Here is a 70,664-nt window from a genome sequence, read left to right as displayed (position 1 = left end):
TAGAATTATCACTTACTGTAATGGGGAGGACAGCAAAAAGAAGAGGTTTTGGGGGGAATATCAAGAGTTTGGTTGAGGACACATTTTGTTTGAGGTGCCTATTAGACATCCAAGGAGAGTTATGAGTAGACTGTTCTGGATAGACAAGTCTGGAGTTCAAGGGAAAGGTCCAGGCTGGACATATAATTTGGAAGTTAATAGCCAGGGATTATGGTTGAAGGGGTGGAGGAATAAATGCTCCAGGCTGGTCACTTCACCCCTGTGTTTGTTAACTCCTAACTCTAGCTGAGATTTTGGTTGCCTGATTTTACCCCCCGGACCCCTATTTCACTGATTTCCCTGATGGACAAGAAGGCAGTCAATGCCTCAAAACAGAGTATGGAAGAGGCAGGAGGGAACGTCAACTTGTTTTCACTAATGTGTTTCTCCCAACCAGTCTTCTGCCCCAGGCTCTAGCCAACCCATATGCCCCCACCCCTTTCAGGTAGATAAACCATGTAAATGGTTTATGTAATTATAAAACAAAATTAAATCAAGATAGGAAAATATTAATCCTGAAAATTGAAAACAAAAAAATCAAATATCTCAAGTTGATAGTTTAACTATACAGAAAAGAATCAAATCAATAACTTCAAAATACAGCAATGTGTACCTTCCTTGTAAGGTATAGTCTGAAGGAAAAATAGAATTCCCTTTCAGGTGCACTGCTTCTACCTCCCCAGAGGTTTCTTTCTGTCGATGTCATTAGTTCCTGGAATTCATGTTCTCTTGAAGCTTTTCCTTGTTTGACTCTGGGGAGGAGAGCCAGCCATCTGCCAGTTCACCATCTTTGCAGGAACCAGAAATTCTATTTGAGTTTTAAAATTAAGCAAGGGAAAAGAATGTTTATTTTTTTTAAGAGGAAAAAATATGGGGGAACTCTAGTTTATCATCCCTTTTCAAATAGCCTGTGAAAACATCCCAAAGAGATTGACCCTGATTAGAGTCAGGTTCAGGAAAACAAGGACTCAACAAAGCTAGGAACTGCAAACTGAGTGAAAATATAAAAAATTGACTCTTTATGAAGAAATGTTGTAAGAACTCTGAAGTTCTACTATGGTAAAGGTGTAATGTCTCCTTAAGAAGTATTTCCCTGATCTATAGTATGCATGGGAAAGATGTCAAAGTTCATCACTGACTATTTCATAGAAAAGTTACAATCAACCTTAAATACGATCACCATTAAAATAACAAGACGTAGGGCTTCCCTGGTGGCGCAGTGGTTGAGAGTCCGCCTGCCGATGCAGGGGACACGGGTTCGTGCCCCGGTCTGGGAAGATCCCACATGCCGCGGAGTGGCTGGGCCCGTGAGCCATGGCCGCTGAGCTTGCGCGTCCGGAGCCTGTGCTCCGCAATGGGAGACGCCGCAACAGTGAGGCCCGTGTACCGCAAAAAAAAAAAAAACAAGACGTAGATTATGAAATGAAACTAGATGACATAATTTGAGGTTAATAAAATGTAAATAGTTATTAGAAAAGAATTTCAATGGAAATTAACATCTACATTTTATATAATTTCTCTAGATTGATTCTAGGTTCTCAGTATATTTTCTTTTTTCTATTTCTGTTCTGGTGGCAACTTTAACATTTTTTAGAAGAAATATATGCTTATTATCCACTTATACAAGTGAATATGGAGTCAAAAGTGAAAGTTCTCTTATAACACTTCTCTCCTTTCATGGATACGATGCAACACACCTCCCATAGATAATCATTCTTGACAGTTTTGTGTTTATCTTTCCTGTCTTAGTCCGTTTAGACTGTTCTAACAAAAATACCATAGATGGGTGGCTTATAAACAACAGAAATTTATTTCACACAGTTCTGGAGGCTGGAAAGTCCAAGATCAAGGCGCCAGCAGATATGGTGTCTGGTGAGGGCCCACTTCCTGGTTCATAGAAGTCCGTCTACTTGCCATGTCCTCATGTAGCAAAGAGGCAAGGGAGCTCTGTAGGGCTCTTTTATAAGGGCACTAAGACCTTTCAAGTCCTCACCTCCAAATAACATCACATTGGGGATTATGTTTCAACATATGAATTTCAGGGGGACACAAATATTCAGCCCATCGCACCTTTTATACACATTAATCATTTTTACACGCACATACACACAATAGAGCATTATAGATTTATTTCTGAAATTTATGATGGGCATGTTCTCATATTAGTACATTTAGATCTATGTCATTATTTTGAGTAGCTAAAATTGATTTTGTACACATATTAATAAATTATATTTTTATTTCGTTTAAATGATATACACAAAAATCCAATTGAAATGAATTATATCTTCTTTTATTCTTTTAAATTAAAACATTGTAAATATAAACTGAAGTAGTGGGACTTCCCTGGTGGCGCAAGGAATACTTTTGTAACGGAAGCAGATAGACTCCTGCATCCCTGATCTTTAAGACTGGGGAGTGGAAGAAACTATATTCAACAATTTTTCAGATAAGAAAACAGAGATGCAGGATTAAAATTAAGGTTAAAAAAAGAGTTTGTAAAAAGAATTTATGTGGACTAGGCAGGAAAACCTCATGTAAAAACCCTTTCTCTAAGGTGCTTTCTCTATTTAAGGTTGGTCTTGTAAAGAAGAAAAAGAGCTTCATTCTTAGACATGAGAACAAAACCTCAGGTCTTTATGGTTAACTCAGAAAAAGAAACAAGGGGAGAGTTCTGTGATGTCATAGGGAGCAGTAGCTCCAGGTACATTCTCTTCTCTAAATAAATTCTTGCTCTTCACTGGGCATTTTCAGCTTTTAGAATACATGTCTAATGTCTAATGTCTTTAAAGATTTAAAGCCCAAGCAGTGAGAGAAAACATTTCTGAGGGGAAGGAGGAATTAATTCCATAAAAAACCTTCTCCCTAAGGAATGTGAGTGTTGACTACTGAAGGAGAAATTAACGTCAAAGAAAACCTCTTGCGTTGGGAGACAAAACTTCATGTGCTTAAGAGAAAGAGAAAGGAGGGGGGAGAGAAAATATTTTTGATAGAAAGGAGGAAATAACTTCAAGCAAACATGCTTCAGTATTTCAGGCCTCTTAAGGGTCGCCATATGGAACAGGGATTAGGCCTTGTTCGTTGTGGCTTTGGGAGGGAAAATTAGCTTTGCGGGCTGGTGGGCATAGGCAGCAGTCATATCACCCAGCAGTGGATTTCGGCTGCGTACCACGAGCTCTCGGGAGCTGATGTCCAAGCAGGGGTGACGTGACGGAGGATTACAGAAGCCATTCATACTCAGCGGGGATTAGATTTGCAGAGCTCTGAGATCCTGTCCAACATTGAGATCCAGAGCTATTAAAAGAAACAAACACACACTCTCAAATCCCCTTCAGCCAGGCAGACACTGGACACGGGGGTGGGAGTGACACAGGATGGCTCTGTTGCCATGGAGAGCCTGTTGGCGGATGGGGGCAGAGGGATGACCTCGGGAAATATTTCTAGCAGGGCTTCAGCAATATAAAGAGTTTGATTTAAAATGAATGGCAGAATTCGTGGACATGTGGGTGGAGGCAGGGTCAGAGAGCTCCCCTAAGGACAGAAACCGAATGGCCCACATGCTGGAGGAGATTTAGAGCATTTCCATACAAAGACACTTCAAAGCCTGGGGAGCCCTGAGGCATAAGGCTCCCCACAGAAGCCCCCTTTGCCCCCATGTGAAGACTGTACTGTTCTTTCCTTTGAAATTGCCATTCTGGATTTGCATAGAAGGCATGAAGTTAAAGTTGGTAGATGGGGAATTCCCTGGCGGTCCAGTGGTTAGGACTCCGTGCTTTCACTGCTGAGGACCTGGGTTGGATCCCTGGTCCTAAGATCCCACAAGCCGTGAAGTGCAGCCAAAAAATAAATAAGTAAATAAATAAAAAATAAATTTGGTCGATGAACAGCATCTGAGGCAAATATATCGAGTGTGATAAAGAGTAAAGAAGATTTTTATTTATCATTCCAGTTTAAACTAAATTTTTTTGCCAAATTTTTTCCTTTAAATTAATACTTACAAATATCTAGTTTACCATGTACTAGGAACTGGAAGGGATGGTGTGTCATCAATGAGATTAATACTTTAAAACCTGGATAATGATGTAATGGAAGACAGATTGGAAATTAAATTGTCACTCCACTGGGAAAGAATTACGTAATATAAAGCCAAAGGTAATGAAATGAAATTCTTCAGCATCTAATATTTCTAGCCCTAGTTTCAAGGTAAAGGAGAAAAGACGTGCACAAATTTTCTCAATAAGAGAACTCGATCATTATGTATTGAACGCTGAGGAAGAAAGAAATTTGTCTTCTGAAAGAACAAGTTAATATTGTGTGAAATGTCCTCTATCAGAAATCTACTTGTCTTAAAAGATTTTGTTAGTGAAGGAGAGAGTAGTTTTGTGTAAATAAAAATCTCTGGAATAAGACAACAGAGTTTCACAACTTTAAGGCCAAGGTATTAAAGAGAAACATAAAAATAAACATTCTTCACAGGAATGAGAAAGTATAAAAGAATCATATCTTACCTCTGAGGGTGGTAGAATGAAAATGAAGTGTATGTGATGGTAATAAGAAAACAGCTTCCTGTAAATCTCCCTAAGAATACTACTAATAGTCTTTAAAGCTATTGATAAGGCAAAAACTACGACGACAGAAACCCCCAAGGTCTGTAACTCCAAGGAGAAAGAGAGAATGAAGAAGAAATATGTCTAATGTCATGGACGAGTAACCCCATGCCGTATCATCTCTCCAAAAACTCCTCCTTGGTTTTATTTTTAGCCTCTTCCCAAATTAGGACAAGTGCCCTTTCTCAGCTGGACTGTACCTTGGTGCTTTTGATCTTGAGATGGAAATTTCAGACCCCAAGAGCCAGAGGCCATCAGAGGATTTCTCATCATTTGTGAGCTTTGTGGCTCCTGTTCTCTGCCTGAGGTTGTCTTCCTTAAAGTTCCCCATGGTCCTCTGCCCAGATTCAGTGTCTTCGTCCATCAGGACATGAACGAGAGAGGGCAGCTGAGCGTCTACAGGCATGACCCGGTGACATTTCCAAGGACTTAGATTGTTTTTCACTCCATGTGTTACTCTGCTCAGAGCAGATCCTGTGGGTTCATGGAGGTATCCATATTCTCTACTTCATGTGGGTCACCAAGGGGCAAGTTTATTCCTATCCTCTTAGAAACATGAAAACACACACACATGGTTTTTCCATAAAGAGAGGCTTTTAATGGTGCAGTTGTAGAAAAATTCTGATGCTTGTGTCAGATGTTCAGCCTGGCTTCTGGGAAGAGGTTTATGAATCCTGCTGTACCTTGTTTAAGAACAATCATTAGGAATTATTAGGTCTGTGAATCCCATCTGCTTCCCAGGAGAAGAAAGAATCACTATGGGGCTGGATTAGGGTCCCTGGCTTCACACTGAGGTATCTATACCTCCTATGGTGCATGTTAAAAGCCAGACTAGAGAAGAAGAAAGTAGCTTGGGGGAGAATCTTTCTAAAACAGGGCAGGAAGAAGAGAAGATAATACCGGGGAAACCTACTATATATAACAAAACAAAACTTCACATCTATCAAGCAGAGATACACAAAAAGAATATTTGAGATCGTTGAAGCTTTCGGGGGCCAATAAATTAATACCCATCTTCCCTGCATAGCTCTGATTGAAGGGAGAGTAGACCAAAGAGATACGCAGATGAAGCTAAAAAGATCAGCTTCACTATCGAAAGCTAGGCTGAAAAACGTGGCTTAGATTCGTGGCCAAAAGGGCTTGCAGCTTCTCTCTTTGAATTAGAGAGGCTTACTCAGTCTGGCATAGCAGGAGAACTGCAGGCTCGTTAAGCCGCAGCAGAGTAGACTGAAATGCACGCCCTGAAAGCATGCAGATCACTCCTAGTCTTTCCTTCCTCCACCTCTCTGTAGCATTTAAACAATTGATTAAATACCGCACCCCTCATCCCCGAACACTTTTTTCTCTTGGTTTCCCGGACACCAAATTCCCCTGGTCATTCTTTGATCTCACTGGCTACTCCTGCTGGTTTCCTGCTGGTTCTCCCTCTTCTCTGTGAACTGTGAATGCTGAAATGCTTCATGGCTCACTCTCCCCTCCCCTCCCCTCCTCTCCTTTTTCACACTCACTCTTTTAGTGACCTCATACAAATATGGACTATATGCTAATGCCTCCCAAATTCACATCTTCCCCTAGGACTTCTCCCTGAACTCCAGGTTCTTATATCCAGCTGCCCAGTTCCCACTTCCACTTGCACGTCTGATTGGATGTCCACTTTAGCACATCCCAACCCAAACCCCTGACCTCCCTTTCTAGCCTGCTTCTCCTCCAGCTCCCCTTTTCCAGTTTTCCAGGTGCTCAGGCCAAAGCCTCAAAGCCTCCTTTGTTCCTCTTTCTCTCACATTCAAGTCATCAGCAATTCCCATGGGGTCTAACTTCAAAATAAATTAAGAATCTTACCACTTCCCCCCTCCTCCAAAGCCACCACCCTTGTCTGAGCCACCATCAGTTCTCTGCTGGATTATTGCAGTGGCCAAAAGCTATTCATCACCACTACCATCCTGATCCAAAGGGATCCCTTTAAAATCTAAGTCTTACTTATTTGTTTGTTTGTTAATTAATTAACTTTTATTGGAGTACAGTTGATTTACAGTGTTGTGTTAGTTTCTGCTGTACAGCAAAGTGGGTCAGTTATACGTATACATATATCCACTCTTTTTTAGATTCTATTCCCATATAGGCCATTACAGAGTATTGAGTAGAGCTCCCTGTGCTATACAGTAGGTTATTATTTGTTATCTATTTTATATATAGTAGTGTGTGTATGTCAATCCCAATCTCCCAATTTATCCCTCCCCCTGCCCCTGTCCCCTTTGGTAACCATAAGTTCGTTTTCTATCTGTGACTCAATTTCTGTTTTGTAAATAGGTTCATTTGTTCCATTTTTTTTAGATTCCACATATAAGTGATAAAATCTAAGTCTTTTAAAATCAACACTTCTGTGTCCCCAAACTTTAAATAGCTCCCTATTTCACATAGACTAAAAGCCAAGGTTTTTGCTTATACCTGCAAAGTCTACATAACCTGTTTCTGCTCTGGCCATATCTGAGCTCATCTTTTGTTGATTTCCCCCTAGAACCATCCTTTCCAGCCACATTCTTGTTGGTCTTCAAACAGTCCAGGCATGCTTCTGCCTCAGAGGCTTTTCATTTGCTATTCATGCCACCTCCATAAATCTGTGTGCAAGGGTCACCCTCTTACTGAGGCCTTCTCTAGACATCAAATTTAAAATTGGGGGCTTCCCTGGTGGCGCAGTTGTTGAGAATCCGCCTGCCAATGCAAGGGACACGGGTTTGAGCCCTGGTCTGGGAGGATCCCACATGCAGCGGAGCAACTGGGCCCGTGAGCCACAACTACTCAGCCTGTGCGTCTGGAGCCTGTGCTCCGCAACAAGAGAGGCCGCGACAGTGAGAGGCCCGCGCACGGCAATGAAGAGTGGCCCCCGCTCACCGCAACTAGAGAAAGCCCTCGCACAGAAACGAAGACCCAACACAGCCAAAAATAAATGAATAAATAAATAATTAAAAAATATATATATATAAAAAAATAAAATGGGAATCCCCTCCCCCATTGCCAGCAAATTTCACAGTTCATTCCCCCTTCCCTATTCTATTTTTCTCCATGACATTTATCACCACCTGATACACTATATGTTTTATTTATTTATCTATCTTCTCCCCGACCTGGCTCCACTATTTTGTTTGATCTTACATCCCAGCAACTAGAATAGAGCCCAGAAAGTAGCAGTCCCTCAAATATTTGTTGAATGAATAATTTAAAAAGTAAATGAATGAATGAATGAATGAATGAATGAGTCCCAAAGAGGAAGAAGCTATGCTAACATGCCCTCCTTCCTTCTTCTGATCTCACCAATCAGAAAACTCACTTCTTCCATGGTGCTGTAGCAGAAATGCCTCCATGTGGAAATATGGGACTGGGAAATAAGTGTTCCCCCAAAAAGTGATGGGGGGAAAATATAGAAACCCATTACAAAACATCTCCTCAAATCAGACCAGTGCTGGCTTTTAAGACGGGGGAAGTGGAGGAAAGATTAGCCTCATACAAAATCTTCCAAGTGAAGAACAAAACTCATGTTTCTAAGGTTAACTCAGAGAAAGAAAGAAAACGAGACAGTTGTGTTGGGAAGGAGGAAACAGCTTTATGCAAAATCTCATCTCTAAGTGCCCACCTGTGGTCTTTAAGACTGGGGTAAAGGAATTTAAAAAAAGTAATTACTGGGCTTCCCTGGTGGCTCAGTGGTTGAGAGTCCGCCTGCCGATTCAGGGGACGCGGGTTCGTGCCCCGGTCCGGGAAGATCCAACATGCCGCGGACCGGCTGGGCCCGTGAGCCATGGCCGCTGAGCCTGCGCGTCCGGAGCCTGTGCTCCGCAACGGGAGAGGCCACAACAGTGAGAGGCCCGCGTACCGCAAAAAAAAGAAAAGTAATTACTTAGATGAAAGAATAAAATTTACAGGTTTTGATGACTCAAGTAAAATTTATGAGAAGGAAGAAGTAAAAGAAATGAATGAGATCTGAGAACTGGATAAATAAAAGGCAGCTTTATATACACAGTTTCTGGAAATTTTCTCAGAGCCTTTAGTTCTTTAAGGACAAGCACTTGGAAGGAAAACAAAGTAAAAGAATAAAGAATGAATGAAAATATTTGTGGAGGCAAATGTCGAGTAGATTTATTTGTCTCACAACCTCTGACCAGTCTGTGGCTACATACATCCTCTCGGCTCTGCCACTGCGCCTCTCAGAACCTCAGATAACATCCTAGTGATGAACTAAGCATCACATCAAGTACTGTGTTATATTAAACCCCAGGCTGATGAACCAAGCTTGCTGCCAAACCTAGAAGGATGGCCAGAAGTACCTGGTGATCAGGTTTTGTTAGTTTATTTTAGAGGCAATATTATAATAAAAATATTTAAGAAATAATTAGAGGATGAAAAGTATGAAATAATTTTTAGGTCCAATATTTGAGAAATAATTTTTAGGTTATTCAAAAGTTACATTATTATGTGCTTCAAATAAGGAAGACTGAAAGTGTTAATTGTACAGGAATGTGAATAATGGCTAGTATTTAACATGATTGTATGTTAGGGAGAACTTTTTATATAGTATATCTCATAGGATGGCCATTCACCTTCCTTTTGTGACAGATTTCCATACGTTGTGTGTTGGGCTGTCATCTAAGGCGATAGTTCCACCTAGCCGGGGGCATCCCTCAGGGCAGAGAGGTCCAGGGAGCCTCAGTGTCTGTGTGTTATTAGGTCCAAGGGATAAGAGCCATCTGTGGCTGCAGGGAACCTGGCTGTTGGAGCGGCAGGTATGCGTCAGACTGGGGGTAGGTAACTGTCCCATCTACAGCCGGGCTCACAGGAGAAGGAATGTGAGTTCTGTAAGCTTCAACAGGTTGTGTGATAAGAGGAAGATAAACAGCACCCATATTTTCTTTTTTGCCAGAACAGGAAAGCAGGTGGAAAGTCAGAATTTGTGCATACCCTGTGTCCGAGAGACAAGCATGAGTAACTGAATCCACCATGACCTCTTTCCTGTAGCTGGTCTCCCCAGCTCCACTTTTGGTTTCTTCCAGTTTATTCTCCACATAGCAGCCAACTACATCACATCCCTTCTTGATCAAAGTCTTTCTAGGTCAAGGCCTGGAGGTCGCTTGCGTGATGCAGCTGCTGTTACCTCTTGCTTCTCACCACCAGCTCTCTGCACAGCTGGCCTCCAGGGCTGCTGGTTTCCGCCACAGAACCAAGCTCTTTTCTGACCCGGGTCTTCACACAGCCAACTTCTGCCCATTCTCCGGGCCTCAGGTTCTCAGAGACCCATCTCCTCGCCCCCTCTGCCCCCAGCCTAAGCTATGTTCGCCCTGTAATTGTCTCTATGGTACTGGCTTCTTCTTAGTCATAGTACTTATCGCCATTTGTAATACTACGCTATTCATAACTTGCTTCATGTCTGTCTCGCCCACTAGATTGCAAGGTCTTTGAAGGCAAGAATCTTATTGGGTTTGTTCACTATTTTATACGCAGCTCTGTGGAAACAACTGGCCAGGAACAGCCCTTGAGAAGGATATAACCAGCGGACTCCAGGGCCCTTGATATCAAGTGTCAGTGTTGCTTATTCTGTACTGTGATGCCCATGGACACGCAGAGATGAGATGACCAGAGGAAATTATCAGAGAAGCTGAGTCCACCTCACTGGAGGGCAACCAGGAGGCATGTGTGGAGTGTATAAGCATTCCTGGGGGATAAACATTCAGAGGGACTGGGTTTCCTGAGGTCAAGTAGTCTGGGTGCTTGGATCATGGCACTGGTATGAAGAGGTGCAGTGAAAGAACTTGAGAACATTTGGATTACAGGAAGTAAGGAATGTGACCTTAGAAAAGGAAAGTCTTTATAAAAAGGTCTCCCGCCTGTTTAAAAAAATTTTTTTTTCTAAATGATTTTATTCTTCTCTCATAATGTGATAGTCATTCATTTATGAATTCAAGTTTATCCAACAAACGTCTGGGGCAATGTGCTTTGCATCAGATAGGGCTAAAAAAGATACAAAAATCTCACTTTTTTTTGGGCCATGCCAGAGTGGCTTGTGGGATCTTAGTTCCCAACCAGGGATTGAACCCAGGTCCACAGCAGTGAATGTGTGGAGTCCTAACCACTGGACCGCCAGGGAACTCCTTCACTTCTATTCTTAAAGAACTCAGCATTTAGTGTGGGAGTTTTAATATGGTAAACATATATTCAAATCATTACAACACACAGCTGCCTATGATAAGTTCTCTAAGAAGGGCAGAAAAATCAGGTGTTCTAATAGTATGTCGGTTACACAATCAGCAGTACCCTAATTTATTGACTTTCAGAACATTACTTAGGACTTAACCAGTGAACTAGAAGTGCAGAACCAAAAAGACTCAACCAGGGCTTCCCTGGTGGTGCAGTGGTTAAGAATCCGCCTGCCAATGCAGGGGGCACGGGTTCGAGCCCTGGTCCGGGAAGATCCCACGTGCCGTGGAGCAACTAAGCCCGTGTGCCACAACTACTGAAGCCCGCGCGCCTAGAGCCCGTGCTCCGCAGCAAGAGGAGCCACCGCAGTGAGAGGCCCGCGCACAGCAACGAAGAGTAGCCCCCGCTTGCCGCAACTAGAGAAAGCCCGCCTACAGCAACGAAGACCCAACACAGCCAAAAATAAAAAAAAAAACTTAAAAAAAAAAGTCTAATAAAAAAGAAAAGGACTCAACCAGGGGTGTAATCCAAATATTAACGAATCAGTACATGTCCTGGCCAATCAGAACATGTCTGACTAATCAGCTAGGACTCCCAACCAATTAGAACAAACGTTGGCCAAATATCAGCCACACTCAAACATTGAACACCTATCATGAATCAAGTACCGTCTTTTTAAAAAAATAAATTTATTTATTTATTTTGGGGGGCTGTGTTGTTGTGTGCGGGCTTATCTCTAGTTGCAGCGAGCGGGGGTTACTCTTCCTTGCGGTGCGCGGGCTTCTCATTGTGGTGGCTTCTCTTGTTGTGGAGCACAGGCTCTAGAGCGCAGGCTCAGTAGTTGTGGCACACAGGCTTAGTTGCTACAGGGCATGTGGGGGTCTTTCCGGACCAGGGCTTGAACCTGTGTCCCCTGCATTGGCAGGCGGATTCTTAACCACTGTGCCACCAGGGAAGTCCATCTTGGAGGGGTTTTTAGTCTGGTTAGTATGCTATAAGTGAGGCAGGGATTACAGATAGTTTTAAAATTTTAGGCTGAATCAAATTGTTAGATAGTGGCTCCCGGGAAAGCTGGGTTAAGGATTCTAAAGCTGTGTGTAGGCTCACGGTGCAGGGTGTGTGATTGACATGTGCCACGGATGAAGAAAGGCCAGATTGTAGCACATGTGCCGTGTTCTTTCTTATGATTAAACAAACCTGCATTCAAATCCTCCTTCAAGTGCTTAGCAACCCTGTGCCTTTGGGCAAGTGGCTTATTCTATCCATGCTCACATATCCTCATTGTTAGAATCGGGTGGTAATACCCACCTTGTAGGATAGTTGTAAGTATAAACCAACATTGTGTGAGAATTCCCTTGTATGAAGTGACAGCTTCCATGACAGATTTTGCCCACTGTAGGATGGGGGTGAGATTCCAGCCTCCTGTGGAGGCGAAAGGCAGCAGGAGGCAGGAAAGAGAAGGGGGGAAAGCCTGAAAGTGGGACAGACCCAAGAGGGTCCTTGTGGAGGAAGACATAGTGGTGGAGTGGAAGCAGAGTCCTGGGAGAAGAGACGCGCCTCACGGGTTTTTTTGGTGAAATGCTATGCGCCCTGTGACCCCTTCTCTCTCCCCCTCGAATCTTCAGGAAAACTACACAAGTCACAATATGCTTGGTCCACTGGATTGTATTTTGGAAGCTGGTGAAGGGCTGGGTTTTGGATCAAGTTTGGCAAGGGTCCAAAACAGTGTCTTCTCTGTAGGTGATAAGTGCTTAGTAAATGGAACGCATGGGAACAAACTATGATGAGGGCCTAGAAGAAGGAGGGCTACAGTGGCCTGGGTAAGTCTGTCCTTAATTACACTGTCATTCATTCATTTTTTTTCAACATCTTTATTGGAGTATAATTGCTTTACAATGGTGTGTTAATTTCTGCTTTCTAACAAAGTGAATCAGTTATACATATACATATGTTCCCATATCTCTTCATTCATTCTTAAATATACATTCCAGCCAGAGACTTGTTAAGCAGCATTTGTTTCAATCTCAGGGCCCAGAGGACGTTTTATAGTCTAGGCTAGACTAGTCTAGCAAGTTTTATAGACTGGAAGTCTGTATGAGGCTAATCTGGATGAGCCCTTGTGTTTTATTAGAGGATGCTCTGGGAACATAAACCCGTTTGTCTTCGTGATAAGCCGTGCAACTCCTGGTGGTAGAGTCAGGTTCTCAGTGATGAGATGTGAATATGCCACTTGTACCTGCCCTTTTCGAACTTCCTGATCCAAATGCAAGGCTGATGTCACAGGATCCTTGACGTTTGCATCTCACCCCCAAATCTTTGCTGAGCTCCTCTCTTGCTTTTCTCCATCTCCCTGCTGTCATTGCTATTTGCTACAGTATTTTCATTTTGCTTTTTGATCTCATATGTATTGCTCCTTGATTCAGTCTCTTTGGCACCCCTGTAGCAGAGGGTACTGCTCTGAGCCTGAGGTGGGTCTACCAGTGAGTTCAGACTTGTCCAGGCCCTGCTGACTGATACAGGAACGGCCACCCTTGGAGGGGCTGAGGAGCCTCCCGGGAGAGCTTAACTTTAGACGCATGGCAAGTCCTAACTCAGGACAACAAGCTCAGCTCAGGAGCAGAGCTTTGGTCCCTAGAAGAGAAGGGCAGTTCCAAGTAGAGCAGAGCCTGAAGCCCCTCCCCTTCACCAGGAACTTAGGTCTGTATCCTATAAATATGTGGGGTGACTAGTGTAGCAGAGACTGGCTTGATGCTCACCAAACTGTTTCCTTTTCTTCCTGGGCCCATACCTCCCTGGCACACATATTTTGTGTCTAAGTTCTGGCCAGATAAGTGTGGGTAGAAGTCACATATACCACCTCCAGCCTGGCCCATAAAACTTCCTGCATGATCAGGAGATGCTGTGGGGGAGTTGAAGGCCCTGGGATGAAGATGCGCCAGGCAGAAGGAGCTGGGCCCCTGAATGAACTGGAGGAACAGAGAGTCTCAGGGCTGCCTGTCCCTGCCCTCGCCTTGACTGTGACATGAGCAGAAACGAACTCTTATTCTTTAAAACCACTGAACTTTTGAGGTTGTTGATAACAGCGATAACCTTGCCCCGGTTGACTCACTGGGTAAAAATAAATAGCGCTGTTTCATGAAAATACTGCATTTGACCTTGAAGAATAGGCAGCACAGCATTTAGTTTGCTAATCAAGTGTAACATCAAAAGAAGAAAGAGACAGTCTTCCCCAGTTGTCACTGCACTGAACAGCTCTGACATTTCAACAGCACTCAAATATGAAGTGGCAGTGACTGGTGGGAGATACAGGAAGAAGTAACGGTTTTTGAAAGGAGGCAGAAATGCCCATGAGGCTTGGCAGTTATGGCAGCGCTGGGAGGGAGGGGTGGCAGCTGTTGTGCACACAGTGGTACTTGTTCCAAGAGGAAGTGGTAGAAGCTAGTGGGAGGGCAGGACCAGCAGAAGAGGCCACGGTGTCTAGGGAATGGGAAGTACCAGATGATCAGATTTGCTTATGAGCCCATGAAGGACATTTGGAGATTTTTGAGCAATACTTGGGGCATCACAAAGGTCATAAGAACCAGTAAATATGGCTTCCCACCACAAAGCATTGGAAGCTTGGAAGGTTAGGGAAGAACAATCCCACTGCAGATCCTTGTAGGGAGAAGAGGCTCTTCTGGCTTCAGCTGTGATCTTCAGATAGAGTTTCTTCTCTTCACGGCAGGCACAGTGGTCAGGCAGGGTAGGCTGTCCACAGGCTTGTCTCCCCAGCCCACCCTTGTTTCACTCCTCTGGGAGGTAAGCCAAGTTGGGAAGTCAGGAAGCCTGGGCGTCCTCAGCGGGTGTCTGTGCAGCAAGGCACTCAGTCAGCCAGGAGACTAGAGAGGATGTGACAGCTTTTTTTAGGTTAAAGGCTAGGATTCTGATTTGTTTGGTGGCCGCTTTGAATTTTTTCCTTTAATTGAAGAAAAGGACATTAAATGTGAGAATCACTGTTTTAAGCTGTGGTCCCCGTGTTAAAATGGAAAAAAAAATGTGGGGGGGATGGGAGAGATTTCCGGAGGGGGCCACAGTGTCAAAGAGGAGGAAAGGTCAGGGAGCCAGAGGGAGGGATTCCTGGCATCTGCTTCCCCCTGAAAATCATTTGGGCAAAACTGGGGTGATGATTGCGGGGGCGGGGAGAGGAAATGCCATAAAGATTAGGCATAGGGCTTCCCTGGTGGCGCAGTGGTTGAGAGTCCACCTGCCGATGCAGGGGACACGGGTTCGTGCCCCGGTCCGGGAAGATCCCACATGCTGCGGAGCTGCTGGGCCCGTGAGACATGGCCGCTGAGCCTGCGGGTCCGGAGCCTGTGCTCCGCAAGGGGAGAGGCCAAAAAGATTAGGCATAAAAAGGGGCTAGAGATATCACATCTAGGGGATGCATATACCCTTACACGTTTATGTGCACACATGTAAGTGTGTGTACCCACACGGGTGCTTTGGGTGACAATACAGTTTGCAACAAAGTTTTAATCAGACTTTGTACAATTTTATTTTACTTTCGTCACATAAGAAGGGACTTTCCCTAAGAGAAGTGGACAGATTTTTCTCCTTTCCTTCTCTCCTGCGTAACCTGGTTGTTTCAGTCCACCTGCACCCTCTCCTAGAAACCCAAGTTTCTATCCTACAGCAAAAACGGATCCTACTCACCTTAAAGGTTATTTTTCTCAGGCTTCATATCTCAAGAATGTGTTCCAGTTAGCTAATCTGATTTCAGGCAAGCCTCTACTGGTTTATTGTGACCTGTAATGGTGCTTCTCTTAGATGACCCTCATAGATGTAAAATGTGTTTTTAATCATACCTCCAGAGAAGTACCAAACAGTAGAAGTCTCAGGTATTGTAGTATGCAGAAAGAATAAACAAATAAATTACTAACCCATTAAAGTGTTATTAAATTTATTATTGTTATTAAATTGTCAAAAATAATAAATTGTTAATAAAAAGAAGTGCTAACACTTATAAAACACGAGGTGCCACACACTGTTCTAAGTGCTTTGCATGTGTCCATTTAATTCTCGAGACTACTCTGTGGAATAGCAACTATTTCATCCCCAATTTGCAGATGAGGAAATCGAGGCAGAGAGAGATTAAGCAACTAGCCCTAGATCTGGCAGCTAGGAAATGGTGGAGTCCATTTGAGCTCATGTGGCCTGGCTCCAGAAATCTGCGCTCAGTCGGAGTGAGTGACATTTTTGCCTGGGGAGAAGGGTGGTGAGGGTCGCTGTTAGAATCTCTGGGACTGTAACCGTGGCACTGTCCTAGGACAGTTTCTCACGGGAATGAAGCGGTCCAAGTGACAGGTATCTTAGAACTTTTGTTTGACACTGAGAAGTCACATCACCTTTATAGATCTCAGTTTTCTCTTTAGTAAAACGAGGAGCCTCTAAGGTCCGTTTCAGTTCTAAGATGAATAATATCTTCAGCATTCCTGGAGTAAAATGCCGATCTCCTGGTGCCTGTGGGGAAGAAGCAGGTCTGTTCTTGCTTCCTTAGACCCTTCAAGCTAGAAGCTGCGGGGTAGGGTGCTGTGTGGATTACCTGGAAAGAACTGGTAACCAGAGATGAGGCTTAGAGCTCCAGGAAACCTCGACTTTTACCTAAGAAACACAGAGAAACGCATTTACTAGGTGCCTGCTGTGTGCTGCGTGTTTTAAACAGATTATATAATATCCTCACGATACGCTCATGAAGTAGGCGGTACTGTCTCCATTTAAAAAATAAAGCGGAAGCGTAGCCATACTGAGTGCCTTGCCCAAGATGGCCCAGCGAGTGATGGATGCGGGCAGGATTCAAATCCCGTCCGACTCCAAAGCCCACGCGCATTTCACAACCCGGCCCTACTTTACTATTATCTCATTCCATGCTCACCGCAAACCTATGCGGTGTATTATTTCCCCATTTCACTGAGGAGGAGAGTGAGGCTCCGAGTGGTGAAGTGACCTGCCCAATAAGGGGTCTGTCCCCGAGGGGGCGGAGTAGAGCGGGAGGAGTGCCACGTGGGCGCGGACGCCGCAGCCCGGCCCCTCCTCCCGGCCCTGCCTCGCGGTCCGGCTCCCACCTTTCCAGGTCCTGACCCCGCGCACCCCGACTGCGAACTACACTTCCCGGCAGGACGTGAGAGCGCGCACGCGCAGCGGGGCCTCCGCCATGGCGACCGTGCTGTCCAGGGCGCTCAAGCTCCCGGGTGAGAAACCGCAGCCCCGCGACCACCCCGCCCCCGCCGGGCCTGGGGAGATGGGGAGGCGAGACTCCGGGGGCGAAGCCGATCGGGGCCTGGCCCCAACCCGGGCGCAGCTGCCGGCGAGGGGAGGCGAGGCGGTGCAGCCCCCGCGGGCTGGGGTCCACGCGCCACCAGGGGGCAAATGAGGCGTTCGGCGGGTTGGGGGTCGTCGGCGCTGGGCGAGCCTGGGAAACACGGAGGGAGGGACGCGGGAGGCGCGTGTGGATGGTGGCTCGGCGCTGCGGCGGCGGCGAATGTCAGGGCGCGCGTCGCCACTGTCCCCAGGGGAGGGCGGTGAGGTTAGCATCCTTTCCCGAGCTACGCGAAGGAGGTACCGCAGGGTCTCCAACTCCTTCCGTCTTGGGCTGGACCTGGGCGGGGTCAGGGAGCAGCAGGATGGCGAGTGACCCCTTGGAGCAGCCTCTCCACTTAATGACAACATTGATGCTGCCTTGAGGTAGGTGGGACAGGCATTTCCCCTCCTGAAAAATGCGTTATTTGGCAAATTGACCTGTCCAGGGTCGCACAAGCAGTATTGGAAAAGCTTGGACTTGAACATGGGGGGGTCTTCTGACTCTAGATCCTGGGCTTTTGGTTGCACTTGTTCGGCCTCTGGCTCTGGAGCCTGAGCATTTATGAGGGAAATTATTTGGCACCTGCAAGTTGCAGATAATGGATGGAATATTCTTTCAGGAGGCACTCGTGGTGATGTCAACTTCCAGAGCTAATTCAGTACTTTGGGCAGCAGCTCCAAGTTTTTTGTTTTTGTTTTTCCTCTTAAACCTCCGGCATGGGACTGTGCTACTAGAAATGTGCTATTTTAATAAAAGTATATTTATTCTGCCCAAATAAATTTTAGACGTTAAGGCTTTAGAAAAATTTATGGTTTAACCTAAATAAGTTTTAAATATTAAGCTATAAACATTTGTTTGTTGGTAACTTAAGGTGTTAGTGGGAAAAACAGTTGTTTTGCCCGCTTGGGTAGAAAGTGCTAGTTGGGTGTCTGGCGGACATCCAGCATAAGGCTTCATGGGGATTACCGGGTCCTGTTTCTCAAGGAGTTTTCAGTCTGCTACATTGTGCCACGGATGACACTGGGCTGGCTATGAATTTTCATTTCTGTTCCCAGATTTCATGACCTCAGACACCTTTTTTTTTTTTTCCGCATGTGCTCATTAGAACATCGGAAGGAACACTGATAATATCTCTCTTGGAATGTGTATGTAACATTGGAATGAAATGGGGGACATGTCCCTCTGCCTGCAGCATTGACTTTGAAGAGAGTAGCCTTATGTATCCTTAGTGTAGGATGATATCCTCCCAAGGGGTAATGGGGTGTCAGACATATTTAGCTTTATTTCTTGTTTTCTTTTAGATTCCTTGCCCCCCTGCTTCCCCTCCTGCATAGGTAATTGTCATTCTCAAAGGCTGGGAATCCTGCTTTCGAAACTCTTGAGCTCTTTTGCATGCGGAGGCTTTGGTATTATTACTCCTGGAGTATTCAGTTGCAGTAACTTGGTCAGCCGACAGGGAAGGGAAGCGCAGTCTGGTCGTTGGGCCTGTGTTTGGGTGGCAGCAGGGCCCTCAGCGCTCGGGAGCGTTTGATACTTTTAGGCCCAGGTACAAAGGCCGTATGTTCTTTTATGTGACGTGGGTTTTTTGTTTTTTGCTTGTGCTTTTGCTTTTCTCCCTCCTGCCCTTTTCTCCCCTCCACCCCAAATACAATTTTTAGGTAGAAGTTGCTTTCTTAGAGCTCTTTTTGGATACCCTGTAATTGGATCTGTGAAGCTACTGTCCTGTTTGGGCTACTGTATCATGTTACCTTAGTTAACATTCTCGCTATTTTTTTTTTAAATTGAGTATCATTGACCTATAACATTATACTAGTTTCAGGTATACAACCTCATGATTTGATATTTGTAGATGTTGCAAAATGATCACCACAATGACATCCTCACTATTTTTACGTGTAGGGAAGCAGAGTAGAATAGTGGTGAAGAGCATGCGACAGACTTGGGTTAAATCCACTCTTTCAGATTAGTTACTTATTCTCTTTAAGCTTTAGTTTCTTCATACGTAATAATAATGTTATTGTGGAACATTCACTGTATGCCACGCAGTAGGGTTATCTGGCGTCGTAAAAGAGATGGATGTCCTTAAGAAGTCTGTTGACCTTTGACATGTGTTAAGTATTCAGTAAGTGTTAATTAACCATTCTTATCTTCATCATTAGCACCATGATCTTTACAAATGTGTTACCTTGAGGAAGACCTGATGTAATGTGCATATGACAGATGTCCATCAACCTGGTGAAGAAAGAACAGTTGCTGGGGATGTATTTCAGTCTCGTACCCTTTCACCAAGCTCAAGATGGAAAGATGTTTGGTCCACATGCATAGAATGAGGTTAATTAATAACAGAAGGGCAGTGTGACAGTCATAAAGCAGGGGGTGGGGCAACTTATCTCTTAAGAATATATATTTTTAGTCCATTTAAAAGTTTAAAGGTCAGGGCTTCCCTGGTGGCTTAATGGTTGAGAGTCCACCTGCCGGTGCAGGGGACACGGGTTCATGTCCCGTTCCGGGAAGATCCCACATGCCACGGAGCGGCTGGGCCCGTGAGCCATGGCCGCTGAGCCTGCGCGTCCGGAGCCTGTGCTCCGCAACGGGAGAGGCCACAGCAGTGAGAGGCCCGTGTACCGCAAAAAAAAAAAAAAAAAAAAAAAAAAAGTTTAAAGGTCAAACACTGAAGGGAATATAAGAGCATAATGTTATTGTAATGGTTTGTTTCATTATATGTAACTTGGAGAGATTATGTGGCCCTGGATAAACTAATTCATGATGCGAATGAGTTACCTTTAGTTGCAGTAGAGTGTGTAGGATAGTCTGTGTGAAGTGTAGTGCATGTCATAGAATAGTATGCATTATAGTATGTTTTCCTGAAAACACTTGGGGGTGGTACAGTTGCATGTCTTTCCTACCAATATTTTCCTCTATCCCATTTTGGGAATGCTGTTTACCTAGTAACCCCAGTCTTCCTATAAGGAAAAGTGACAGCCATGGAAAGCTCATTTATGTTGATTTACTCTGAAATCAGTGTCCCCTCTTTATTCTTTGGAAACCTTTCATTGACTAAAAATGCGAGTGGTAGCTGAAATCAGCAGACAAGAGGGTGGGAAAGTTGAAGCAAGGATTTGGTGTCTACCCCTCAGCCTGAGTATAATTTTAGGCAAGTCAGCGTACTGTCTGCCTCTTTTTCTGTGAATAGACAGAAAAAAAAATATTTACTTAGGACTTCTCTAATTAAAACTTGCCATCTGTAATAATTAAGCTGGGGCTTGTCTTTGCATTTTCTGGAAACATATATATTGTTAAAGTCAGTATGTATCTTCCTCTGTAATTTGGGCACGAACACGTGGCAGTCTGCTGCGGTCCCTTAAAGAAAGCCTCTGCGGTCTTGCATGCGTGCCTCTGCGCTTCAGAGGTGTCGTGTGGGGTCAGTTCTTGGACTTCGCGGCCCCTCTTCTTTCTCTGAGGATTCTTCTATTTTGCCGCACTGCCGTTTAGAAACGTACGTTACTGTGGAGAAGGCAGCCTGATTTTTGTCCCATCATTAGTGACTTGATTCTTTTCCCCTTGGCCTGCCTGCTCATGGGATTCCTTCTTTGTCCTTGAAGTTCGGTGCCTTTACTAGGATATGTTTCAATATGGATTATTCTTTTATTTATTTATTTATTTATTTTGCAGTACGCGGGCCTCTCACTGCTGTGGCGTCTCCCGTTGCGGAGCACAGGCTCCGGACGCGCAGGCTCAGCGGCCATGGCTCACGGGCCCAGCCGCTCCACGGCATGTGGGATCCTCCCAGACCGGGGCACGAACCCGTGTCCCCTGCATTGGCAGGCGGACTCTCAACCACTGCGCCACCAGGGAAGCCCTTAAATGTCATTTTTGGTTCCATTTTCTTTTCTGTTCTCTCCTTTAGTTATGCATTTATTGGATCACTTTTGTTCTTTTTATCTATCCCTTTCTCTCTAGTCCTTTTAAAAGCTTTGATCTTTCCCATGGGAAGCACAGAGATAGTTAGTCCAGGCTTCAGGCCAGACTGCCTGGGTTTGAATCCTTGTACTATCACTTACTTGCTGTTTAACTATGGGCCAGGTACTTAAACTTCCAAACCTCAGTTTCCTCATCTTTAAAATGGAGATAATACTGTGTCTGCCTTTAAGAGTTGCTGTGAAGATTTTCTGAGCTAAGACAGTAAAAGGGTTTGGAAGAGAGCATAGTAAGTGCTCAAAACTGCCAGCCACTGTTGTTATTTCCATTTCATCCTGCTTGATTTTCACAGTCTATCCTTTAAGTCTCTGACGCTGTTTTTAGCCATGTCGGTTCTTTTTGCTGATCCCAGTAAGGATATCCTTTCTAAAACTGTTTTTTTTAAATTAATTAATTAGTTAATTAATTAAGGCTCTGCCAGGTCTTAGTTGAGGCACACGGGACTTCGCTGCGGCATGCACGTGGGATAGAGTTCCCCGACCAGGGATTGAACCCGGGCCCCCTGCATTGGGAGCACGGAGTCTTACCCACTGGACCACTAGGGAAGTCCCTAAAATTGCTTTATTTTCTTCCATCGTTTTCCTGAGCTCTCCTTGCTTACTTTTCATCTTCTCTATTGCGTTGTCATTTACTCTTAGAAATACTATATTTTTCTTATGAGCCCTTATTTCAGAGAAGACTGTTTCTTGAATTTCTTGGATCCCAGGGGGAAGTGTAGGTTCATTATCTCTTCCGTTTCGTGGTAGAATTTGTCCAGCATTCGTTCTGTAGCCGGCTTCGTCCGCTAGGTTTTGTTGTAACTTCTTTCTTAGGTATTTGTAGAGCTTTGCAGTAGCTTGTGGACCAGGTACTAATGATGGCTCCTCTCTGATTCCTCTTCATGCCTAGATGGGTGGCTGCTTTAAAGCCAGCTGTTGGCTGACCCGTGGGCAGGAGCTGAGTGAGCTGGGGCAGCTGGAGGCTGGAACCTAATTTAGGCTGTCAGCTCAGATCCCTTTCCCATCAGTGCTCTTCCTTTGCGGATGTTTCTCTCCTGGCTGGCGTTTGCCACAGGGCCTTAGAGTGCTGTCTAGTGTTTACTTCTCTTCGTTTCTTGTGCCAGTTATCAATTTATTGCCCTGAGCTGCACATTCAGTTTTGTTGCCTGATCTGTGAAAGTGGATCCGGACCCTTTAAATACCAAGTTTGTCCTTCCTGGGATACAGTCTCCCCATCCTAGGATACCTTTTGGATTTCTCTTCCCATATTTATATTTACTCTCCTATCACTGTCTAATAATTCTTTATATGAAACTGCCCTCTTTGAATTACCGTCTGCTTTCGGTCTCCCTGTTGGACCCACACTGTCCAAAACATCCTCCTCTCGAGAACTGACGGTACTCCAGCGCTTGTTCTAACCCGCCGTGCTGCCAGCCTGCTTCTTATAAGGAGAGAAGCTTGTGCTTTTTCTCCTTCAGTCTTAACCTCGCCTTTGACCCTGTGGTGTTGAATGGGGCTCATTGGTGCTTCTGGGACCCCAGACTTTGTCTTTCTGAGCAAGAGATTATTTGGTTTGGCTTTATATCCATGGAACAAGGGAGGCAGCATAACTGATTGGTTAGGACTGTGGACTCTCATCAAATTGCCTGAGGTTGAATCCCGGCTTTTCTTGTTAATTCTGTGATCTTAGGCAACTTACCTCTCTCTATATTTTCATCTTTTTGATGAAAATGGGAATAATAATAATACCTACCTCTTAGAGTTGTTGTGGGGATTAAATGAGTTAATCCCTGTAAATGCTTGGACCAGTGCCTGGCATAGTAGCTCTCAGTACATTTCCAGTTGACATCCACGTCATCACCATTATTAATTCTGTGAACTCTTCTCATTGCTGGAGACTTGAAATGTATGTGTTCTTACTGTACTTCCTTAGTTGGATACAAGTTTCACTGCCTTTGGCAACGGTTTTCCATAAATTCTAGTTTGGGAATGTGGCTGTTTCCCTTCCCTCCCCCCCCCAATTTTATTTCTTTTTATCCCCCCGCCCCCTGGTTTTAGGAAGAGACAGACAGAAAGGCCTTCCTTTGCCATCATTAACTAGAAGCACATAATTTTGTTAGAGGGATCAGTTCAACAGCGGCTTTTTTTTCAAAGAATGACAAAGTGAGAGAGAGGCATGGACATATATACAGTACCAAGCGTAAAATAGATAGCTAGTGGGAAGCAGCCGCATAGCACAGGGAGATCAGCTCAGTGCTTTGTGACCACCTAGAGGGGTGGGATAGGGAGGGTGGGGGGGAGGGAGACGCAAGAGGGAAGAGATATCGGATATATGTATATGTATAGCTGATTCACTTTGCTATACAGCAGAAGCTAACACACCATTGTAAAGCAATTATACTCCAATAAAGATGTTAAAAAAAAGAAAACAAAAAGAATGCTTGCAATTTAGTTTTATAGATTTATTAAAGAATTTACAGATTTCTGCAGCGTGTGCAGTCGAGCTCTCTTCCTGCCTGTGATAGTATATCATATAATAAAAGTGCATTTCCTTTAAACCGTTTTGTTCGCCAGTATTTCATTCATGATTTCACTTTGGCAAAGGTGCTGTTTTAGGCTGTGTTTGTTGCAGGGTGGAAAGTGACTAGCAAGACTGAATTCAGTAAGGGTCGATGCTACATTTTTCACTAAAAACTGTGCAATTACAGGACAGCTTGAGTGTGTGTAGAAAGCGCGTGGGAGTTTTAGTTGAATCAGTTGTGTGATGGGGCTACCAAGGAAGCTGGCCTGCTCCTAGGTTACAGGAATTGAACTGTAGTGTCCTCTCTGACTAGGGAGGACACCGTTCTGCTCTTCTCTGCCCTGGTCACACTGCACCCTGGGGACTGTATTCACGTCTGGGAACCATCCTTTAAAGAGCACAGACATGTCACTTTGTGTCCAGAGGAGAGTGACCAGGATGTTGTGGAGTATCTGAAACAATGCGTCTTCAAGTAATGGGTTGAAGAGGTAGAGGTATTTAACCGGGGCTGAGGAGATTGGATCAGGCAGTGGGGAGATAGAATGCCAACCATAATAACAGAAGCTGAAATTTACTGAGTGTGACCCTAAGGCAGGACTGAGAACCATGCCTATGTTATCTTATTTAATCCTCATAACAGTCATATGGGGTAGGAACGATAATTATCCCATTTCACAAATAAGGAAACTGGGGTTACTAAGTGAAGAAATTTAATTGAGGTCACACAGTTAATGAGAGATGGAGCGAAGATTTGACTTAAGGTTGCTATTGTAAGGACTTGAGCTTGTAAATACCGTATCTTATGTTTCTTATGATTGGTATCTTCAAGTATTGTGCATGGGGAAGAGGGGTCCCAGAAATTAAAACTAAGACAGGTAGTTGGCAAATGCCCAGACATAGATTCCTGAATCAGAGTAAGGCGCTGCTTTCTAGACGGGAGGGTAGTGAGTTCCCTGATAAGGCTTCCGCTGAGGTGTATGCTGAGTGACTGCCCGGTGGGCGTTGGTAAGGAGGTGCATATTTGGAATACGGGTGGAGGTGGATTATGTGACCTTCAAAGTCTCTAAGAACCCTGAGATTTGGGGCTGCTGTATAGGTTTTCCTCTTTGTCAAGTGTATTCTTTTTTTTAACTTGAAATTTAAAAAACTGTGGTAAAATACACATAATAAAGTTTAGCATCTTAACCATTTTTAAGTGCACGGTCTGGTTAAGAATACTCACATTGTTGTACAGCCAAGCTCCAGAACGTTTTCGTCTTGCAAAGCTGAAATTCTATACCCACTAAACAACAACCCCACCGTGGACCTCTCCCTCCAGGTGCTGGAAACCACCATTCTGCTTCCTGCTTCTGTGAATGTGACTACATATAAGTAGAATCGTACAGTATTTGTGTTTTGGTGACTGGCGCATTTCACGTAACATAATGACCTCAAGACTCATTGGTGTTGTACGTAGCATGTGTCAGAATTGCCTTACTTTTGAAGGCTGAATAATACTCCACCATGTGCAGGCAGCACATTTAAAACATTCTGTCAGGTGTACTTTTTTTTAGCCAAAAAAAAAAAAAAAAAAACTTAAAAAAGTATCAGAGTTAATATTACAACAACCTATGGTTCTGTTTGCAAACTATTATAAATAAAGTTATCTGAGATGGTTAGGGAATGATGGGCCCTAATTAATAAAACCATTTGGTTCATAGAGGAAATATAAAAATTATGGGAATCAGCTGCACTGACTCTGTGGCATATCCTGGTGGTACTATTTTGCATGAAATTTCTAATAATTGCTTAATTTTCTTATAATTTAATAACTTAAAAAATCAAACTCAGTATTTATTGGACGAAATGAAGTGACATCACGAAGGTCCCAGTGACCAGAGAACATGAGAAATTCTTCCTTTTCCCCTTTTAAATATCCGGGTTGTATTTTCTTTTTTATATGTCTTCTTAACAAAGGATTTAACCATAGAGTTTACATTAGTGATAGCTTACCAGGTAATTTCCAAAACCAGCAACTTTTTCTTGGTTTTTATTTGGCTATAGCCTAAAATAAAGGCATAAACTCATCCAGTCGCTGGCTGCAAGGGCCAGGGGTGGCTCAGAAGGAGGTGGGCTTAAGCCCCCCGTAATGCCTGCCTCTGGCCACCCCTGCAAAGATATGGTCTCAGTCAAACCAGGGTACTTGTTGTATAAACCAGCCTCAAGACAAGTCCTTCACCTCCTTGTGCCGGCTGGATCCCACCCCTCTCGGATGCAGGCTCAGAATAGCAGTTTTCAGGTGACCACTGTTTACTGAAACATGTACTGAAAGGGCGATAGATTTGCAGGGAGGTTCTCAAAAGTAAGCTTTTGGTAAGACATCTCCAGATGACTTTCAGCATTTGACTTTCTACGTGGTTTCCATAGCAACAACTGGGAAGTCACACATATTGGCCTGTGAGGAGCAGGCCAACTGTGCAGAGAACAGTTGTTCTAAAGGTTTAGTGGAGGGAATTACCTGACAGTCCAGTGGTTAAGACTTTGCCTTCCAATGCAGGGGGTGTGGATTCAATCCCTGGTCAGGGAGCTAAGATCCCACATGCCTGGGGGTCAAAAAACCGAAACATAAAACAGAAACAATTTTGTAACAAATTCAATAAAGACTTTAAAGAGGGACTTCCTGGTGGCGCAGTGGTCGGGAGTCCGCCAGCCAATGCAGGGGGCGTGGGTTGGAACTCTGGTCCGGGAAGATCCCACATGCCACAGAGCAACTAAGCCCATGTGCCACAACTACTGAACCTGCCCTCTAGAGCCCGTGAGCCACAGCTACTGAGCCTACGTGCCACAACTACTGAAGCCCGCGTGCTTAGAACCTGTTGTCCGCAACAAGAGAAGCCACCGCAATGAGAAGCCCGCGCACCACAACAAAGAGTAGTCCCTGCTCGCTGCAACTAGAGAAAGCCCGCTCACAGCAACAAAGACCCAATGCAGCCAAAAATAAATAAATTTTTAAAAAATGTTAAAAAATATAGTTTAAAGGAGTCGCAGGAAAGATTGGAACATCACCAATCTAAGATAATCAAAGGAAGTATGCACAGCAGGTGTATGGAAGGTTTCATAGAAGAGCTATGGTCTTTTTCGTCAGAGTCACACAAATTAAGAGAGGGCTTTTTTTAAAAAAAAAACAGCTAAAATGTATTTGAAATTTGCCACTTTCTTTGTTTCTTTTCCAATGTTCTTAAGCTCATGAAAGCAATAATTCTAGAGCACTGATTTTCTTTTTTCCCCCCATTCTTTCCCCCTTTTCGCTGGAATCTATTTTATAGACGGCTCCAAGGTTCAGGCTTGTCAACGTAGATTTGTTCCGTTCTGTTCTGTGTGTTCTCCTAGGTGTTTACTGTTGCTGTGTGTTTGCCGAAGGTCCCTCCTTCCAGGTTCTCCTTGACCGTCTGGCTTTCTGTCTTTTCAGGGAAGAAGAGCCCGGACCTGGGGGAGTATGACCCCCTCACACAGGCCGACAGCGACGAGAGTGAAGATGATCTCGTGCTTAACCTGCAGCAGAAGAACGGAGGGGTCAAGAACGGGAAGAGTCCGCTGGGAGAAGCACCAGAGCCCGACTCGGATGCTGAGGTCACAGGGGCTGGGAAGCCCCATCTCTCGGAGGTCACCACGGAGGGGTACCCCTTGGAGCCCCTGGGGGCCCTGGAGCAGAAGGCGGCCTCCTCCATCGCGTCCTACGTGCGCACATCCGTCTTCCTGCTGATGCTGGTGATCTCCATGGTCCTGGTGCTCGTGTGTGCCTTCCTGATCCCCTGTCCCCCCCGAGGCCTGCACAGCACGTGGAGCCGCCGCTTGGGCCCCCAGGGAGGTGAGCTGCGGGACCTTTAGCTCTAAGTCTGTGAAACTTCATGATCGCGTGTCATTCCGGCAAGCTTCTGATGACGTTGAAGATTTCCTCCAAGTCTTTACAAATTAACGTGTGTGTCATCTAGCATTTCTCCCCCTGTGTGTGGAGGTGGTTAGGAGGTTAGGATTTGAAATGAGACAGAAAGATGGATCTGTATGGCTCCAAAAACTTGGGAGTATCGCTGCGCTGTGTGTCTCTGGGGAAGGTCTTAATTAGACGCAGGGAGGAGAGAACCCTGGTTTGCTGAGTCCTGCCATGCAGCCGGGGCTGCATCAGGGGAGAGCAAAGCTGTGGGAAGGGCGGTTTACAGAGAACAGTGAAGCTCCCATCCTGGCCAGGCCAGAGGCCACAGCTCCTGTAGGGCCCTTGGGGTTCTGTTGATTGTAGAAGCCTGATCTAAATTGAATTTCCAAATAATTTCTTTTTTTTAATTTTCTTTTTCTTTTTTATCGAAGTATAGTTGACTTACAGTGTTGTGTTAGTTTCTGGTGTACAGCAAAGTGATTCAGTTTTGTACACATCTTCTTTTTCATATTCTTTTCCACTATGGAAAAGATTTGTTACAGGATATTGAATATAGGTCCCTGTGCTAGACAGTGGGACCTTGTTGTTTATCAAATAATTTCTTTTCAAGGAAAAGAGAGTTGCTTCCTTGCCGCAACTTTTCTTTCTTGCTCCTGACGGTTGGGATGGTGCTACCCAAGGAATTTTGTCTCATTTTTCTTTATTTTTTATTATTATTTTTTTTATTGAATGAAAGTCTTTAAATTTTACCGTACTGTCCAATTTTCAAAAGTTTCACACACATGATTTCTTGTAAATCCCTTTTTTTTAATCCCCTACCCCTACATTGCCCCTCCTCCTTCCCTCTCTGCACTGGTAACCACTCGTTTGTTCTCTGTATCTGTGAGTCTGCTTCTTTTTGTTATATTCAGTAGTATGTTGTATTTTTGAGATTCCGCATATAAGTGATGTACGGTATTTGTCTTTCTCTGTCTGAGTTAGTCCACTTAGGATAACACCCTCCAAATCCATCCATGTTGCTGCAAATGGCAAATTTTCTTTCTTTTTTATGGCTGAGTAGTATTCCACTGTATATGTGTACCGTAACTTCTTTATCCATTCATCTGTTGATGGACATTTAGGTTGTGGAGCAGGTTTCTTTAAAACAGCTTGCCCTGGGTCAAGATTGGGGATCCCATCTAACTGTCGGTGCTGAACGGTCCTGTCCCTCGAAAACTGCACCAGGCTGAAGGGGCTCAGAACACACCAGCCCACCGTGGCGCTTTGGTGTATTGACTATTTTGAGTTAAAGGCATTTGACCATTAGCAGGTGCAAGCGGGCCACTCTGACCTTCGATTCTTCCCAAAAGCAGGAGATGAAACTCCCAGGTGAAAGATGCCCTCCTTATTCCAGGAGGAAAGAACACTCTTATCACCAGAGATAGGGGGTTGAGGCAGAGAGACATTTGTACAAACAGACCTTGTTAGAATAACCCTCATCTTCCTGTAGTTCCCTCATATATTTTAGTTACTTTTCCAGTCGCCACTCTTCGTGCTATGCGGGGTATAAACACTGCGGCTTAGCCACGTCTTTGGGTTTTCATTTAACTGTGGGAACTCCCATGCACATGCACAATTTTATTAAATAAAATATGAGTGCTTTCCCCTTGTTCATGTGTCTTATGTCAGTCTCAGCTAGAAACCTTAAGAAGGCAGAGGAAAACTTTTCCCTTCCCTACAGTATGCCCACACCCCTGCATCATCTTGATCTAGAAACATTTTCTCTCTGACCCTTCTCTGATCCCAGCTGACTTAGCTTCTGATGAGTTCTTCGTTCTCATCTTTACTTTCTCTTAAGGCAAAACTGGGTGGCTATGTCTTACGATATGTTCCTACACATAGAATGTCTCTCCCTCTCTTCCTTCCTTTTTTGTTTTTTCTAAGTTAGCTCTTGTAATGTTTATATACAGCATAAAGACTAGTAATGAATTCTTGGTGTATCCACCACCGAGTTTAAGAAATAGGACCTTGTAAAGGTCTTTGCAATTCCCCATGTGTCGCTCCTGACCGTATCCCCCTCTCCCCGCCAGAGGGTTCTCCTCTCCTGAGTTTTGTGTCGCTATTCCTTTACTTGTGTTTAAAGTTTTACCACATAGATATGCATCTCTAAATGATATATTCTTTAATTTTGCCTGTTTTTGAATTTCATGTAAATATTGATATAATCACGTAGTTGTCTGTGACTTGCTTTTTTGTTCAGCGTATTTAAATAATATGTTGGAGGTTTATCCGTATCAATGTACTGTCACTGGAGTTTATTTTCACCACTAATTTTCCACGGTATGAATGTCCTATGATTTATCGATCCACTTTACTGTCGATGAGCATTTAGGTGACTTCTGTTTTTTAAAAAATAAGTAATGCCACTGAGAAGATTCTTGTGCATGTTTCCTGTTGGAGTGTGTAAGGATTTCTCTAGGGCATAAACCTGGGGGTGAAATGGCTGGGTTACAGGGTATGTGCATGTCCAGCCCTAGGAGTTTCTCTTAAATTATCTTCCGTAGTGGTTGTACCAGTTTACACTTCCACTAGCCGTGTGTGAGTTCTCTCCAAATTTGGCAAGCATCCTCTGACTCCACACTGTTTGGAGGTGTGGGGGGGGCATGACACTACCTACCTTGTCACTGCTGGGTGGAGATGGAGGTGCAGGCTCCCATCAGGCCTCTGCTGACGCCAGGGCTGGGCGGCTGCCCCGTTAATGCTTGGTGGGGATAGAACCGTAGGCTTCCCTCGTGTATGGAGGCCTGAGTGCTGCTAGGTGGGGATGGGAGTCCAGCCTCCCCACCCGGCCTTCTCTGACCTGACCCTGGTGGGGTGAGAGGGACCTTGTTACAGCCCGGCAAGGGTTTCCTCTTGGCTGTTGCTGTGGGGCTGGCTGGGACCACAGTTTTGTCTGTGGCGTTTGGTTGGAGTCAAGCAGTTCTTGTGGAAAACTTTTCTCTCTTGCTAGGCTGTGCCTTTCCTGTCCTTTGGCTGGGGACCAGCTCTTCTGGGGCCTTCTGTGTGTCCCTGTTGGCATTTCTGGGTCGCCAGCTTCCGCAGCACCCGGTCTGGGATATGAGGCCAAAGAAAACCCAGGGGAGCCACCAGCTGTCCTTCCCTGGGTCTCGCCGTCCCCAGCTGGTCTGCCTTCTCTCTGCCTTCCAGAGTCTTCTCATGTTTGTTTTATGTTTAATGCCTAGGGATTCTAGCTGTCCTTGGCGAGAGGCACAGGCAGAAGTGGGTCTGTGTATCTTATCTAGGACCCAGAAGTCTGGTTTTTACGGAGCATTCCCTTTCCAGCCTGGAGCAGGGAGCTGGTCTGTGTAACTTGCCGCGGACCCTGTGTTTCTCATGTGTCCATCAGGTGGGGACCTGTCTCCACTGGACCTGGCGGACGTGAACGGAGACGGCCTGCGCGACGTGCTTCTCTCCTTCGTGACATCAGGGAATGGGAGCACCGCTGGTAAGAGGGTGTCTTCGGAGCCTTGGCGGGAGAAGCTGGTTGAGCGGAGGGTGTGAGCTCAGAGGATGTGCTGGGGCTGCCTCCTGAGCGGGCTGCAGTGAGGAGAAAGCCCTCGGGGATCCGGCACACGCTATGGGCCTCGTCGGGAGGCTCCTTGCATGTACATAACGCCTGGTTCAGGGAATCACAGAGCATGAGAGCTGGAGGGCGCCCCGGTCCAGGGACCAACCTGAGACCCAGGGAGGAGGTTCCTTGGCCGCACGCCTGCCCTGAACAGCGCCAGCACTTAGGTTGCTTGAGTTTTCTCTGAGTCGGTTCTCCCTGGCCTCTTCGATGATGATAAACATAGACTCTATCTACCTTCCCCTCCCTGGCAGAAAGCTTTTGCTCACGTTCTAACGTATCTTTATACACATACCTCTTGGCTGGGTGTTTCCTTTGACCCCGTCTGTTTGCTCTTCCATCTCTGCTCTCCATCCTGCTCCCCGCGGGATGGGAGGCTGACCCGTACGCATTACGTCAGGTCCCAGGCCTGCAGACTTCCACTGGATTTGGCCAATGGGGAGCACAGGCCAGAAGCTAGAGGAGAGGAAGAGAGTGACCAGCGGGTATTTATTCCCCTGGCTCCCCTCTGCCCGGGCCACCTCAGGCTGGCTACATCCTTGATCAGAGGTCACAGCCTCTCTCAAGGTGGTCCTCTTACAGGACTTCCTTTTTCTCAATTCCAGGAAATGCTTCCTCCCCCTGTCTCTTTGGGCCTGGGCATGGCAACAGTTCTGAGGGGCTGTACTATCTCTTCTGGTTTCCCTACACCTCGACCACATCTTTGTAAACAGTCTCTTTATTAAACCTCCACAACTTACCCTAATTGAGTGAGCTGGGCTTTTTTGGGACCCCAGCCGATACAAGTCAACTGCAAAAAAAAAAAAAAAAAAAAAAAAAGTTGCATTTTCATTATAGGTACATGGGGGCTTTTGGTTTGTCCTGCAGCCTCCATTTAAGTGCATTCGAACTGAAGTCTGTAAACTGATACAGGAACTCTGGTTTGAGGCTGAGGATGGCCTACCAACTGTTTTTTAATCATTCAGCCCTTGGAATAAACATTTAGGTATGTTATAGAGGATTCTAGGCTGCATGCCTCTCTGACGTTATTAGAAATACCTTTCTGGGGCTTGCACAATATGCAGAAGCAATTTGGGCATAGCTTCGTTTATGGGAAGAACCTCCAGCCTAGAAATTGACTTTTATATGATTCAACCTTAATTATGTTTTTTTTTCTGCCTATGACTCATAAGCCTTTGAAGTAAAAATTTCCCCCATCCACTTTTAGAGATTTTTTTCAGTCATTTGGTATTTTACGTGGTTTGCTACATATCAGGACTCATGATGGGAAGGCCATGAGTTGGGACGCAATATGGACCAGCCTGATTTGGTTATAGATTATAAAAGCAATAATAACGCTAACTAACACATGGTACTTTGTATGTGCTATGCGCTGTTGTAAGTACATAACATATTATGAACGAATTTATCCCTCGGTGTACCTATAATGTGGACTAATATTATTATCCCCTTTTGCAGTTGGGGAAACTAAGGGATAGTGAGGTGAAGGAACTTGATCAGTCTCACAGCTGGTAGTGGTAGAGCTGGGATCCAAACGGTATAGCCGGTAGACTCTGGCGTTCCTGCCCTTGACCCTTATGTCAAATTGCTGTGCCCATAGCCCCAGCCAGTGGGTTCAAAGATCTGTGCCACTGAACATGAGGAGGATTGTGTTTCTTATTTGTTTGTTCATTTGTTCATTCATCCAGCAACCTGCTGTGCACCTTACGTAGAGCTGCACTGGTTCTTTTGAGCTAAACAAGAGGAGTGCGGTCTCTGCCTCATGGAGTCGTGGTGTGAAGGGAAAGGGATGACCCATCACCACCGGGAAAAAGACGAGTCACGCAACTGATGTGGAGTCGATGGGGTCATGAAGGAGGGAGGACAGCACAGTCTATTAATCAGAGCATCCCTGGGAAGTCCGGGGGGTAACATACATCGCTGAGATTTGTCATGTAAACCGCTGCTTCTGGCAACAAGGTCTGAAAGGGCAAACCAGTTTGTCACTTGTTTTTAGGTTGTATGTTTAATTAGCAGTTCTGAGGAACAGGTACAATGAAGCTCTAACATGTCCTTGTCCTTATTAGCTGTTGCTATGAGTGAAGAGTGGAAGTGTGTGAGGTGGGCCGTATCCCTATCCTGTAAGTGGGTGTGAAACTGACACGAGAGAAAGTTATTATTCTGATAGGTTAATTGAGTGACATAAAGGTGGTTTGTTAAAGAGGCGAGCTGCCCGAACCCTTTGCCAGCTAGGTATTAAGTTGCCCAAGTAGTCTTTCTTGACTGGGGCCAGATCAGCTGATTCGCTGGAACTCTAGACCAGGAGGACCTCCTGATCTTTGCTAAGTATAACCTTCAGGGTTTTTTGTTTGTTTGTTTCACTTTTTGGCTGTGCCACTCGGCTTGTGGGATCTTAATTCCCTGACTAGGGATCGAACCCATGCCCGCTGCATTGGAAGTGTGGAGTCAACCTCTGGACCGCCAGGGAAGTCCCCAGGTTTATTTTATTTATTTATTTATTTATTTATTTATTTAACATCTTTATTGGAGTATAATTGCTTTACAATGGTGTGTTAGTTTCTGCAAAGTGAATCAGTTATACATATACACATGTTCCCATATCCCCTCCTTCTTGCGTCTCCCTCCCTCCCACCCTCCCTATCCCACCCCTCTAGGTAGTCACAAAGCACCGAGCTGATCTCCCTGTGCTATGCAGCTGCTTCTCACTAGCTATCTTTTTTACGTTTGGTAGTGTATATATGTCCATGCCACTCTCTCACGGTGTCACAGCTTACCCTTCCCCCTCCCCATATCCTCAAGTCCATTCTCTAGTAGGTCTGTGTCTTTATTCCTGTCTTGCCCTTAGGTTCTTCATTACCTTTTTTATTCCCCAGGTTTATTTTTTAAGAGATTGTTTTCTGCTCTCAGGGAGCATTTGCTAGCGATGATTAGAATTCAGGTACTTTGCTTCCTGCTCTATACATATTCTAGATCAGTGTCAATTTTCTGAGCCTAGCTTTGCTTCCCGTTTTTTTGTTTGTTTGCAACCCCTCCTTTTCCATATTCTTGATGTTGCTCCTTTTATTCAGGAAGCACTTGGCTGCTGGATATGCTCGGCGCTTTGCAAAGCACTGAGGATGCAGAAACGAACGTGACAGGCTTTAGCCTTAAGGATATCCCTGTTTAGCAGGGGCTAAGGTGACAGACTCGTCAACAAGTGTGTTGGGAGAGCAGAGGTGCACACGGGTTGCCTGCAGGATGTCGTCTTACATGAGAGATGTGTTGAACAGATGTGACAGGTACTCTGTTTGCAGACCTTGTTGCCAGAAATACAGGAGGGAGCTGAGCGCCCAGGTCTGAGCTGCTGCCTTACCTCTATTTCCTTTTGGTTTTCTAGCCCCCCGCTCATCTCTCCCTCTTATGTCCTCTGCCTCCTGCTCTTTCTTATCTCTTTTGTGCTTTTAGGTGTCTCAAGGCCACCTGCTGTCCTCGTGTGCCTTTCGGGGATGAATGGCAGTACGCTCTGGTCTAGTCCCCTCCCCGAGGAGGCCCGAGATATCACCTGTCTGGATCTAATGCCAGGGAGAGTGGCCGAAACCGTCTGCCTTGTGACGGGGACACACAAGATGCTCAGTGCATTCAACGCGACATCAGGTAAACATCACTGACTGCGGGGCTTCTCTGGTGGCACAGTGGTTGAGAATCCACCTGCCACTGTAGGGGACACGGGTTCTTGCCTGGTCCGGGAAGATCCCACATGCCGCGGAGCAGCTAAGCCCGTGCGCCACAACTAGTGAGCCTGTGCTCTAGAGCCCGCGAGCCACAACTACTGAGTCCGCGTGCCACAGCTACCGAGTCCACGTGCCACAACTACTGAAGCCTGCGCGCCTGGAGCCCGTGTTCCTCAACAAGAGAAGCCACCGCAATGAGAAGCCCGCGCACTGCAACGAAGAGTAGCCCCGCTCGCTGCAGCTAGAGAAAAGCCCGTGCGCAGCAACGAAGACCCAACACAGCTAAAAATAAATAAATTAAATAAATTAAAAAAAAAAAAAAGATCACTGACCACAAGAGATCCCTGTTCCTGGGAGGTCTAATCTCAGGTTAGAACAGTCTGGTAGGGAAGGGACTCCACTCTCCCATGGTGGGAGGTCTGATTTCCTGCTCTGCAAGGTAGATATTAAGGGAAATAAGGAGAAAGGGTTTGAGCAGAGTGAGTAATAGATCCATGGTTCAACCTGCTTGGTGATAGGATGGGGCTAAACTCAGTTATCCAAACAGAACGTATCCCTAGGCTTTCAGTTTCTAAGTAATCTCCCTTCTCTGTTCTTTGTATAGAAGGCCATGGAGCTTTTTCTCTTTGTTTTCAGTATTTGACATACAAGGGTTCATATGTGAACTTGGGCATTAACCACTGAAAAATATGCCAGTGAAGAAGCTAAGGTGTGTGGAGGCATGTTGATTTGGCCTCTTTTATCACATTCAGACATGAGACAAAAGGAATGGAAGAGAATCACATATAATGTGATGACAGAGCCTTATACTTCCAGTGTGCCCGTTAACCTTCGACCTGAGGGAAGCTGAGTTAAATAGCCTCCTTCCTGGTTGTAAAGGTTGGGGTTTGGGAGTGGGGTTCCTCTGAGTGAAAAGAATTTCCGTGTGAGTTAACTCCAGCACTGAATTCATCTTGAAAACCTTTTATGATTTCTCTACTTATATGAACACGTGGTAGAAGGAGCGAGTTGGGCTTCTGTTTGGCTGCCCCTTGGTTCCTTAGGAGTTGGAATCATCTCTAACAGATCAATTCCTCCATCCCAGACAAGTGGGCTCTTCTTTCTTAAAGAGTCTTCAGCATGTCCACGTTACCTAAAAAATCCAGGTGTGAAGTTATTACGTGGGCTTGTTAGCCAGATACTTGAGGATTTCAGTTCATACTCCCTGCTCCATTTCTCCCCAGTAAGATAAAAATGAAAGGAAAAAGTGTGTAGGAGTTGCTGTCGGTCATTCAGCCTGTTGAGTCTCTTTTCTGGCCTGGGAGCATTGCATCTGCCTTTGGCAGAGGCAGAAATCCCTAACTGTGATGAGTGTACTTATCTTTCCCCAGGGAAAGCCATTTGGACTTTAGACCCACACTACTTACCCAACGGTACCCTGGCTGCCCCAGGCGTGGTACTGCCAGACCTGGATGAAGATGGCATCAGAGATCTCGCAGTTCTGGTCATTGGGGAATTGCAGGTATGCTCCGTGTTAGGTGGTCCTTGTTTCTTACAGGGAAAGTGTCAACTTTGGTCATTTCCTAGTATCGTTATTAGAAACGCTGCTTGAAACCTTCTCGTTACAAGGGCTTAGGTTTAAATAAATTCTCTTTGTGAGATTAAGTGAGTAAATTACCATTATGAACCCATTTTCCAGGTTCCGTTGACCGGTGTGGCAGAGCTTGGGAGCCAGATAGGTCTATGTTTGACTTCCTGCTCTACTGCCCTGTGGCCTTGGGCAAACCACAGAGCCCATCCCAGCCCTGGTTATTTCGTATGTAAAGCGGGGATGTTATCCTACTTGCAGGATGGTTATGAAAATTAGAACTAACATATATGAAATGCCCAGAGTGGTGCCTGTTTCCACCCAGCGCACACATTGTTGGTTTCACTATATATATTTAACTTTTATTGCAACTATAAAACAGACAGACGGATAGAAAGCTCATAAGATATAGAGAGAAAAAAATTGTAAGTCAAACAAGTAGCGACAACAGCACCCAAAGAAAGAGTTGTTTAACCTGTACCTGCAGATTGTGGTTCTGGTACAGTGGTCCCTAAATTATGCTTCTCAGTTATGCTTTGCTGGGACTCCAGTGACCTGGAACGAGTTATTCTCTGCACAGATAAAATAATAGTAGTTTTTTTTTTTTTCCCCGTAAATCACAGGAAAGAATGTATTAATGGACAGAATTATCTCAATTTTAAGTTTTTATTCCTGAAGCTTTTCTCAGAGCTTCTGTCAAACTTTCTCTTAGACTTTTTCTCAGACTGTCTAGGGTGAGTCTGCCAGGAAAGGCTCGTGGACGGCAATCAGCCTGGAGTATTTGTGCGGAAATGTGGCTCCCGATCGTTGTGCCTCATTTGGTGGCTTATTTTAATTGTACTAGACCTGGTTGTGATTTTTGTAATGTGTGTGCGGAGTGGAGTTACAGAATCTGCAAGTAAAATTCTTTAGAATGGAATTAAACCTATCAGGACTGTACGGTTTTCTGTCAAGAGCACCATAAACTAACTCAGAGAGCTCCACCAGTCACAAGTTTCAGGAGCCCTGCTCTAGTGCCTCAGACGAGACTTTACGTTTGTGAGGTGAGAGAAAAGAAGATAGACGGTGAGGGACAATTCCGAAGGCTAGTCGCTTTTAGGGGTCCTTTCTGTTTGTTTCTCTTCAACTGGTCTCAAAGTAGACTGAACCAAAATGTCAGGAATTCTTCACGTAATCTTTTTTCATTCCAGTCACTGTGAATAAAGAGACCTGGGAGTAGGGAACATTTTAATGATTACATCCATCAGGGAGTGATTCTCAGAAGGCCCCAAAGTGGAAAGTATGGGGAGTTTCTTTTTTTTTTAATTTAATTTTTATTTTATATTGGAGTATAGTTTGTTTCCAATGTTGTGTTAGTTTCAGGTGTACAGCAGAGTGATTCAGTTATACATATATATTATATCCATTCTTTTTCAGATTCTTTTCCCATATAGGTTATTTTTTTTTAATCTTTATTGGAGTATAATTGCTTTACAGTGGTGTGTTAGTTTCTGCTTTATAACAAAATGAATCAGCTATACATATACATATATCCCCACATCTCCTCCCTCTTGCGTCTCCCTCCCACCCTCCCTATCCCACCCCTCTAGGTGGTCACAAAGCACCAAGCTGATCTCCCTGTGCTATGCGGCTGCTTCCCATTAGCTGTCTATTTTACATCTGGTAGTGTATATATGTCCATGCCACTTTCTCACTTCATCCCAGCTTACCCTTCCCCCTCCCCGTGTCCTCAAGTCCATTCTCTACATCTGTGTCTTTACTCCTGTCCTGCCCCTATGTTCTTCAGAACCTTTTTTTCTTAAATTCCATATATATGTGTTAGCATACGGTATTTGTTTTTCTCTTTCTGAATTACTTCACTCTGTATGACAGACTCTAGGTCCATCCACCTCACTACAAATAGGGCAGTTTCTTTTTAAAGGAATTATGGTTGTTAGCAGAAGCATAGCAAGACAGTGAACAGGTTTGTGTGTCCCGAACAAGTTTAAAAATCTTGGCCTTGACATCACATCTGTCTTCTAGCCAGCGGTGGTGGATGGGATGACAGTTCAGGTCTGACTGAGGGACCCTCCCTAGCAAGGGGGCTCTGTTACAGGAATGGCTTCTCACCTGCTTCTACTCTGTGCCTTTTTTGGTGGTAGAGGGAGGGGATATGGCGGTGGAGGGAGGGGTATGGACTAGTCTCCATTCTGCCTGGAAAGTGATAGGCAAGACTAGAAAAATCTTGGAGAAGTGGTGGGTTCAGAGCAGTAGCTTCATCTTCATACTGACTTTTCTGACTTCTATACCAGCAAAAAAGAACCTGAGGAACGTGTTTGCTCTGAGCTGCAGATGTGGAAGGAGGAATGAGACGTATTAGGTCTATGATATAGAGGGGCGGCATTCTTAGATCTGGGGCTGGAGTGAGGCGGGCTTGGGACACCTGGACATGGTTGGGGTTAGAGAACAGATCTGGGCTAGCATGTCAGTGGGAAGGGACCTTAGAGGCCATGAAGTTAACCCTCTCACACTGTGCTACAGTCGCTGATACACTGTTCCAGATACATTGGCACCCATTCCCTCTGAGTCCTCAGGCTGATGGCAATAGTGCTAATTTGTGAGACAGTCCATTTTGTTCCTGACCCACTCTAGAAAATTCTTACTGGTGAGAAATCTGCTTTCTCATAGCTTCCATTCATGGTGCCGGCTTCAGCTCCATAGAATACTCTGAATCCAATCCTCTTTCTACATGAAAGCCCTTTTGCTGGAAGCCTGGTCCCTCTACAGCCTGCTATTCTCAAGGCTAAACAGTCCCGATTTCTCACACTGTGCCTCATGCAAAATGATCCAGACCCCTCTCTTTCTTGATTTCTTTCTTTTTTCACTACACCTTGTCCATATCTCTTTTATAATATGGTACCCATAAATGAAAACAGTATTCTATTTGTACTAGAACCAGTTATATCAACATAAGGAAATTGTTGCTTCTTTTGATATAGACTCTGTTTATCTAGAAATGCAGCCAAAGGCTGTGATAGCCTTTCTAAGAATCAGTTTTTGTTTATAACCCGTTAAAATACCCACGTCTTTTTTCCCTACTTCTTTCATTTTTTTCCTTCCAGTTTTATTGAGCTATAATTGGCATACAGCACTGTATAAGTTTAAGGTGTACAGCACAATGATCTGACTTACGTACATCATGAAATGGTGACCACAGTAAGTTTAGTGAACATCCATCATCTCGTCTTGATACAAAATTAAAGAAATAGAAAAAAATTTTTCCTTGTGATGAGAACTCTTAGGATTGACTCTCTTAACTTTTCTACATAACGTACAGCAGTGTTAATTATGTTTCTCATGTTGTGCATTATATCCCTAGTACTTACTTATCTTATAAGTGGAAGTTTCTACCTTTTGACAGCCTTCATCCAATCCTCCCTCCTACCATCCTTCCCTCTAGTAACCGCAAATCTGATCTCTTCTTCTATGAGTTTATTTGTTTTTGAAGTATAACTGACCTACAGCACTGTGTTAGTTCCTGGTGAACAACTTACTGATTTGATATTTCTGTACATTTCAAAATGATCACCACGATAAGTCTTGTTACCATAAAATACCCACGTCTTAATTAATGGCCCAATCTTTTCTTCCAGATTTTGATCCATCTTCCAGTCTAAGACTTTTTGGAATTTTGAGTCTGTCAGACAGCCTATTACCTATCGCTCTCAGCTTTGTGATCAACTTGAATTCTGTTCATTCAGGTCTTTGATAAGAATGATTAACAGGAATGAGATAATAGCTGGGTGCTGTGACATTCCACTGAAACCTCCCTCTGGGTTGGCATTGGCCCTTTCTCGGGGTACACTGAGAACCACATTTCTTTATCTTGTCCATAAGAATTCATGATGATAAACTCTGTCCAAAGCTTTACTGAAGTCAAGATACCGATGTAGTCCTTATACTTCCCAACCAGTGACTCTATTCCCAAAAGAAAATCCTCTAGCGCAGGGGGTGGCGAACTGTGGCCTGCAGTTTGTTTTCATAAAGTTTTATTGGGACGCAGTCACCCTGCTCATTCGTGTATTATCTATGGCTGCTCTCACGCTAGAGTGGCGGAGTGGAGTAGCTGCTACGGAGACCGTCTGCTGGCAAAACATCACATATTTACTGTCTGACACGTCACAGAAAAGGTTTGCGGATCTCTGCTTGATAGTGAGGTTGATGGTGGCCAGGCCAGACGTGTATGTCATGATGGGAGCACACTGCCTGCGCTGATTCTCCTGGGACCAGATGTTACTGGGGATTTCTGGGTATGGGGGCAGAGACCCGGGGTCGGCTGTACTCTGTTTAGCTCTAGGCTAGAGTTCTTTGCCTCAGGAGACTGAGGCAACAACTGTGCTTTGGAGAACTTCCCCGAGCTACCATCTAACAAGGGAACGGGGCACTTGCCCCACTTTCTAACTTCCAGGGAAATAGAACGAGGTGGGCTTGGCTTTGGGTTTTCCAACTCTGGGAGGTGTTTCTGACCTCTTCGCTAATGAGCAAGCAGTGCCTATCTAGAGAAACGATTTGATTCGGAAACGATTAGGCGTCTATGGATTCAACCCCCGTCTTTCACTTCGTCAGCCAGATCTGTGCTTCCTGCTGGTGTCTGGCCGGACAGGGAGTCCCGTGGGCCGACCCGTGAAGTACAACATCGTCGGAGTGGGGAACCTGATCGGCCCTCAGGTTTACATCACCACCAATGGGGCTGCCTACATCCTGTTTGGCTTTGGTAAGAAGCAAGGCTCATTTTTGCTACTGTCCCCATGGGTGTATGGTGAGGCCCTCCTTATGTGACGTAGAGAAAGCCTGGAGTCAGCAAGCCTGGAGTCACTGACACCAGCCCTCCGTCACCTCCTCTGCCCGGGCCCCCTGCCGCGCGGCATTCACTCTTCTCCAATGAGAAGCTCTGCCCAGCGTCCACTTAAGCACTTCCCCACTCGTTCCCTGCTGGGCCGGGCGGGCTGTGTTGGACCCATCCCCCTGCCCAGGCTCTGGGTCTCTCACTCCCATCCTCACCCTGGGAAAATGCCGTAAAGTTCACCTTCTCCGTGTTGGTTCTTCTGTGCCGCTAGGAAATATCCAGGCTGTCGCCCTGCGGGACATTTTTGTTCAGGCCCAAAATCGAGACAGCTTACCACCTTCCCTGCAGATAGACGAGCCCGAGTGGGAGAGGCGGAGATCCATCAACCTGTCTGAGCTCATTGACATTTACAGGTGGGCAGCCGTCTGGCCCCGTCACAGTGAAACCGAGTCATCGTCTGGTTGGGCTGGTGAACACGTGGGCAGACGTTTGCGGGGGAAACAGTGCTGGCCTTCATGTACCACCTTCTGACCTGGTTAAGGGGAGTTCCAAGGGCTCTTCTCTTGGTGACATGAAGCGTTGGCGTCTACGTGTGGGTGACCATAGCGTGTGATCACTTCGCACCTGGGCGGCGAAGAAGGATATTTGTTTGGCGTGGCAGTCAGAGCAGGGCAGGGTGAGACTGGGGAACCGCAGGCAGGGAGATAGATTTATGTAACACAACTGCTTGTAAAACTGTGCTGAAGGATCGGCCTTACTCTTCGCCCGTATTTTTCTCTTAGTTGAAGAATCACTTTGGCAGAAGCAAGGGCAGCATCCATGAACTCTTATTTTTTTTTCTTGTTTATTTCTTAACTAAAAGCATGTTGCTGGTTATCTACCGTGGATTTTACTCATTTCACCCCAGGCCTGGGTAATAATTGTCTTCGTTCTTTTCCTCCCAGAAGCTTCAAATCATTTTCTAGCATTTTCTCAGGCAGTATCACATTGTGTCCGTGCATTTGACAGATGTTACATAGAGTGGTCCCGGTTGTACAGAGGGAGAAGTAATTGGATGCAGCGTACAGCGTGAGCAGCTGTCCGAGCTTAATGACAGTTTCAAGCATCCTGTCCCGACCTCCGGCTCCTTCCCTGCCACTGTCCTCAGCTCTGTTATCTTTCCCAGAGCATCCAGTGTGAGATGCACTTCTCCTGTCAGTTCCTTCTGAACTTGCCTGAATTTTCTAGGGCTCCTTGGTTTCTAAAGAAACCAAGAAAAGGAGATTCAACTGGAATGGCAGAGCGCCCTGCCTGACGAGACCCTGGTGGAAGACAAACGCAAGGGTCTATACAAACATGTACGCCAAGAGGAAAAGCCCAAGTAAGCAGGGCAGGCATCTCATCCAAGCCTGAGACTAACCGTCGGGGTCTTGTTTAACTCAGCGACGGGGTGGAGCTCCTCCAGACGGTGAAGGTGCCGGGTTCCAACAGCAGCGACCTCCTGATCACGACCAGACGAGGCCTTGTCCTGCTCCAGGGGCAGAATCTCACACCTTCCTGGACCCTGAGCCTCCAAGGCCTGCGCAGGTTGGCAGTGTGCTCCTCACGTCTGCTTCTTGTTCCGCTTGCCCACCTTTCAAAATCACCCAGAATGACTGCTTGCTATCTGGGGCTCGTGCAAGGGAAGGGGGCGGGAAGGAGGGAGGTTCTCCTCTTTTTCTCCTTCACTTCTGATCACTCACGTTGTTCTCACGTGCAGCCAGCCTACTCCTGGGTATTTCACGGATGATGAGACGTTAGACTTCCTTCTGCAGATACCGAATGGAGTCGGGCTGAAAAAGGTAAAACCTGGGGACTCAAGATCAGTCGAAACATATATCCAGTATAAACCTGGTGTCCAGCCCTGCGCTAGGCATCGTGAGAAATAAAAAGAACCTAAAGGATGGTCTCTTCCTTCAAAGAGCTCCAAGTCTAGCAGAATGGATAAAATGAAAAGTCACAGTGCAGTGCTCAATTACAGCATCAGAAGCTTTTCTAGCTGCCCTCCTTCCTATGCAGTTCATTCTGGGTTCTCAGTGTACAGGAGCCTTCTGAAGTCTCTTGATGGGGAAAGGCAGGTATAAATAAATGTACCACTTCAGTACACGTACTCCTAGATTTCACAGAAGCTGGGCTAGCCGGGGTGGCTAGGATGTTACGGAGGACTTCATAAAGGCGGGAAAGGTGAGCAGAGCCTTGCAGCTGAACTGCGTTTCTGGAGGAGGGTGGGCAGGCAGGCAGGGGCAGGGGCTCCAGCTCCCTGAGATAGACGGTAGGGTGTGTTCCAAGGACACACATAGGTCATTCTGATTTTATGTCAGGTTGTACATTGTAAGGATTTAATGACTGGATAGACAGTTTTCATTCCTTTAACGTTACAGGCAGAATTCGAGTTTTTAAAATTTCTTTTTTTTATAATCGACTGAGCGTTTTGGTTTATCCTCAGCATGAAATATGTATTTATATACGATTATACCCTGTTCCCTGAGAGTGACTTCAACAAACACTTAATCATTGCCTCTCACGTATGCCAGGTTCTGTGCCAGGTGCGCAGATGATGGCTGTGGAGACACAGCATCAATGACAACAAGCCACTGCCTCGTGTGGTTCAGTCACCGGGGTGCCTGTTCCTCGGACGTCGTGGTGAGTGCTGGAACGGAAGTTCGCACGATGCCACAGGGACGTGGGGAGCAGATGGAGGGAAGGGTGTCGAGAGATGCTTCCCGTCATTTGGGCGTTAGATGTGCAGAGTCACGAGAGCAGAGAAGAGGTTTGCTGGATGGATATAGGAGGCTGGGCAGAGGGGCCTTCCTAACAGAGTGGTCAGGACGCGCTCAGCTGTTGGAGGGCCTGAAAGCCAGGCTGCGGAATTCAGATGAGGCGTAGAGCCTAGGGTTATTTAGTCATGAGTAGGGGACAGATCCGAGGACACAAGGACCACTTCGGGGAGAGTCTTCAGGCAGTGCCAGACAGGAAGGAAGCAGTGTCTGAGTGTGTTTCAAAGAGAATTCAGGTAGAGACTGAAATGTCCGTTGGCTTTCCCAGCAGGATGAAGGAGGAAGGGTACATATGGGTTGGTTTAGAGCTGAGATGCTGAGGGTTTAGGCTTGGGTTTTAGTCCCTGGCTCCACTACTAATTGGTGACCGTGGGCAGATGACACAGTCTCACCCAGCTGTAGTTTCTGCATCTGTGAAACGGGAGTAATAAGACCACTTGCCTTCATAGGGTTGTCGTGACAGTTAAGTGGAATAATATGTGTCACTGGCTAAAGCGTTTTAGTGCAGTGTCTCTAGACTTCTTTTCTCCCCGAGACTAATGAAGGGAATCTTGGACTGCTAGCCTGCTTCCCCTCTGCTTGCTCTCAGCGAAGCAGAGTCTGATCCTGGGCAGAGAATGGCAGGCCCAGGACACTGGGGGCACAGGGAAGGGACTGTCGAAGGAGGTGCAGGGCAGAGACACTGAGGAGAGAGGCCGTGGAGATGCTGGGGCTGGAGGTGATGGGGGAGTTTCTTGGGGATTTTGGCAAAGGAGAGGCTGTTTTGTTCTAGAACTGTGCGGTGTGAGGTATTTGGGGTGACAGGAGATACCAGTATTGCCGGGGATTATAAATCTAATCCCCTTAATTATCCCTTGAGAGATGCAACTAAGGAGTGAATTTTTCTCTTAATTTTATGTTTTTGTGCCTGTTCAGACTATGCTCTTTTGAATTTGAGACTCCCTTTGGGCTGAGCTGCACCTGCCAGGTTGCACACGACAGAGTCAAACTTGTAAAGCTTTTAGCCCAGGGGGCGGGACAGAGCTGTCGCCGCATCATGTCCCCGTATGGCAATCGTGGCAGTGGCATTGCTGGAGGGAAGGGATGAGGGTCGGGTTTCAGCCCCTCCACGGTGGGATGTCTGCTCCGTCCAGGACTGTCCCGAACGCAGAATAATCAGCGTCACTTCCTGTCCCTGAGCCTCCGTCCCCTCATCTGAGGAGGCGAGGAGGCCGAGATGACTTATAATGTCCCTTCTCACCTGGGAAGGCTGCAGTCCTTTAGACTCTATCTAGGGTCCTGGGCCTAGCTGCTATTTAGCGCTCTCTGAACACCCCGTTGTTTGCATCTGGTAAGCTCCGCCTGTTAACGTATGTGGTGTTTGCATGTCCATGGGTTTTTGTTCGGGTGCGCGTGAGTTTTCCGCTGTCTCTCTGAGGATGGCCTGTGCTCACCGTCTTCTCTTTTGCAGGTGATGGTGGTGGATGGGGACTCTGGAATGGTCGCTTGGAGTTACAGCATTCCGTGTCACATGGAAGAAACTCCGGCCACCTCAGCAGCCGCTGTGGACCAGAAGTCTGTCTTCCTCTTCTGGGCTGAAGGGCTGTCAGCTGCATCGCCCAATCCTGTGAGTGAGCCTGGGAGGGTCCCTCTGTCACTTTGTCAGATGGCAGCAGCTCTCGGGGCTGCCTTGCCTGGTCTGCAGTGGGCAGGGAGGGTTTCATGGGGGCTGAGGCTGGGCTTGGAGGTGAATACGCTGAGATTTCGGAAATGGGCGGGGCCGCAGGGTGGCAAAGCAGGGGCGGGGGGACGCTGGGCTGAAGGTGAGGGTTCACCTGGGGGATCATGGGAGAGAAGCTCCGATACACGGAAGGCAGGTTTGAGAATGTCGTAAATGCTGTCCTGCAGCACTTTAACGGGGTTGAGGAGGCACGGGGCCACCTCTGCAAGGTGCCTGGGGATTTTGAGTAAGACTCACCCTGATTTAGTCCAGTTAAACACAGCTGACCAGCACCTACTGTGTGCCAGGGACCTCGGGGTAGACTAGGAACAGTGCTGCCCTCTGCAGGAGAAGACGGATGATCCCTGGCCATCGGGTAGCCTGACAGAGGGAGAGTCCTGCGTTCATTAGCCCTGTGCTCTAGGACTTCACTTTTTTGAGTCTCGTGCTCTTTATCCGTTAATGAAGATGCTAATATGGTCCCTGGCTTTCGGATCAGATTTCCATAAATGGTTGTCCTAACTCTGCAGTTCCCTGACATGTGAATGTGGGCAATCTACCTAACATTTAACTTCCCGGTTTCCTCCTTTAATAAAATGAGGGGCTCGGATCAGATGACTCTCAAATGTAAGTGTCTATAAATGACCACAAAACAAAGGCATATTACCAATGCTGTGATAGAGGTGCACATAGGAAGTTTAGATGGAAGCACAAAGGGAGGGGGGTAGTCATTTTGTTGGGGGCGATTAGGGAGCTTTTCTTGAACAAGGTGGCATCAAGTTGGGGACCTCCAGACAAGAAGTGTTTTAATGTGTGGAAATGGGCTCACGAGGAAGATGTCTAAGGGGGAAATAAGATTGGCCAAGGTCAGGTAAAGTCAAGTGAAGCATGTGTTTGTTTCACAGGTGTTCTTAGAGCGTGGGGTGCATAGGCATATAATCGTAGGAGGCCAAGGAAGGCAGATTGGGGTTGAAAGGCCTAAGGCCTTGGTTTTCACGCTAAGGAGTTTGGGCACCATGCCATAGGCAGTGAGGAGGGAGTTGGGCTATTTTCTTGTCATGTTAGCTGAGCCGGTGCTGGGATACTGAGGTGTGTGGGAAAGCCCGCTCCTGCTCTGTGACAGTGGTGGGAGCGCACCGCGAGCTTCCCGCACACGTGTCCCCTCCCCTGCTGACAGTGTGGAAGCAGGGCTGACACTCACTTCAGTTGTGTCGAGTGGTGGCTTCTCTTCTTATGGAGCACGGGCTCTAGGCACGCGGGCTTCAGTAGCTGTGGCTCGTGGGCTCAGTAGTTGTGACTCACGGGCTCTAGAGCGCAGGCTCAGTAGTTGTGGCACATGGGCTTAGTTGCTCCGTGGCATGTGGGATCTTCCCGGACCAGGGCTCGAACCCATGTCCCCTGCACGGGCAGGCGGACTCTCAACCACTGCGCCACCAGGGAAGTCCCTGATGTGCATTTTTTTCTGCTGTCGGGGGTCAGGAGATTGACACTCAGGCCTTGGAATTTTTATATTACGATTAGTGAGTTCTATTTGGTCCATTCCTGTTTATTTCAGGAACAGGTAAGATTTTTGTGATTTTTTTTTTAGCCTGACTCTTGAGATTGGCTTCAATATCCAGTGAAAGCAAATGTCTTTGGCTCAATATATATTTTTTTAATATGCAGATTTTGCCTCCACAAAGCCCCCCTGCCTGCTGTCAGGGAAGAACCTCTTCCTAATACTCCGTTGGCACCAGACTGCGAGGGCCCCCTTCAGTTTCTGTCCTGGGGCATGCCCGTTTCCTTTCTTCCTTTCTTTTTCTTATAAGCGAGAAAGCATCTTCTAGCTCTAGTGGTTTGAAGAAGTCAGTGTTTGTTTAATCAGTGTTTTCAGCTCTTGGAAGTGACACGTCTCTCGTATGTGGGAGTTTCTCTCAAACACACCCTCATAGTTGGGATCGCAGGGGATGAGTAATCACCACCGTCTCCTCCACCCTTTCATCTGAGTGACATCGTACGAGGTGTGTGGACTGACCTTTGCTCTCACTGGTGCTTGTTGTCAGGATGTCGTCCTAGGAACCGAGCCACCCAGCCTTCACCACCTGTACCTCCTGCATCCAGCCTTCCCCTCCATCCTTCTGGATCTGGCCAATGCCACCGGCACCGTGACGGCTTCAGAGGGTAAGTCCCGGGGACGGTGGGGTCTGTGTACACAGAGGAGGGGAGCGGATGTGCTGGCCGTGGTGAGGGTGATACCATCGTCCCGCCGAGGGGAGGGTGTGTGCTTGCAGATGACAGCAGGGCGAGTGCGCCGCGCTGCTCCCGCGCATTTCCCCTGGTGGCCCTGGTTCCCCGGGGCCGTCGCCCGAGTGCGCCCTCCCAGCGCCCGGCTCACGGGGTGAGGGCCCACAGCCTCCACACCTGCTGGAAGCTGCGGGCAGTGTTATCCCATCCCCAGGGGTCCACGGAGCTGATGTTTCAGCAGATGTTTACTGGGCATCAGCCATACATGCCCGGTGCTGGGAATACAAATCAGACTAGTTTCTCGACCTCGTAGAAGCTTAGGACCTGGAACTCACTGCAAAGGATAAAGCAGAGGCAGGACGTTTCCTCAGGGCATGCGTTTAGGCTCAGTAGAGACTTTCTTTGGACTAAAGGGCACATGCATCGCCTAGAAACTGGCGCCAGGAGAAAAAGGGAAAAAGAAAAATCCACCGTAATCTGAGCACTCATAACCGCCGTTCACATTTGCAAGTGCTCTACTTTACATGTGCATCTAAATAATATCACAGAGCAAGACTGGGATCGCATGTTAGAGACCTGTAATGCAAAGCCCTGGAAGGTCGGCCACCGCAGCTGGTCTGGGATCGTCCGATGGTCCCTTCCTTGGAGGGTCCCGTCCCACACTGGCCTCTGGGAGTCTGCAGTCCTGCGGGGGCCGGCCAGGCCGGCCAGGGTTCCTTTCTTTACTTCTTTTCCGTATTCCCTTGCCATTCAGAGACTTGCTGTCTCCTTACAAACTCGTTTGCCTTGAAGGTGAGGTTGCTGCTGTGACCCTGGGCCCACTGGGCTGCACTGGGAAGAACAGCTCATCTGGAACTTGCAAGTACCCCTGCCCACTGGCTTTGTGCGCAGCAGGGCGGCGGTGGGGAGGTGTGAGTTTGCAAAATCCTGTGACTGGATCTAAATGACCTCCTTTTCGATAGTAGCATAAATTGTTATTCAGTGAACGTTACGTAATGGTAGTTAAGAATCAAGACCATTTTTATTACAATACCTGGTTTATAGATGAGGCAGAATAAACACTGGCTATGTACGTAGCTTATGCCACCAGCTACTGACAGTCTAGGAATTCTCAGAATTTCTAGTTTGTTGTACTCACTTTTCTACCAAATTGTCGCCATAGTTGGCCATTCCTCTCCCTTCCTGATCTGGGGCTTTCTTAGAAGTAGCTTCGGAGAAGCACAGCTACAGAGGCTGAGAATTTGCTGCTTTGCACCCCTGGGCACCTATCGTCTAGTCAGTGCCTTGCGTTGATTAGGTGCTCAGTAAACTTCTTCTGTGAATTAGCGAAGGAGGAAATGAGCGAATGAATCCAGTTGCCGCACCAAACCACTCTCCTGTTAGCTGAAGTCTTCTGTCCTTGTTACCTGCTCTTGTTTTTGTCTTTCCTCAGTTGGGATCAACGACCTCTGGAAAGATGCCTTTTATGTTACCAGGACCACAGGGCCAAGCTCTGAAGGGCATCCCGCACCCCTGGTGGTCAGCAAGCTTAGTCTGCGGTGGGCACTGATGGAGGGCCAAGTGATCCAGCTAAAGGAGGCGGCCCCCAAAATTGGCCGCGGGGAGCTGCGAAGATTCCTCTCTAGGATAAAGTTCGTTGACTCTCCCTACCAGGTGAAGAGCTTGTGAAAGAAATGTCTGGTTACTACTGAGGGTTGAAGACACATCATACCAACCCCGAGTCTGCTCTTCAGAAGATTTGGGGAGTGGGAGCCTTCTTGAGTAGCCAGGTATCAGGAAACAGTTAGTTTCAACCCGTGTTATTTTGTAAGGGTACTTCACGACCATGAACTACTGCTCAGCTGTTTTGAGCTGGAAATGGTACCGTCTCTCTTAGGAGACATTTGGCGGTGTGGGCTCCTGGCTTCTACTGTTACCCCGGCCTTTTTTTTTTTTTTTTTTTTTTTTTTTGGTGGTACGCGGGCCTCTCACTGTTGTGGCCTCTCCCGTTGCGGAGCACAGGCTCCACACGCGCAGGCTCAGCGGCCATGGCTCACGGGCCCAGCCGCTCCGCGGCATGTGGGATCCTCCCGGACCGGGGCATGAACCCGTGTCCCCTGCATCGGCAGGCGGACTCTCAACCACTGCGCCACCAGGGAAGCCCCTACCCGGCCTTTTCCGGGTAAGGGCTCGTTGTACCAGCATTGTGCAGGGCTTGTGACAGTTACGCACCACGAAGAATTATCTTGCTGAAAATGCAGCGCTCCCTCCCACCCCTCTGAAAATCCTACGGTCTAGTTCAGTGTTTAAGAATGTATCATGGAAAAAGGTAAAGTCTCTGGGCCTTTCTGGAGGGACGCTTACAAACCACTGGGGCTAGACAAAAGGACAGGAAAATAGAGGGATATTCTGACATTTAGGGTCCCTCCATGTCTCTCCCATGAAAAAAAATTAAAGTCATTGATACTTGCACTCTTCTCCCTAGATCTAGGCTGCTGGACTCTTCAGTTTCAGAAGAAGTGAACTGAATGGTACTGTCTCTCTCCAGCTGGAGAGGACGACTTCTGTCACCCACTCCACCACGTCTGCGTGAATGTTGCCAAACACTCTGGAAGGCACTTGGAGGTCTTGGATAACAGCATGATCCGTTTGGCTGGGGTGCTGCCCTTCCAACCCCCTAATTAACCCCTTCTAGGTGTTCTGTGTGGATAGTTTGGAAATGTGAATCTTGTGTTATTTTTTGTGTGTCTAATTTATGAACCCTTGCTGGGAAATTCCAGTGAAGTCCTTCCCTGGAACATTTTGTTGTGCGTTACGCCCTGAGTGTGTATCTGTTGGTGTGGTGATGAAACCTTCTCTAGATAAGTATGTCCTAAGCTCCAGGGACCCAGGTTCTCATCCGTCCGAAACACATCTGGTTGGTTTGGGCCTCTTGAGACTCCCAGATAGCCTACCTCTGACTTGGAGGACCCCTCAACATTTCTCCCCTTCGTCTCCCCCTACCTGTACCTCGGCTGCAGTAGCGAGAAAGACGGACCCGGGGATGTGGCGCGAGCCACCCAGAATCCTCATCTCTTCCTTGTTTCGTGGCTCCTGTCTCCTCTCTCCTCACATGTTCCTTTGCTCTGTATTCAGTGACCATAACAATAACCCTGTTCCTATCAGAAGGGGAACAGGAGAAGTTTAAACGCCCACCTCTGACAAGGTCCATAGATTATGGACGTGGTTCGGGTCGTTCCTCCAGTCACGAGCGTTTTACCGTGTCACTTCGGACGTGCTCAGGTGTGCACCGTCCACAGCTTAGAGGAAAACTCAAGTCAGGAATGCCTGAGGCTGGCAGCCTCATCCCCTTTATCTCCGCCCTGCTTTCTCAGCATCTTCTCCTAGTGGGCATCCTCCTTTCTGCCTCTCATTTTGCTTTTTATTCAGGGATATTTTTGCTTTGCTTGCATGAGAGCAAAGCTGTTTCTGGACTTTGGCTCCTTGAGTCCAGCATGCAACCATTCTGCCCTGTACCCTCCCTTCCTTGTAGAGCCTTTGAAGCAGAGTATTTTGAGAATATGTCTGTGTAAATACTATAACTTTTTATAAATGGAGAAGTTCTTTAGAATTATCTCCAGAGCTTATTTCTTCCTTCTTCTGTATGAATATGTTACTTTATCAGGTTCTCCCCTAAACTTCTAGGCCATTGCTTATATAGCAGAGAATCCCACGTTAGCTGGGGGAGAACCGCTGTTCTTCTCGAACAGTTTTGATAGGTCATCCCTGAGTGCACTCGGGTTCTCTCTTTACTTGAGCCCTTGTCTTTTTAGCTTGTGTTACTAAAGAGATTCCGGAAAATCGGGATGCCAGACTTAAAGGGGTATGTCTGAATTGCCCACCGGTAGGCGTTGTGACGTAACCGAAGGTTGGTAGCCGGAGCTGTAAGCAGGCATGTTGCCTGGCCTGTGGACTGGCCTCGCCAGTTTTCTGCCCCCTTCCCGCCTGAAGTCCCTGAAAGCAAATTTGGTTTCAACACTTTGGAAGGCACGTGTGGGTTCAGCTTCTTGTGAACTTGGGAGAACAATTAGGACACACCCAAGAGTCTGGGATTGATTCCAGATCCACTTCTAGGGTTTGAATCTGCCTGGGTAGAAGGGCGTAGGATCTAGTTCAGTCTAATAGAGAATTCTAAGGACTGATTCACAGTCACCCGAATACCTGAAGCCTGAGTGGCGGCCTGGGCTGGGCCACCTCGTTCTCTACCACGTGGAGGCTTTCAGGGCTGCCAGCCACTTCAGGCAGGAGTCAAACGCAAAGCTGTTTATGGAGCATCTGGTTTGGGGGGACTGTTTGGGGCAGGAGACTATATTTATGCTGGGAGAGTCCCAGAAACACCTAAGCAGCAGCTAGGGAAGACAGCGGCCCTACATTCTTTGTGGTGTGTTTGCAGACTAACTTCACATAGATTGTTTGGTCTCTGATCAGTTTGAATCTCTCTTGCTAAACACAGGACACAAGCTCTAGGTTTCTTCTTCCTCCTGCAGCCAGCACAGGGGGAGTAAATGGTGGCTGAAGATCGAGGAAGCTTCACCTGATCGGTGTGGGTGCTGGTCTCGTCCAGTGTGTCCCTAAACTTCCTTCTCCTCGCGGGCAACCCCCCAGCCGGACGTCAAAGATAGGAAGTGCTCTTGTCTTTCAGGGTTGCCAGCAGAGCCAATCAAGCGCTACTTAGAAAGAGTATTGACTTCCGTGAATGCCGGGGTGTTCCTTCTCCCAGTCTCTCCTCTTTCCTTCCCGTGCAAGCCCTCTACCCTAGACGACATCCTCCCACCCCCAGAGGGACTCTGCTCCCCCTTCTAGTGTGGTTCCCCCCACGTCGACTGTGAATGGCCGCCCTTACTGCCTGTGCTAGAGAAGAGCCAGCTGGTACGTTGTCAGGAGGCGCTGTTTAAAATGTGAATCGTTACAGAACAAATAAACACTGTGTATAGGAGCATACGTGTGTGCTGTTCTCCTTCTTCTCAGCCATCAAGGATGGCGGGTTTTCCCTGACGGAAAAGAGAAAGGGCGAGTGGATGGACGCAAGGTGGGGCTCAGAGGGGAGTGTAGGCTGCAGCCTGGTTGCTGGGGGGCTGCCATCCTGTCCACGTGGCCTCAGTGGGCCGTTCTGGGGGTGGCCTGTCCCCGCAGGCTGCAGGAGCCTTCTCATGTGTCCTAGTCTCCTGATGGCTCTGAGGATAATGTGTAATTAACGTGATGTGATATGTTCCCTATCGCGGGGATGCAGGACACCGTGGTAGGCAGTGCAGAGGATGCCCGTTCTACAGGTCAGAGCTCCTAGGAGAGCCTTCCAGTGTGTGGCTTCCAGGAAAAGTCAAGTGCACCACGGAAGGCTGAGGCACCACCAACTACCCACCTCCATTCTTCCAAATCCAGGACAGATGGCCAAGTTGGTTGGCCTCTAAAGGGCAGGAACTATATTTTGCTCCTCTTTTTATCTCCCAGAACCTGGCATAAAACCAACAATCAGAAAGGCGAGAAGGGACTTCTGAATGAGTGACACGGGGGGCGGGGGTGGGAGATTGGAGTGAGACCAAGCTGTGACAGAAAAGGGAGCGAGGGCACCGGGCACATGCCCCCCGGACTTGGACTTTAAATACCCTTGTTCTTAACCTCTGCAAATCACGCTCAAGAAACAGACTTTGGCTTAAGCACGTGTTGATGACAAAGCAACACGTTTAAGGCAGGGCTCAGCCTGCTCTGCAAATCCATAACTCCCAACACTGTTCTTCCTCTACAGATGACCCGGCCGCCTCTTCCTGAGGCTCCCAGCTGGTCCCGTGTTGAAATTCCTTGTGTGTAGCTCTGAGGAGAAGTCCACTCCTCCGGAGACGGAGCGGACGGGCTGATGGTGGTACTGGGGGTGGCTGGTCAAAGGCCCCTCGGGTGGGCTGTGCACGCCAGCTCCTGGAGGAAACATAGGTGGTGATGCAGTAGGCAGCTCGGGGGCTCCTCTGAAGCTTTTACTGTGCTTGCACTTGAACTCCAGCACTAGCCGGGTGTATGTGTTGAAGGTGGTGACAGCTGACGCCATGCAGCAGGTGAAGGAACCCCAGGCCGTGCTAGGGACAAATATACAAAAAAAACTGGAATGTAAGACTCTGACTTCCTTACGGGTTTGAAAGAAAAATACCGGGATCCCTTCCTACTAGTCAGCTGGGCCGATGCCGCCTTAGGGATTTAAGGATCTCATGGTGTTGCCTTCCACCACGTTGCAGGTAAAGAGCTGTGGGCAAGAGGACTGAATTTGGTCTGTCTTAGGGTAGGTTCTGAATGTTTCCTAGTAAAAGACAATGACTCGTATAGTGTTAAAGTCAGGCTAGGAGTTTAACGGGTTCATTTTCACTGCACTGATTAGTGTAAGTGCTGTGTTCTTTTATACCTGGTGGCGTATTTTTCATGTTTGTGTATACACACACACACACACACACACACTCACTCACTCCCGCCCTGCCATACAATTTTTTGGACAGTTGTTTCCCAAGCTACAGTTAACCTTGTATAATCCCCAAGATTCCATAGAGCTGTAGCTCAGCTGGACACAGTGGACACAGCCCGAGACACTACATTCCTCCCTTCCCTGACACACATACTTCCTGCCAGATACCTCTTCCATCTTCCTTGGTTTTGCACCTAGCTGTCTTAGGGTCCACGACGTTGAGCCTCTGAGAGGCATTCAGGAAACACTGACTCCACATCTACAGGTATTATCCTAGGCAGCTCTAGTTGGAATTTGCCTACTGTGGAAACAATGTGGTTCTTGGCTTACGGGAGTTTGTAAAGGATGGAAGAGATGCTGGAGATGAAGAGAAGCTGGATGGATTCAACAAAGAGAAAAAGACACCAGGGAACTGTGTCAAACACATTCCTAAAAACTGCGGAAGTCCAACCCTTAAGTCTTCCATGATCACGGGAAGCCCAGGACACCAGGAGTGGTGTAGGTTGTGTGTGTGGGTATTTCACGAGGCCAAGTGATGCTCAGAGGCTACGCGCTGCTACTGTGTGTTCCTTTCTGCTGCCTCTGATGGACTAGACTCAGGTTGAGGATGCTTCTGATGGCAGTTCTGAAGTCTGAGATCTGCAGTTGAAATGCCCAGAATGGCTTGAAAATGGATAAAGGGTGAGAAACGATGAGTCTGGAAAATGAGCTAAACTGATCGGGTGGCTGATGGAGAGATCAAAGGCCCCTGAATCCAATAGCACATATTATACCATGAGGAAAGGGGAGGAGCTCCTGTGACGGACATGTACAGGCTTCCATATGCCTCTGCAGCACGGACTGTCTTTCCAGCACCGTTAAGTGCTTAGCACTCAGCCCAGACGGTCCATGTAGGTCCAAGTCGGCACCTGCGCAGTGAATGGAGAGCGTTCCTCAAGGGAGACGGTGAGGAACCCAAACAAAGGGGGTGTTTCCCTTGAATGTGTGTGTTTCATCATGGTCGCTGCTTCCCTCTTTAAAGAGAAATCTAGACTAACTGAGCCCTTAGTTCTTTAAGGGTTAGAGAGAGACTGGTAGGGGAAGTTTCATTTCTAACACAGTTCGATGGAATAAGAATGGAAGCAGGATGAAGCCACTCTTCATCACAGGAGAAGAGTGAGCCATTCACAGGAATGGACTCCGATCCAGACTGCAAGGCTAATTCTTCATTTCTCTGTCTCCCAATACCTTGGATCATAAAATATATAAAACAGAGAGCATCATTTCCGTCAGCCATGCAAAATTAGTCTCATTTACCAAGGGTGTCCTACATAACAGGTGAAGAAGCACTTGTTACAGCTTTATCAGCAGAAAAAATAAGCCCGAGGAATCCACTCTGTACCTCCTCAGAAGGTGGGGGGAAGAATGGGCGTGGCCTGCTGGTCCAGCCCTCTGGGTGACTAATGGACATCTGGGATGAGGGATGAAGAGAAGGCAGAAGGACACAGAGCAAGCATCTAGCTGAGGTGGACCAGGGAAGAGGAGAAAGGTGGAGGAGCGCCTACTAAAAGGCCCGGCCGTAATTCCAAGCATGGGGCCTCCAGTGTTCTGGACCCAAGTCGGCCGTTGCTTGGAAGGCTTGTGACTACATCATATGGCCCACCATCCCCAGAAGGCCTACAGAGGAAACAGGAAGGCAGTTCCCTTAGAGACAGGCTGGCATTGCCATGTACGGGGAATACGATTTGGGAGCAACCTCCTCATCCGGCATCAGGTACAACCTGTGTCGAGGCGTTCCATTACCCCGATGCCACCACACTCCGGGGGGACTACTCTGCAGTGGGGGCTTCTCCTTGAAGGTGTGTTTGCAATCGCTTCCCCAGATGTTTGGTTTCAAGCTGTGGGAACATTTCTGAGTCGAGGCTGCACACAGGCTGCTGCTCCCTTTACTTCTTTCCCACCTGTACCCCCAGTATGGGCCCTATCCTTCGTCTACACGCATCTCTCACTTTATGCAGCAGAGGGTGGAAAAGCTGTGTGGATGTCACGACTCAAAAGTAAACCAGGGGCTTCCCTGGTGGCGCAGTGTTTGGGAGTCCGCCTGCCGATGCAGGGGACACGGGTTCGTGCCCTGGTCCGGGAAGATCCCACATGCCGCGGAGCGGCTGGGCCCGTGGGCCATGGCCGCTTAGTCTGCGCGTCCGGAGCCTGTGCTCCGCAACGGGAGAGGCCACAACAGTGAGAGGCCCGCGTACCGCAAACAAACAAACAAACAAACCAAAAAAAAAAAACCAAACTGTATTGTACATAATGAGAAAACTTGCAAATAAAAAGAACCTAGAGAGAAATCATTTAGCAAAGGACATAATGATCTAAGATAATGTTTCGCATGTTATTTCCATTTAAAATTAAAGACGCCTGTGCTGTTATCTCCTGGCTCCATTCTTTAGACCTCCTTGGGGCTCCTTCTTCCCTTGGGACAGAGACTGCAGCCTTCCGGCTAGTGCTTCAAAGGCAGCAGAGAACACCCCCCCTCCTCTCCAGCTCTGGAGATGCTCACCTGACAAGACGGAGAAGATGGCGGTGAAGGTGCTCAGCCTGAGGCCACAGCCGGGGTGCCCCGTGAATAGCAAGTCCATCAGTAGGAGGAGGAAGCTGATGAGTCCCAGTCCGATGGAGGCGAATCGGACTCCCAGTGATAGCCGTAGGATCTCTGTCAGAAACCAGAGGAAGAAGAACTCTCACCTGACAGTTAACTAACTGAACCGGCGGTGAACAAATGCTGCCCGTGAGAAGTGCAGAGCCTCGTAGCACCAGAGGAGGAGATAGAGGTGAAAGCAGCTGGGACAGCCCTTAGCCTGGGGCTCTTTGTTCTCCCTCTGCTCAGTACCCAACACATAGCCAAGTACACTTGACTGCATGTAAAGGCTCTTAGGGACGTTTGAGAAGAAATCATCCAAGTTTCACCAAATCTTGCAGGGATATGACTTTGCTAGTTATCATTTTTGTTTCTCCTTTGTTTTAAAGTTTAATCTTGGAGCAATCCATTTTGTTCCTCTTCTTCCTCCCCCCCCCCTTGCCCTCTTTGACTCCCTTCTTTCTATGTTACGATAAAATTATCGGGGTGGGGGGGGAGGAAAGACCCAAGCTTTCTACATGGTTACTTGGCAACTGGAGTAGGTTAGAGCTGTTGCTGGATTTCTATTTGTGGACTTTATTTGTCCCTGCTGTTCCTTTTTTGCATTCCTGCATAGGAATGAGGGTCAGCCTAGCAGGAGTTTGTGTCACCCCGTGGGGCTCAGAAGAAGAGCAAAGCAAGAGATCACAGTACAGTTTAGATACTCAGAGGCCCAACTCAATGGCAACTAAATTTGTCATCAAAGCCACATACTTGCCCCAAGCCCCAAGGGAAGGTGGGGGACAAAAGCCTTCTCCATCAACCGCTTCCCTCCAAATCGGAGAGAGGGGTGACATGGGTCTTGCAACGTGGCAGATTCCAGTAATCCTTTCTCACCTCTCTCGGTTGGTGGTGTGAGTTCAAGGAAACTTCGGCACCTCTCCCCTGAAACAGACAAGGTACAGGGTGATGAGGTGCTGCCTTGGACGAGGGATGCAGACTTTCCCCCAGTCCCATCCCAGGTACTGCTCCATTTGGTCCTACACAGGCCTGCCCCGCACATGGTAGGCAGGCAATAAATGTCTCTTTGGAAGCAGGGAAGGATGCATGGATGGATGAACAAAATAGGCCAGAGTCATCCAAGATTAATTTCTCTCTCAAGTCCAGATAATGAAGGGTACACTTCCCTGAGTCACCCCGGGGAATGTCCCCAGCATCGGTTCACCAGCACCTTTTGCTCCTGATGTACCACTGGGCTGCAGGGCTCTAAACTGTTTCCGGGACTGGAGTTGGAGCAGTGCTAAGTGACACAATAATCACTCGAGTATAAATGTAAATACACATGAAGTATAATCCTGTCCCATCTCCTCTTCCCCTTAGCCTAAATCGGGAGAAGAGCAGATTGCAAATCGTACACAGTTCTGGGCTTTAGAAAAGCTTCCCGACCAGGGGAATCCGTGCATGCTTTGAGCAGGGAGGAGGGGATGCCCTCAACCCACTGCTCCCCGCCCGGGGCGACCCTTACCTAAGGGGCTGGCACAGCGCCTGCTTTGCGAGTGTGAGGCCCAGCGGCGTGAGGCATGGGAGGGTCTGTCTGCGTCCCACTTCCACAATCTAGTTACTTTCTCTGGGCTTCAGTTCCCCTACCTTTTCTTTTTTCTCGCGGTACGCGGGCCTCTCACCGCTGTGGCCTCTCCCGCTGCGGAGCACAGGCTCCGGACGCGCAGGCTCGGCGGCCACGGCTCACGGGCCCAGCCGCTCCGCGGCACGTGGGATCTTCCCGGACCGGGGCACGAACCCGCGTCCCCTGCATCGGCAGGCGGACTCTCCACCACTGCGCCACCAGGGAAGCCCTCCCCTACCTTTTCAATTGTAGCAGTAACACTTAGAATGAGAACACCCTTTTGGGGTCTTATTTAAAGGCGATCTACTCTGATCCCTGCATCTCACAAATGAGAAAATCCAGACCTGTAGGAATGAAGATCTTCCTATAAGGTCACAGCTGGGCAGAGTCCCCGCTCTTTCTATGATATTCTCCTCGTTTTGTCTAGGCAACTCTAGCTCGCTGGGATGGAAATTCTCATAATGTTAAAAGTCTGCACGAGCACAGGAACTCTACTTCACTTTGCTGTACGGTGGAAACTAACACAACATTGTAAAACCACTCTACCCCAGTTGAAAAAAAAAAAGTCTGCATGAAACCCTTTAAGGGTAATGCTATTTGAAACCAGCGAGACTGGAGGTGAAACGTCAGATGGTTGGACTTTGGACCTTATTATGAGGGAGTCTGATGGGGAAGGGACCCAATGCAGAGTGGGGAGACCCCGAGGCGGAGGTGGGGCCCTGCAGGGGTGAGTGAGGGCTGTACAAAGAATCCCACTGATTCTTTGCCTGCATGAGATCCCTGGTGGGGAAAAGATATCAGGTGGGTGGGGTGAGGGGCCACCTGGGTCTTGCATGATTTCCTCATAGGAGAGCCACATGCCACTCCCGAAGGCATGGGAGGTGAAGCGGTCATCCCCAGTCTCCCAGCTGTACTGCACCACCTCCAGAGATGATACATTTGTGCTGCTCCCATCCAAGCGCAGTGGCACATCAAAGCACTTGGCTGGCAGACCTTTCCCGCACAGGGGCTTGGGCACCTTCTGTATGCCCACAAACCAGTAGTTGCTGAGCAGGGATGCTGTGGAAAGGCTGCGTGACAGCATGTTGAGGAAGGCAGATAGGCATGTCCATAGGTCAGAAAAGGCCTTCGGGAGCTCCATCTGTAACAGACAAACACAAGAGCGGAGCCTGATTTCAGAGCCTCCTCGGAGATCAGTGCCCTCCCCCGCAGCTCCCTAAGCTCGAGCCACTTTCCTCCAACAAGACGGGCACGACGAGCCACTGGGAGTTTTCTCCAAGTAGCCGTGAGGAAGCTTGGGCTCCAGGAGTGGCCCAGAGTAGGCACCGTAGTGATGATGTTTATTTAAGCCGGACCTTATTATATTAAAACGCTTATTGGGGATCGTCTGAATAAGCATCGGATAATATGAGACTAAGCCACTGAGCCAGTATATATCTGGTTGAGAAAAAGAATTGGGAGCTCTCCAAATGCTCCTGCCGGTAATTTTTGGCTTTGTCTTCCTTGAAAGGTAGCAGCACTGACTTGTGGAGGTATTTGTTATTGTGACAACGTAAGTTTTGGATGTCTTCCTCCCTGCATTAGATTTCTCCGAGAGGAGTAAAGGGGCATATATCCTATCAACGAAGGTTAAAGTGGATCCTCCCTGGGGGAGCAGATAGAGGCACTGGGCCCTTGAGGATAAGAGGGCAGTGGACCAACCGGGATGTGGGGATGCTGCAACCTTTGGAGAGGAGATGAAGCTATGGGTTCTCAGAGAGGCGGCGATGTGGGTCCAGCTTCCATCCACTGCCCCCGAGATGACAGAATCTCAAATGCCAGGTGGCTGCATGGTACCCATGGAGGCTGGACGCCGAGTGCTGTGACCTTGGAGACACGGGAGGGTGCCCTTGGTGGGTGGGGACAAGGAACGTGCAGGGGCGGCCCCACAGCCTGATGCAGCCGCAGTGCCTGACTCCCAGGGGTAACCCAGTGCGTGGATGCAGAATGAGTGTGGCCCGGGTAGCTCTGGCTGGAGCCCCGACCTCATCGTTTTTAGCCTCAGAGAAGAGAAGCGTGAGCTGCAAAAGTCCACTACTAGTTATTTCAAAGTTGGGGAGAGGTGGCTTGCAGCCAGGTTTAAGCTGATTTAGAAACAGAAGGAAATCTGACAGGTCTCAGATTTTGAGACGTTTGCATTACGAAGCAGTTTGTACTGTTATAGTAATACGTACTGAATGGAGAAGAAGCCCGTACTTAGTTGCTGACAGACACTTCTTAAAGTAAGCCATCTTGAGCTTTCTAGGCGATCGCTCATATCAGGATTAATCAGACCCAAATCTGCTTAGCTTAAGAGATGTAAATAAAACCATCGCTAAATGAGACAGGCCCATCTCCTCTCATCGTCTCCAGCTTAACGTTTTCTACGTTAAACAGGGAACTTTCTCTTAGAAACATAACAGTTTGTTCTTCAGAATTTCCAGGCACTAAAACCGTGCATACCACAAAGTGCAGGTTTTCTTTTTTTTTAATGGCAATAAGAAATATACCAGATTCTCATGTGTATAAAAAGCCAGTAAGCAAAACGTATGATGAAACAGCTTCTGAAAAGCAATTTGCTAATATGATTTTTTTTAAGCACTCAACAAATTAACTCCATCAAGAATTTTCTGGGGGACCCTGCTGAGGACTCAAAAGCCATGGCATCTGGAAGGGGGGTGATCTTATATTGCCAGATATGGGAGTCATTATGAGGCCCCCTTCTTCCTGCAAAAGAACGTTTTATTCTTGTTTTTAGTGATGAAAATCCTATTGGTTTTTGTCATTGTTCTGTTACTATGAGTTAGTTATTCTTTCTTTTTTTGTATCCATTGCTTGACTAGGAAATAGACTTCAAGGTGAAACATCTTCATCAGTCATCCTGCATAAAGGCAGAACTAAGGGTTTACGCAAGTCTACATTTTTGACAACTTTATTTTCAATCACCTACGGCTTGGAGATTTATCTACTATCACATCACATCAGATGTTAATGCTACCCTCAATCCATTTCAGATCATATATATTTGTAAGTTACTCTTCAGGTTGTTCCGAAATAAGAATAATGAACCCCTCGCCACAGTACAACCACTCTGTAGCAGCACTAAGCTGACAACCAAATGAAGGAATTGAGAAACAGAGGATGAAGAAGAGCTTAGAATGAAGCCCAAAGAGGTTGTTTCCAGGAGTGTCCACCAAGGAGCCTCATTTAAGAATTATCTTGATCATCGAATGAGAATCCATTCAAAAGGCTTTTCAAGAATTATCTTCAACACCCACAGTGCCATGCCCTTCATCACATATTTTATTCCTCCCCCCAAAATATGCCTTTTCTCACTAGGATCCAGACACTTTTTGAATTGGAAGAACAATCTAATTTGGTGACGGTTTCCTTAAGGGGATCATGGAGAAGTAGCAGCTAGAAGACAAGTTCTGTCTTTGCAGGTACTGATGAGCCCCAAGCCAAGGGGACTCTTTAGTCTCTAGAAAAGGGACAGAGTGTGGCTTCCCTGCTCAGATCTACTAGGAAGTACATAGATGTGAAAATGTCAGTAATTCTTCCACTGACATAGGTTAACAGAAAGCCCTCAGATTTAACTTAGGCTAGTGCGGAGAGCAAATTGATGAGACTAGTACATCTCTTAAAAGAATCAGGTGCAAAAGAAAGCGAAGCTGGTTACCTTGGCTGTGGTCAGCATCTTGTGGTTTGTCCAGAAGGACCGCAGGTGCCATCTGTGCTCCAAATCCCTTTGGTTTAGTGTTGAAAGAAGGAAAACTCCCTTTCCACCCTCCTCCCTCCCCCTCCCACACCCCTCCCCTCTAGCTCATAGTTTTTGGAGTACCTCATGATTAAATGCTGCCTTGCAGGGGACTTGGGCATTTAATAATTGCCAGTGCAACCATGACCCAGCTGTTCTGGGAGATTACACAGGAGAGCTTGCCAGTGGGGATCCGGGATTCAGCATAAGGAGCAAGGACCTGGACCTCTGCATGTGCAGAGGGAAATTTCTTTAAAGAGTACCTGATCACTGAGTTTCCATCTCACTGCCATTCCCTAGGTAACTAGTGTGAATGGACTGGTCTTGATTTTATGGCAGACAAAATATTCCAGAGTCACCGTTACTACAAAAGCTCCCATTCCCTTGTGTTGGGTTTTCCATCCCTTTAATAAGCTCTGTGACCTGCAGTGTCAGGGCCTCATGGAGCCATGGGTATGAAAAGGCTTTCTGGTGTCGTGGGCGGTCTCCACCGTCCAGTTAGCGATATTAGTAAGGATTATTACAACATCCTGAGACCATCAGAGTGTAAGGTAGGGTTGGGGGTGAGGATGCAGTTGGAGGAGGGTTGGAGAGAAATAAATCCCAGGGTCAGCAATGCTACAGCTATCTATCATTTCTCTCCCAATCTTTGGGCAAAGGGATGAAATTTTTTATCTTTTAAAAAATGATTTCTAAAACTTAAAAAAATAAAAACAAAGATACTCTTTCTTCTTGGTATGTCTTCTCTTTTACCTGGTGATCTGCTTCTCATCAAGGTTAATAAAAGTCACTCATTCTTTGAAAATGTTGCTTCCTAAGAACAGTTCCCTTTTCTTTGTCCTTGTCACACTCTACCCCTCCCATGACGTTTTCTAGATTCCATTCTGATTGTTTGCCTTGATTGTAAAGTCTTCAAAGGCTGCTGCTTGTTCAAGAGCAGTAGGTCTCAATTCTGACTGAGCATCAGAACATCTTTGCAACTTTGGAAGATATGCAGATTCCTGGGCTCCATCCTGAGCGGCCGTCGTGGTTCTGGGGTGAGGCCCAGGAAGCTGTAATTTTAGAAGGATTTTGGTACCCAACCAGAGATGGACTTCTGGTTTCCGTTTCTGCATGTGAGGACCTTGGGAGCCGCCCCTCTGACCAAAAAACAAGTAAAAATCTGAACAGACTGAAAACTATATAGCCAGGGGATTAATGTACCATAAAATCACACCTCTTTGATTCACTCTGGGTTGACATTTAATGAAAGCCTCTCTACCCTGCCCTGCCCTTCTGCCACCTCATCCAGATTTGCCACCGACCAAGTCATGGTCTTCCCATCCTATGTTTGTGCAGCTGGTTTAGGGAATCAAAGGCAGGCTTCCCTCGGGGCATTTGAACTGGTCCACACTCCAGCCAAATGAGACTGTCACCGGGTATGTTCTCTACTCTTAACAGCACGTTTTACACATGTACTTCTGTCCAGGCGTGATGTCTGTATCACCCAAATGGCCCTTTCTGCACGGTGACAGAACTCCCTCTCCTTTGGCAGAAGGGAGCAGGGATGCCTGTGGTCACTTTTTGCCCCTGAATTGGCTGTTGGTCTCTAGGCTGCAGTTTTCATCTCAACGCTGGGTGGCGCTGTCTCCCCATATTTTCCTTCTTCGGGACACAAGCTCCCCCCCCCCACCCCCAGTTGGCAAAGCTGGGTGGAGGTGGCTGCCCGCTGGGCAGGCTGGGGCTCTTGCTCTTTGTTCTTCCCTTGGCCTCCTCCCCACACACGAATCTATAGAAGCCGTACGTCAGCCTTCTGGAATTCAGGGCTCAGAACGAACTCCGGGGCCATCCAGCTGCTCCCTTGAGGACATCTTGTAAGACTGTGCTGTGGCACATTTTTTTGGTGGCCAGTTTTAGTTTTCAGTAACTCAATAGGTCCTCATATACTTCCCATGGGAAATACAGCTCCGCAGTAACAGAAAACACAATTAGCCAATGTTTCCTGATGAGTTTTGCACACATTTTTCTCTACTTAATCGTATCCTCATTCCCTTTCCACCCCAGAACAGTGAGCAATTCTTTTCCCTTCGCTCTACTTCCACCCTTCAAATACTTGGAGACACTTCTCATATCCCGCTTGAGTCACCGTTTGGCACAGTGCTCTGTCTTTGGGTTTTTATTGCCTCTGCTCATAAACCATGCCCTCTGTGTCTTAATAGCCCGAAGTGTGCCTTCTCCAGGGAAAAGGGGATGGGAGTGGCAGAGTCTCAGGTGGGTCGCACGAGGAGGTCTAGAGGCGGATTTCGAGAGCGTAGCTGATGAAACTTCAGCTTCGTGGTCCCCCACTTACTCAGGCCCCTTCCAAGACGCTGTTACCTAATTTGTACTTGTCATTTTGTGTTCTTTTTCTTAAAGAGGGCCTCTCGAATTTTATTATGTTAGCCCTTCCCAAAGCCTGGATCTACCCCTTAGGAGGCTGTGCATTTAGTGTGCTTGGCTGGCTGCCTCCTAGCTGTGCTCAGTGCTGAGAGCACCCCCCTTCCCTCCCCAAGGACCCTGGGCCACGAGGTCTAGTTTCCTCTTTTTGACAAAACATGAGTTTCTCTGCCTGGCCACAAAAATCAGAGCCCAGCATCCTACTCACTTCCTTTCATTGTAATTTGGGCATGTTAATATATTTTTTTTCTTCTCTTTCTTCTCTTAGGACAGAAAAAGTAATCACTAGTCAATGTCACATAAATATAATTTGGTTAGGCTCAGAATTCAAGACAGACGAGAAGATTCCACATCTCAAAACAATATTGAAGGGCTTCCCTGGTGGCGCAGTGGTTGGGAGTCCGCCTGCTGATGCAGGGGACACGGGTTCGTGCCCCGGTCCGGGAAGATCCCACATGCCGCGGAGCGGCTGGGCCCGTGAGCCATGGCCGCTGAGCCTGTGTGTCCGGAGCCTGCGCGTCCGGAGCCTGTGCTCCGCAACGGGAGAGGCCACAGCAGTGAGAGGCCCGCGTACCACAAAAAAAACAAAAAAACAAAAAAACAAAAAAACACAACAATATTGAACTTTTGTGTGCTGGACTTTTACCATCTCAGGATTGACCTCACAGGGATGTATGTGCAACTGAACATTTATGACATCGCAAAGCCAAGGGCTGGGACTAACCTAGTCTTGCTAAGGTCTTAAGTTACCACGCCCTGCACTGTGGAAAACCACATTTACTAGGTATGAATGAAGAGAAACTGGTCTTGGGACACCCATATTTACTTTATAAACAGGAATTCAGTTTGCTTTGTGACTATGCTGAAGATTAGAAGTGATTAAAACAATGCGTAAGAATGCTGAGCTGCTGAGCAGTGGAAGATTGTATAGCATACCGCTTCCCTCAGGTCCAAGCCTGGGGCTACAGGATCCCCATTTTTTTTTTTTTTTAATATATCCATTCTGGCATTTTGTCCCAAGAGAGGTTTGTTTGGGACAGATAGTAGTATCTCTGTCCTTCTCCCAGGTGTCAGATTTCTGACCCAGTTTCTGTTAACTAACTCCTTTCTGTTACTCAGTAGACAAAAGGCTGGAATGGAGAGTACGTAAATGTTTCTCGGTTGTCACTGGCTCTGACCTACACCACCCTATTCTCTGCTCCTGCGCGTGTTCTACCGTGTGTCTCCCTCATGTAACTCATCATATGGTTTACTTCGCTGTTCTGCCCACTTGGCTAAGTTTCTAGATACAGTAGCAACTATGCTTTACTCATTGTTGATCCTCAGAGCCTAGCCCTAACAGCCACAAATGAATGGAATGAATGAATGAAGTGTGAAATGGAAACCAGGCTCATGAATACAATTAGAATACAATTAGGAAGACAATGGGTGAAGATAAGATAATGAAGAAAAGTGTCCAAACAGCCTTCTATTGTAGAGGAAACACGAATCCTCCTGCTTCACATACAGAAGAGCAGTGTCCACAGGTCCACAGAAACACCCTATGCCTTTCTATACAGATGCACCCAGCGTTTCATCACACAGACCCTCTGCCAATACATTTCCTCCCACCTGTGGAAACACTCCTGCTGTTTGACCAGCCAAGCCCAGAAAACAGCAATGATCTCATGAACCAGTATTATCTTCAGTTCACAGACACCAGGGTACAATCAGATTGCTCACAAGCCAGTGACAGATTGGAAATGTTATGTCCTTTCCCAAGCTCGGTGATCCCCCACTGATTGGAGCCCTTTCGGCTGACATATCTTGAGCCGTCCGAGCTTTCGAAGCTCTAAATTCCAATTTTTACTTCAATGCCTGACATGTGACTCACTTATTAACGAAGATAAAGACAGTTCACACAGGGCATTTTTGATATCTGCCTCCCAGCCCTAAAGGGAAGACCGATGCCACTAAAATGCCCATGCCGAGTATCCAAAATACTAACAGCACTCTAGGACACCGAGCTCTGGGGTTTCCTAGCGTCAGGTTAATTCTCATGTAACCATGCTTTATGTCCACATGACCCTAGGGGCTCCCAGAATAAAAAACGACTCCTGTCCTCCTAACATGGGTCCAGGAGTTTTGGGAACACCTACTTATGTGCAGTGGGAAGGCCCAAAGAAAAGCATCTGGGGGCCTCTCCTCTCTGTGCCTTTTCCCTTTCCGCTTTTTAATGGAATTGTTTGAGGGCTTTTGCTAATGCAGTCATTTCCAGGAGAGGAAGCCGCCGTTCTTCCATGCCGCAAGCAGCTGGAGTGAATCAGGGGGGCAGCCCATCTGCACATCCTGTGGGGCAATCGCTCACGCTGGGGTGACAGAGCCCTCGTGGCCTGCTTGGGGCGGGGGTGAGAGGGTGGTGGGGGGGGGTGGGTCTCGGGGACCGACGGGTGGGGCGGGGGTCTAACGCGAGAGGCCTCTCGAGGGGTGCTTAGGGCGCGGCCCCGGGCTGGCAGCACTGCGCTGCCCCGTTTCCATCCCGCGTGCGCCTCCCTCGTCCCTTTCTCTCCTGCCCTCTCTTTCTCCCCCTGGCAGCCGCGAGGCCCGAGCGTAGGCTAGTCCCCGCCGCCACCCCGCAGCCCCCTCCCTCCCGGAGTAACACCCCGGCCCAAGGTTTACTACGCCTCCCGGTCGCCTAGCAGCGGGCGCGCGTTGCCATGGCGACGCGCGGGAGCGTGCTTTGAATTGTTTGGCTAGGCTCCGCCCAGCGGCCGAGCCCCGGAAGGTCCCGAGAGGGTGGGGCGCCCCGCCAGGGCCCTTCGGTCTCTCCATCTTCCTGCGGGGACGGGAGCGGCGAACCGGGGACCCTCCCAGGCGGGGCGGGCGGAGGGAGTGCGGAGACCCTGCCCATCCCCTGAATTCCGAGCACAGGCTGGTGGGCCGAGGGTCGGGAGGAGCCGGGTGCCGTGCAATCCAGAGTCAAGGCTTTCCCCGCCCCCTGCCCTCCCCCTGAACTTACTCTCCCGGCTCCGGTTCTGCAGGAAGGCCGTGCCTTCGCCTCATTTCGTGGGTCCAAGAGGCTGAACTTCGGGGCCACGAACCCTCAGCAGATCAGAGTTCTAGTCACTGCTCCACCCACGACCCCAGGACGGGGCTAAAGATTTTGGCCAAGTTCTCTAATCTGCCCGAACGACTGTTTTCTCAGAGGCGAATTAGAAAGAGTTTGACCTTCACGGTTCTGCTGTGAAGATCAAAAGCGGTGGAGTGAACGTGGAAAGGAAGAGGAAGGACCCCGTCCGTGTCCTGGACGGCTTACCAGTCCCTCCACAGACGTTTAATTCTCACAACCAGCCCGAAGGAGAGGCGGCCGCTCCGTTCTAGACGCGAGTCAGATTCCCAGAGTCTGACTCGCTCAAGGCCACACGGCTCGTAAATATTGGAAACGTCCTGAGCCATGGCCTGGCCGCCCCGCAGCAAAGGGAAGGCCCAGTCACCTTAACCATCGCCCAGATTGAGGCCCAGTTATGAGAACGCACACAGAATGAGGCGGTGGGTTGCGTAAACTTCGCGGATTTATACCGATAAACAGACTCTCCCATATTTCCTCTGTATCTCTCCTCATAAAACAACAAAATGTTTTTTCCCTGTGGCTGGCTTTCCTGTCCTATGCCTATCCACTTCTGAGGGTTCTCTTATTTGTGATCTGTTCACTTAGGGAGCTTCTGAACCAGGCAAGCGGGCTGAGCCCACCATGAGCTCTTCTCCGCGGCCCCAGAAGGGTCTTTTTCCTAGAACCAGTCCTATCCTTTCTTCTGAGATCCCTAAATTCCAGACCATGAACAGCACACCCCATTGCTCTGTGTGTTTTATTTCTCTGGCTAATTGTAAGCTTCATTTTTCTTTCCTGAGAAAGGCAGGATATAGGAGAATGAACGTTGCCTTTTTTTTTTTAGTAACCCTGAGAGCTGCAATTTGGTAGTTCCCAACTTTCTCAAAATGGGAGGCAAGTCCCTTCCAGATGTGGATTCTACCCTAAACAAGCCAAGACATCTTCGCTGGCTGTGAGTGTCTTTCTGGGTCTGGAAGCATCTCTGCAGATTCTTTGAGACCACAAAGAACCTGAGGTCATGCTGTCCTCCTTAGTTCCAGCAGATTTCCAATCAGAGCTGGCTTTCAGTGGGACCATGGGTGCCTCATCATCTCTTTCTGTTCACTAGAGTGATACACATCTTTATCGCTGCCATGGTCGTTGGGCCTTCTACTGGGGACCAGATTTTGTAACAGGAATCATACAGATGGAGAGGAAAGAAGAGCTAGAAGACACAAGCTGCCCTGGGAGCAGAGAGGGAAAGTATGATAAGAGTCAAAGGAGGAAGAAATGGAAGTTTTAATGGAAGATGATGAGAAAACAAGAGGCCAAGGTAGGGACATCACCAAGTTTATCAATAAAAACTGGGCTTGAGTAACAAATTTTTACTGCATTTCGGATAATCCTGCCATGTGTTCTCAAGCTCCTTACCCTGAGCGTGTGAAATAAATTGATGAATTTGTATAATTACCAATATTACCAATCCAACATTAAGAGTACTATACATGAGATAGTCCTGAGATTTCAGAATTCGAGGTACCTACCTTCCGGGTGAGACAAACATTTTGAGTCAGCTGAGAGGAATTGCTCATTCACTTTTGAAGTTCTGAGGCAAAGGGGTTTCAGTGTTTCTTCTGCTCTGTTTTAATCGGTTGCATGGGATGAGTATGGAGTTGAAGATGAATCAAGGCCCCTCTTGCCAGCAGAGGGGTCAGGTGGTGTGAGGTGGGCTGGAGATGATGAAGAGGATATCCTGCGGCCAGGACACCCATGTAGGTGGGGCTGGCTGACACAGGAGGCTGCCTCTGTGACATCACAGCGGCAGCAGGGGTCTCCCTGCTGCTCCCTCTGCCTCATCCCCCCACTCTCAGAAGGACTGGGGCCACTCTGGGGTTACCTATCAGAGGCCTGGGTGTCTTCTCTGTCATCTGGATCAGTGCTTTGATTACTATGCATAAGAATCACCTGGGCATCTTAGTAAACGATCAGATTCTGAAGGTGGGGGATGGTTCCCACGTGAAAGTGACCAGACCACATGGGGCTGTAAGACCCTAGACCAGTGCTGACAAAGAGAAATGAGATATGACATAACTAAAAATTTTCTAGTAGCCACATTAAAAAAAGTAAAATGGACACACACCCTGCAATACAACAATGATATCTTATGCAGTGCTGTCGTCAAAGTCAAATGCAGTCCTCCCCCAAACGATAAAGTTGGGTTCAATGGAAAAATAATTTACACTGTTTCCATTTTTATTTATTTCTTTATATTTATTTATTCACTATTTTTGGCCGCACCTTGCGGCATGCAAGATTTAGTTCCCCGACCAAGGATTGAACCCATCCCCCCTGCGCTGGAAGCTCGGAGTCTTAACCACTGGACCGCCAGGGCAATCCTGCTTCCATTTTTAAAATTTAAATTAAAATGGAATAAAATTAGAAATCCAGTGCCTCAGTTGCACTCCGCCAAGGACTCTGAGGACTGCGTGTCTGCATGTGGCTAAGCTGGGCTACTGGACAGCTCAGCTCTAGACCATTCCCAGAAAAGATAGTGATGTACAGAAATTAGCACTCTAAAGGACTCGTATCTGGAAACTAGTAGGTGTTCACTAATACTATTTTAATAAGTACATAATGAGGATTTGGGGGCTGTTAACACTGAGACGTAACTCTGAGGCTTGAAGAGGGTTTTCCAGCCAAGGGTCTGGCTGGGGACTTTCTGCCCTGTGAAATGTCATGCTCAGTCCGCCT

General features: G+C 47.2%; 2 protein-coding genes across 2 annotated transcripts; one reads left to right on the top strand and one right to left on the bottom strand.

Annotated features, from left to right (window-relative positions):
* Window positions 1-16,957: 16,957 nt before the first annotated feature.
* On the top strand, window positions 16,958-52,933 carry FAM234B (family with sequence similarity 234 member B). Its single transcript, XM_060166844.1, has 13 exons — window positions 16,958-17,053; window positions 27,089-27,487; window positions 30,936-31,034; window positions 34,602-34,790; window positions 36,238-36,368; window positions 41,040-41,187; window positions 41,531-41,672; window positions 42,682-42,825; window positions 42,998-43,079; window positions 45,505-45,660; window positions 47,796-47,913; window positions 49,409-49,629; window positions 50,441-52,933. The coding sequence occupies exons 1-13, from the start codon at window positions 17,017-17,019 to the stop codon at window positions 50,444-50,446; spliced, it is 1,872 nt and encodes a 623-aa protein (XP_060022827.1). The 5' UTR covers window positions 16,958-17,016; the 3' UTR covers window positions 50,447-52,933.
* A 1,055-nt stretch (window positions 52,934-53,988) lies between these two features.
* On the bottom strand, window positions 53,989-69,505 carry GSG1 (germ cell associated 1). The gene is made up of 7 exons (XM_060165419.1): window positions 69,458-69,505; window positions 59,479-59,797; window positions 58,264-58,332; window positions 57,807-57,977; window positions 57,009-57,126; window positions 55,977-56,119; window positions 53,989-54,059 (listed from the first exon to the last, which is right to left on the bottom strand). The coding sequence occupies exons 1-7, from the start codon at window positions 69,503-69,505 to the stop codon at window positions 53,989-53,991; spliced, it is 939 nt and encodes a 312-aa protein (XP_060021402.1).
* Between the last annotated feature and the right edge of the window lie 1,159 nt (window positions 69,506-70,664).

This window comes from Lagenorhynchus albirostris, chromosome 11 (assembly GCF_949774975.1).
Source record: "Lagenorhynchus albirostris chromosome 11, mLagAlb1.1, whole genome shotgun sequence".
NCBI lineage: Eukaryota > Metazoa > Chordata > Mammalia > Artiodactyla > Delphinidae > Lagenorhynchus > Lagenorhynchus albirostris.
The sequence above is the reverse complement of the archived record's forward strand: the minus strand, read 5'-3'. Positions and strand labels throughout refer to the sequence as shown.

Excerpts from the sequence above, each read along its gene's own strand:
- FAM234B (XM_060166844.1), top strand. The coding sequence starts at position 17,017 with ATGGCGACCGTGCTGTCCAGGGCGCTCAAGCTCCCGG. Across the intron at positions 41,673-42,681 it reads GAGCTCATTGACATTTACAG|CGACGGGGTGGAGCTCCTCC; the intron begins GTGGGCAGCCGT and ends TGTTTAACTCAG. Across the intron at positions 42,826-42,997 it reads AGCCTCCAAGGCCTGCGCAG|CCAGCCTACTCCTGGGTATT; the intron begins GTTGGCAGTGTG and ends TCTCACGTGCAG.
- GSG1 (XM_060165419.1), bottom strand. The coding sequence starts at position 69,505 with ATGAGCAATTCCTCTCAGCTGACTCAAAATGTTTGTCTCACCCGGAAG. Across the intron at positions 59,798-69,457 it reads ATGTTTGTCTCACCCGGAAG|ATGGAGCTCCCGAAGGCCTT; the intron begins GTAGGTACCTCG and ends TGTCTGTTACAG. Across the intron at positions 54,060-55,976 it reads ACGGCCGGGCCTTTTAGTAG|CACGGCCTGGGGTTCCTTCA; the intron begins GCGCTCCTCCAC and ends ATTTGTCCCTAG.